Raw genomic sequence first — 72,089 nt, forward strand, 5'->3', positions numbered from 1 at the left:
TACAAATTATATTATTTAAAAATTTATAGTATAAAATAATTTTATATGAAATTATATGTGATGAATATGTAAAAAAAAATCACTACTAGAAATTCGGTAAAAACCGACCAAAATAATCGACCAACATTGGTCGGTAATGGCCAAAAACCGACCAAAACGCGACCATTTACGTGTGGACGGTATTTTTGTGGTCGGAAAGGCATACCGACCAAAGTTGGTTGGAAATTACCGACCAACTTTGGTCGGTCAATTAAATTCAAAAAATAATATTGCAAAAAAAACCGACCAAAGTTGGTCGGTATTTTAATTATGTAATAAAAAGATTCACCATCTGGGAATCAAATCGGGGTCTATACTGTGGCAAGATACTATTCTACCACTAGACTATTGGTATATTTTGTTTTAAGACTGTCTTTTATTTGATTTATACTCTTTAATTGTATTTTCGCACGAAAATAACCGACCAACTTTGGTCGGTTTTATTAAAAAGTAAAATTACCGACCAAAGTTGGTTGGTTTTTTTAAATGACCGGCCAAATTAACTGATCAATTTTGGTCGGTTTTTTAATATTAATTTTTATTTATTTTAATTGAAAAATCAACCAAAATTGGTCGGTTTCTTGAAAAATAAATTTCGCAGGTCTCAAAAATAGTTTCCCGCATTTTTGCGCCAAAGAAGACCGACCAAAGTTGGTCGGTTTCGTAAAAAAAAAAAAATAAATAAAATATTTTGAAAAACCGACCAACTTTGGTCGGTTTTTTGACCGACCAAAGTTGGTCGGTCGACCTTGGTCGGTTTTTGCCGAATTTCTAGTAGTGAATATAGAATTTCTTTAATAGAAATAAGAAAATAAAATTTAAATAAAAAATAATAATATAATATTGAAGAGAGAGAAGAATATAAAATGAAATATTCTTTTTGGAGTAAAAAATAGAGTAATGGTTGGAGTAACTTTACTCCATTTTAGAGGAGAAAATGGAGGCAAGGGTTATAGATAGCCTTAGTAACCCTGATATTAGTAATGTTGGGATTAGTTATGATGAGATTATTTCCTATCGATTGTTTCGTTTGGTACATTAAAGGTTTTGAATGGACAGTTTTATCTTTATACATGTATTAAAAATCATGATATTGTTAATGCCATAGTTTACTATGTACAAGAATAATATTGAATAAGGTGTATTAGTTATGCATACATTGAAAAACACTACCAAACAAGGAATTAATAATACTAAAGATAATACATATATTATTTTGTACGTCTAATACATTCTACCAAACGATCCCTAAATGATTAATGTCCTTTTTATTTTACTTTTACTTTTTTTGCTAAAGATTAATGTCCTTAACAACTACCAAACCTAGAAAAAGCGTAAAGAAAAGAAGTGGATGTGATGGGCCAAAAACAAGTTTTTAAATCCACTCCTTATCATTGTAAATGTCATGCCATCATATTAAAATTATTGTTTGTGGAGAGGTACCTCCCTTTTACATAGACTCAACCAGAAACAAAGAACGTGAGCTCATAATTGCATAGGTGGTCGGCTAATATGAAAAGCCTATATCTTTGTGTTATATAGTCTATACTCGACGGTCTCTGTCAAAGCATATCGTATAATATATTCTATATTTCTATTATAGAGAAAATTGTCAGTAAAGTCCTAAGTTTCAATTTCTTGGACCCTCCTTCCACGCATGTACTATGGCCTTAATTTCCTTCCTGCTTCCTGAATTTTGAATATCTGTTCCCAGGAATATTATCAATTTCTTTCCGTTTAAGTAAAAAATCCAATACATTCCAAGTTAATTCAATTTAAGTGAAAAAGTACTCTTTCTTCATCCTTATTTTATACATTGCCATAGAAGATGCAGATTTAGGAACTGGAATGGAACCAATCGCATTCGTAGCATTGAAAATTATTAGGTTAATCCGAGCCCCATCTTTTTCTTTTCCTACTAAAACTAGCAGAAGCACTTATAATTAAAAAGATGTCAAATAGGGCTACTTGAACTCTTGAAGCCATAATCTACAGAATCTATTGTCTATCTACCAAAAGGCTAGCATCTAGATGTTACGCAGGAATAGACAAAATGCTATGGACCAAAATTACGTAAATAGATAATGTACTTGGGGTCAGAGGCGTATATTATATTATATTACATACAAATACTCTCAAAGGACCAATACTCCACTCCCTAATCATTAGAAGCACATTTCAATTTGATCTGTAGTTATCTTTATTCTTTATACAGAAACCCATTTCCCAAAGAGGGATTCTATTAATTTTAATCAAAGAAATATCCCAGCACTGGGAATTCAAGCTAATTATGTTTTTTTTAGCAGTTTGCATTTTATAAAGTAACAATAAAATATGATTTTCCAAGAGATTGAGAATCTAATATTTTGGCAATTGAAGTTTTCATGACTTTATTAAAATAACTATAAGCTAAAGTTGCGATGGAATTAGATATGGCTAACCTTCATGATCATAAAGAATTGATCTTAATAATTGTATAGCAGTTTCCTTTTATTAGTAGTTATTTATAAAGCACGCATATAAAGTACATAGATTCATGTACCTCGAAAAAAAAAATCTAATGGAAAATGCTCATTTACGATCATGAGAGGACACCAGATTTCCACAATCAGAATGGATTCCCACCTCCTAGAAAAAGAAGAAGCCCTTAATCAGTACTTCATCATTGCGGCTCGTTATTTAATTTAAGCTCTTGACCAATAATTTAAGCCCTGCTTTCGGTTTTAATTTTGTACGGCCGACTTAGAAAGAGGAAAAATAAAAGAAGAACAACAATCAAAAAAGATAAGGAGATGTATTCTTGGGCTAGAATGCTTCCTCTGCGTCCAAAATGGTAAATCCGCAAGAGGATCTGATCGCCTAAAGCTACAATCAAAAGAAATTAATAGTATTAATTAGGGTATCCATTTTTGTAAAATGAAGTTATATTTTTGAACTAGACTTTAAAATCTTGAATCCGCCTCAATTAGTCACCGTTGTTATGTTTCAAAATGTGGATGCGCTACTCGATTTACCTTCTCTTGTTAATGACCATCAGGAGAAAATTTTGTATTACGTGTTCTTGTTAATGATCTTCTAGTGGTGCAGCTTCCCTAAGAAAAAGCTCATGCAATAGTAGTAGCTAATTATGGAGTATTATTAAGAAGAATTACTATCGTTTTGACAACAAAAGAAAAACATACAGACAACTTGAGAGCAGTGTTTTAAAATGTGAGGGTGTGAGGCGAGGTCTTTTACTTAATACGGGACGAGGCGAAAGTTTTGAGACATGGGACGTAAGCTCCACGAATCTTTAATTTTTTAAATTTATGAATTAATAATATAGCATTATAACACAAAAAATATAAAAGGTACATTAAAAGTTCGAGAAAACTAAAAAGAATTAAAGAAACTCATATAAAATAAAATATCTAGCATGTTTTATAAGTATAAATAATACAATACTATTAAAGTTACTATGAAATATAAATTAACTACAATGTCTAAACTTTCAAACAATTAAAAATCATAATTTCTTAAAAAAATTTATCAAATTATATATTTTACCTCCTTAAAAGTAAATGCTCATTAAATTTTATAAATACTGTAATTTAAAATATTACTCATTCATGAGTAAATATAAAATATTTTTAAATAGTAAAATAATAAATGTATGATACTTTTGAGAGACATAGAACTAAGACACGAAAATCTATCAAGTAAAGATATAAATTTTGGTTATCTATTTTTAGAAAAAATATTCAAATGATATTCACTATCACGATGTTCTCAATTAGGAAATATGCAATACTATGGTTCGTTATTGGAGTTATTCACAATTTTTATATTTCTACATATAAAAAGAACTTTAATAATTTATTTGTTAAAGAATTTTGAGAGTCAACAATGCAAATTAGTGAATTCAACACATGATTTGCATAGTGTTCATCCGAACTCCCTTCGCCGAAAAATTATACTATATATGTAACGCAAAATCTATTTTTTACCTCTATATATTATGTTTTGAATCTCATTGACACAGTCCAAAAGCATAACTTAGTGGTCAGGAGAGTTCAAAACCTTTGTAAGGCCATTGGTTTTATTCTCACTAGCTATAACCTTTTTAACTTTTTCCTTTTTTTTTGAACCCCTTGGCGGTAATCCTGTCTCCGTCACCTAGCGTAAGTCTCACCGATCTAACCCTCACACATAAGTTTCAAGAAGTTTTGATAGTGCTCTTAACTGTACAGCTGCATCTACGACGTTAATACAGAAATTCAAAATTTTCTGACAACCACTGATAACATGCAATTTGTCTATCATGTTGGGACAGACCAGGCAAGGAAAAGAAAAGGAAAAGAAAGGTAAAAGGAATAATGAAGTGAAAACTGAAAAGAACAGAAACTTGAACTATTCGTGCAATTTTATCTGTCATCTCAAGAAGATTTTCAATCAGTGTTGACATTATTGTTCACATGCACATAAAGATTTAGTCACTGTTTCTATGTAAGACTTCAATAATAGAGGCGATGAGTGTTTTTAGGTGAACTCAATAATAGAAGCTGGTGTTTTGATCAATTAAATTTGAGGAATATCCATGTATTTGGTAGTGGCCCGGGAGTTTTCTATATGAACCTTTTACAAGAATACTTTCTGTCCTCTTCTTTCTATTGATCCGTAGCAGCTTTTATATTTGGGTGATTCTTTCTGATTATTCTTTAATGGTAGAGTCTCCCTTTTATACTATTATATTGATATTAGAGGCGGAGTTAGAAGTCTCAAAAGTGTATTTGTATTAATAAATTTATTAAATATGTACAGATTTTAAATTATAAAATTCAGTTATTAGTACTTGAAATGGTCATTCTAAACTTCAAAAATAATAAAGTTAAAATCTTACCTCCACATGTGTTAATACTTTTTTTTTCTTTAAAAAAAACGTATATATACCTAGTACCCACTATCAATAAAGCGTCAATGCAACATCGAGCAGATATTAGAAAAATATTTCTTTTTATATGGAAAGACATGGAGAGTTTTCTTTATGAGTATTTTAGTCAGAGCTAAAATATGTCAATGACAAAATCATACATAGACTAATGCCAAATAGCATTAAAAGAGTTCTGTTTGAGTAAAATACAACATAGCAAAAGAGGTAATCATCAATCGGAGTTGCAAGAAGTCCAGTCATGGCCTTTGGCCTCTAATAAATTGTCGTGGGGTGAGAAATATGTTGATATGCATGATCTAGTGGAAAAAATTATCAGTAAAATTAACAGGAGACTATGAAAATAGTATGCGGGTACTTGTTATGTTCTCATAAGATATTAATATCCATAGAAATGAATGTTATGGTAACATCATTTTACACTATTTAATTTAATTAGCTATAAAAGATTATTACTCTAAATTCCACGTCACCGTATCAGATTTGCTATGAAAGGTTTTCTATTACTTATAGATCAATTTAATAACCCGATGATATGGTAAAAGGTGTAGCACTAATATGTATATGTATGTGTTTAATTATGAATACACAAACCCAAGCACCTATATTTGTCTTCACAGATTAAAATCTAAAGTCTAAACTGAAAGCAGAGCCTAGATACTAAACCAGGCCATTAATTGGAGTGAAAAATTGTTCCATCCATTCTTCTTTTGTTTTTCTTCTTTTTCTTAAGAAAGGGACAGTAATTTATTGAAGCACCAAAAGTATGGTATTGTTGCATTTATAACTCGTTTGGGAATGTAAAAATTGTCGGACAAATTAAAACCCTTGGCCTCAATCTCTTGGACATTAATCAAGTCGGCCGAGGCTTTACAGTTACCATTGTTTAAATTATTGCATCTCCTATTTATTATGGTTGGTCCTTTTCTGCTTTTTTGCTTTCCGTTCAATCTCCATTCACTTAATGCTTATTGCCTTGTCTTTGTTTCTCTCTCATCATCTCCCTCAGCTTTTTGTTCATAGTGTTTATTGCCTGCTAGGGTTTTCTTCCCTTTCAAAAACTTCTACAAAAATCCAATACCTTTTTATAATCCTTTCCTATATAGCTCTATAATGGTGCGATCTCCTTAATCTTAGGAGAAGAAAACGACAAAGCTTGAAATATTTGGCACTACCAAGAATAATAGGTATCACTATATAGCTTCTTCTTTTTTCCTTTCAATTCTAGATCTGAAATCACTCTAAGATGTAGATCTATATATAACCGTTAACAATTTCTTTAGACGTTTTCCAAAAGATGCGTATTGGCATCTTTAGAAAGACAATCAAATGAAACACTTGTCTGACTTTAGATTTTGTAGTTTGATCTTTAAAGTCTTGTTTTGCGGAACTTTGCAGGTGGAATGTCGGATAAAATCTAAAAGACTTAGAAGCCGTAGTAAGTTCACATGTCTCATTGTTTTTTTACTGATGACTTTGACAATTTCGGGTTCACTAAATTTTATATATTATGGCAATACACATATTATCCTTACCTTTGGCTTTGGAAGTAACTAAGCATGCTGCCAAATTAAATTTACCGAGTTTAGACATTTTTCTGTGAGCCTTTGAGCATGGTTTTAGTTTGATCCCATCTCCCTTTCGCTTATTAATATTTCCAAAAAAAGTTTTAATCCTATCCTAAAGGAACCTAATTTAATATAAAGTAGTAGATGCAACAATATGAAGAAGGCTGAATATGATTGAGAGTAGCAGAAGGAACTATAAATATGTTGTTGATTAAAATTTTGAGCTCCATATATGGAAACTTTAAATTTAGTCAAGGCCTGCAAGATGAAGAAATTAAATAAGAGAAGGATAACAATTTAGGTGTTTCTCATTACAGTTTCAAAAAGATTCCCTATAGAGGAAAATTGATGTTAAGTTTGATGTTAGAACCATTACAGAAATATTTTAGTTGTGTCATTTTTTCCACTGGCAAAGTAATAACGTTAATCCATTTTGTATGCTCGTGCCTTAAATCGACTTTGTAACACTGTTACTCTTGAGCCGAGGGTCTATCGGAAATAACCATTTTACCTTTTTAGGGTAGGGGTAAGATCTGCGTACATACTACCCTCCACAAATCAATTTGTGGAATTTCACTAGGTTTATTGTTGTTGTTGTTGTACCTATAATCATATACTATACATAGCCAAAGTCTGTGATCTTATAATTCTTAGATCATTGAATCTCATTTGCAATGACATGCTCATAAGAATTCTTTTTCTTTTTTTTTAAAGAGCTGGAAAATGTTAAGAATTCATTTGATCATGCGAATTGAGAATCATGGAGATTCTCTTAGACATTTAATCACATATTCAAGATTTAAACTAAAACTTGCCTATATGAGTATTTATTTGTCAATAATGTTAAGGTCTGAAATATCTCTTTTTGATATGTTTGGCAAAAAAAAGACCTTTTTCATTAGCTTTAATCTTTAATATGCTACCGCGCATATTTACCAATGAATTTGTGTTATGTTGATTTACGGTGTAAAAAGACCTTACACTTTTAGGTTAATAAGTTGACCTACTATTATTTCTGATATTGTGACCTGAAATATTAAATTCTTCGTCCTAATTTATGCGATGATATTTCATTTTATTTTTTTCTTAGAGAATGACTTCTTTTTATATTTGAATTTAACTTTAAATTTCTCATTTTACTTTTAATGAGATACTAGTTTATAGCCACATCTTGTATTCGACCGCAAATTTCAAAAATCTTTTTTTCCCTTAAATTTCATGCCGAGTTAAGCGCTATAACATAAATTGGAATGGAGGAAGTAACTTATAATTGGAATTTAAGTTTTGAGTATATATGTTTTAACAACATCATAGTAAACTGGCCTACAACAAAGGATAACTTTTCATATTTAGTGTGATATGGTAATGTAGGAAATAAAGTAGTGATGTTGTAACCGATTAAATTGATTTTACAATGTCAGTATGTATAACTTTAACCGACGTTGGTCACAAAATTTCATTGATAGAGTAAAGGTATTATACGTTGTCAATATATATAACTTGAACTTTGCATGAATTAGATAAGTGTTGTTTGTGAGCAAGATGTCTTCTTCAAGCAACTACTCCAATCCTCCATGCGCAGCCTGCAAATTCTTGAGAAGAAAATGTTTGCCAAGTTGCATTTTTGCTCCTTATTTCCCTCCGGAGGAGCCAATAAAGTTCACCACCGTACACAAAGTATTTGGTGCGAGCAACGTAAGTAAACTCCTGAATGAAATCCAACCACATCAGAGAGAAGATGCAGTGAATTCTCTGGCTTATGAAGCCGAAGCGCGCTTAAAAGATCCAGTCTATGGCTGTGTTGGAGCAATTTCAGTTCTCCAAAAGCAAGTTATTCGCCTTCAAAAAGAACTCGATGCCACAAATGCTGACTTAATGCGATACACCAATTATGAGTCAGGAGGAGGAACGGGTAGTGGAATGTTTAGTCCTAGTTATTCTTCTGCATGGAATAGTCGTATTTCAGGAGATCATAACAATGGATTTGACCATGATAGTGGCAGGTGATTGATCAGGATATTCTAGCTAGATATATATTGTTAGTATTTGTTAACTTTGTTTCCCGGAGGCGGAGGGGAAAGCAAACCTTAACGTATAAAACAATCCTATCAATTTGGTGGATTATTGAGTTTGTGTATATGTATATGTGGAGAAATATATGTTTCCAATATATATGTGAATTCTTATTTTGCACCATCTATATAGTCTTTTTTGGGACCACTCTCCTGTTAGTTCAGTGTGCTAAATTTCACTTTTAGTTGAATGTAGATTCTTCTTTTTAAAGATATATATATTTAGCCCACTAGCTATTGGGGACAGAAGTTAACTAGCAGCCGCAAAAAAGGTCTTTTGTACAAATGTCCCTTATTTAAGCTATATTAAGCTAAAAAAAAAGATGTTCATGATTGGTTCCTTAGTGTAATTAGCTCGAAACTTACGTTCTAATTTTCATCTCATTCCTAATTACGTTCTTAATCGACTGAAGACACATATGTCCACCACCCTCCGACCACCTCCCCAAAAGAACCATGCATATCAAAATAATATAGAGTAGTTTAACATAAAATTTCAACCATCTTTGTTCCCAAGTCAATAGCGTATAAAAAGAGAAAAAAAAACTGTTTGAAATATCTGACTTCTACATTGGACATTTTTTTAAACCTTACTAATGTGTTTATGCTCGCTTGTGAACATTTTGGCATCTTGAAATAACTGTATGCGGCGTCGTCTTTTTCTATAACGACAGTAGCCTGAATAGTTGCCTACTCTATTAGGATCCGGAAAGCAAAAGCTCTTCTTAAATAGTTGCCTACACGGAGTAGCTAGCATACACAGTAGAAACAATGATTAATGGAGGTGTCAAATAAAATAGCAAGTAGCCGTGAAGTGAGGTTAGCCCAACCCAGTCCGCTGTTTGGATAGGGTTGGATTAGAATTTTTTGAGCCCATTTAAAACTGAGGCTTATAAACGCAAGTCAGCCCGCTAGCCCCCGAGGCCGGCCAATCCTAGTCCATCAAATTTAAAAGCCCGCGATATTTGGACTGGGCTGGGCCAGACTAGCCCGTTTTGACATCTCTATATATAACTTTGGCCAGTCTCACATCTTCCCATTCTCTACTTAATTGTTTCATCAATTACATGATTCTGAAGAGAGAAAAATCAAGTAGAATAGAATCCATTGAAAAGATGAATTTATTACATAAATAAAGTAAAAGTCTCTCTGCTATATGATTGCTTTCCGAAATAAAAACAGTTAGAGTTTATATAATAACGGGTTAAACTTAGTTAAAAATAATATCTCTAGATGTGAATTTCGAAAATATGAGTAACATTAGACAGATCTGAAAATGTGTTGACTATAATATACATTAATTGTTCTAAAAAGGGTGTGCAATAATAGGGGGAGAACTAACAATAAATAACATTAAATGGTATTTAAGTAAATAGGAGAAGTTGTTCACCCAATAAAGGATGAACTAGATGATTGTCCCTCCTGACAATGATGAGTGACAGGTAAATCCTCGAATGTTCGAATTATTCTCGGATCTGATGGAAAAAGTATGGAATAATATGAACCAAAATCATGATAAAAAGGTAGTGCTTGTATCTTTATAAAAGAGAAAGAATATTTTCTCAAAAGTCTGATTTTATCAAATGAATGTCACATGCCCTACATCACTGTCTCTTTCTATATATATATATATATATATATATATATATATATATATATATATATATATATATATATGTGTGTGTGTGAGACATACCCCTAACTCACCCTAATAGTACAAGTGTAGAGAATATCCACTAAAATATTCTCATTAATATCCCATTTTGAAAACTAGCCGTTACAACTCTGCAAATGGTGTTCGATCTCGCCTGTTATTGACATCTCGACCACAAACCTCATTGCTTCATGATCGACCTCGACTGACCCAATCCTTAGTGCTATATTGCCCTAATTATTTTAGGGCTGATTTTGACCTATACAATTCTCTACTTAGTTGTTTCATCAATTAAATGATTCTGAAGAGAGAAAAAATCAAGTAGAATAGAATCCATTGAAAAAATGAATTTTATTACATAAATAAAGTAAAAGTCTCTCTGCTATGACTCCTTTCCGAAATAAAAAGTAAAGAGGGAAAAATATGACAAAAAGAATAGCATGAAATAAGTAAATTTATCAAATTGTTTATATTGATGTGAAAATATGCATCTGCCTTACTTTGTCGTGCAGAAGGGAAATTCAGACGCAGAGGCACGTAATGAAAATTGAAAAGTGAGCACCTCTCCTTCAGACAATATACAGCCAAAGGAAATGTAAGCAAACCAATTTTTTGAGTAAGACCCCGAAAGCACGTGCAAATAAGCTAGTACAATCATGAGATGTTATAACAATGGGTCTGATTAAGAAAGATATATGTAACTCTTAATTAAAAAAAAAGATTAAGTTAGAACGAACCAAGATCTAATAGGAAGCTATGAATCTATTAACAAAGTTCATATCACGATCTATTTGGAAGAATGTTTAATTGCTACATTCCTCTTGAGATTTCCATTTTTAAAAAATCAAATCAAATTCTCCAACTCATCCGTGAGAAAATCCTTTTAGATTTTTGGTTATATCCAGAAAATATTTTATTAGGAAAAATATGACTTCTCTCAGTTATGTGCAGAAGTCCTTTATAATTATTTTTAACTTTTAACTTTAATTTCTTGCTCAGATAATACGTAGATATTACTATTAATCTGTAATACTCAAAAATTCATCAAAACACTTTCGGTTGTTAATATCATTATAACGGTTAGGATCGGGAACCTGGGTAGTGCGAAATTTAGCCAAACGATGTTATAATGACAATAATAAAGACAATGTAAGTTGATAATAACAACAATTAAAGAAGATAAAGAAGTCACAAATTTAACGTGGTTCGGGCAAGGTGACCCAGACACAAGCGGAGAGGAGCAATTTCACTATACCAATAAGAGTACAAAAGAGAGTACAAAATTAGAGTATACTCTAATTAATCTCAAATACCCTAAAAGAATAATCTCACAAGATCACTCCAAAGAAAGGGTTCACACAAGTGACTCCTAACACTCAACTCTCATACAAAACACTCTAAATAAAGGAGGAAAGGAAGAAACAAGAAATGAAGAGCAAGTCTTGTTGGTGCGTTTAAAATGAACTAATGTCCTTTCGCAAAAAAGACTTGGGATCTTAGCTGTAAAAGAAAAGATACAACTTGTGCAAATGATATCCACCACACAATACAATATTTTTGGGTCCCAAAGAATATTATCAACAAAGTCTTCACTTTGCAAATGACTTTAACAAAGACTTATGTTGAGAAATTTGATCGAAGTGCAAACTTCGGAATGTGACAATTAAAGATGGAAGCTATCCTAATTCAAGAAGGCTTAGACTTGGCGTTGCAAGGAAAGGAGAAAAAGTCGGATAAAATGACGGACGAGGAGTTTGCCGTCATAGACAAAAGGGCAAAATCATGTATCTTCTTAAATCTCTCAAATGAGGTTTTACGTGAAGTTTCTGTAAAAACCACGGCCAAAGACATGTAGAAAAAATTGAAAACTTTATATATAAAGAGGACGGTGAAAAATAGACTTTACCTGAAGCAGAAGCTTTATACAATTTGTATGGGTGAAGGTACCTCTATTCTCTCTCATTTTGACACATTTGATTCCATTCTTATAGATTTAAGTAATATAGATGTTGAAATTAAAGATGAGGATCAAGTCATGTTAATGCTTTGTTCTCTACCCCCATCTTTTAAGTATATAAGAGATACTATGCTTTATGCGAAGGATAATATATCTTATAAGAATATTAAATCTATCTTAAAATCAAAAAAACAGATAGATAATGATATTACTGGGGAAGCTAGTGGAACTCAAGCGGAAGTTGGCTTGTTTGTTAGGGGCAATCACGACTCAAAATCCATATACAATAATTTAGAGTGTCGCTATTGTCATAAGAAATGTCACATTATCTCCGAATGCTATAAGCTAGAAAATAAAGAAAAGCATAAGGAAAAGAAATATAAGCAAAAAAATACTCACACTGCCGAAGCAAGTGTAGCTGCTAATGAGACTGAGGGAACTATTTTTTTAGCAACTAATAATAGTTTTAAATCTAACAATGAGTGGATTTTTGATTCGGGTTGTTCTTATCATATATGTCCTAATCGGGATTTATTTACCACATATGAATTTATTGGAGGTGGAGTTGTCTTGATGGGCAACAATGCTACCTGCAAAATATTTTTGGAAAAGGTACAGTCCGAATCAAAATGCACAATGGTGTGGTGAGAATTCTCACCGATATTAGACATGTTCCTGACTAAAAATCTCATCTCTTTGGGCACTGTAGAATCTCTTGGGTGCAAGTACGCAGGTGAAAGTGGAGTTCTGAAAGTTTCTCATGGTGCTCTTGTGATCACGAAGGCACACAGATCTGGTTCTCTGTATACTTTATTGGGATCTACTGTTATAGGCCCTACTACAGTTTCGGTATCAGATAACTTGTCTGATTTTGATGGCATTAAATTTTGACATATGCCCATTGGGGGCTTTTGCGGAGAGGGTGGAGTAAATTTACTATATCAGCCAAAATTAGGCCAATGTAGAGATTTGTAATATGGCCAATATTTTGGTTAATGGAGTTCATCTCACATAAGCATAAGCATATTTGCAAAGTAAAAACTTTGTTGGCAATATTCTTTTAGTGGTGAGTCAGGTAAATAATAGTACTTATTAGTCATAATTTTAAATTATATTTGTTTTCATTATGCTTATTAATAATATTTATTTTATGCGATTTTATTATTTTTATTGTTGACAAATTTTACGTTTTGTTCTATGAAGACTTTATGTGAAAAAAAATCAAAAAACCCAAGAAAACCGAGATTAAAAAAATCCGACTTTTATTGGTTTGATTTGATATTTAAATTTAATAACCCGATACAATTAGTTTGGTTTGATAATTAGAAAATCCGAACCAACCCAACTCATGTACACCCTACAAGCAAGTGACGATCAGTAGTCGAACAAATCATTTATTTTCCATTTGATCTTTATAAATAATAGTTAAAATTCATAAAAATTTTGTAAATCTAAATTCTCACTCACAATTTAAAATGTGTAACAAAAATACAAAGTACTTAGACCTACTTGATCTAAAATTCCAGATCCATCTTGCATCTAATGTCTCAATTCTGCACTTGTACTATTACAAAGGGGACTACATTATTCATCAGATAAATCTGACGTTCTTTCCTATTACAGCCTACAAAAATCATAAATTTCTACATTTGAAATACAGCCTACAAAAATCATAAAAAACAAGCCATTAGTTTGCAAAGCAAAAACTTGGACGCCAGAAGCAAGCGAGTATGGAAATAAAGTTGTTCCCAATCTATCTGAACTTGTTGTGTATGTATATACTGGAAATCTAATCGTCAAAATATAATGCTAATCTCATTGACTGTGCACAAAGTAATCTCTAATTGTCCTCTTCAAAGAGGATGGAGGATTCAGAACCGAAGAAGGGCTCCTGATTGCGGCTTCTGGAGTTCTCTCAAAGTTTTCTTCAACTTCAAAAATCTGAAAATGTTTCTTCTTCTGCGACTCTGGAGTGCTGATTTCAGGAGTCTTAGTTGAACTAGGCAAGTTTTCTGAATGACAGTCATTCTTGATGCTTTCTGGTTTTTCATCAGAGAACAGCTTGCGACGTTCTATGTTAGTAAGTCCCATTACTCTTCTTCGAATGGACGATGGAGATCTTGTGTTTGAGTAACAACTGCTTTGAATGTTCCAAAATCGCACCTGCCAAAGAGTTTGAAAATAGTGCATTGGAACCATCTTAATTGAGCAAGCAATCTCACAAACAAAAGATAAGCTAACGCAAACAACATCATATTCTTTTTTGTTTTAACATTATGGATTTGATCATGCTGATGTTCTGCTCATCTGTACAGCTTACCGTGAAATCATCTGATGCTGTAGCAACTTTTCCCGTCTCAGATGGGCACCTGTAGCAGTTGAATATTCAGATGATGGTTAGATTTGCTATAGGGACAAGTGTCAATAATACTGAACAAACTTACCAGTCTACTGCTGTAACTTCTCCGTCATGGTTTTTCAGTATAAGGGGATCTGCTAGAGGTTTGTTCACCTGAGTCATGAGTATGTTGGAGTTAGTACCACATAAATGGAATCCAGTCAACCTTTGTAGTTACCAAACTGACCTGCCATATATAGGCATTTCCATCACTGGAACCACTGAGTACATGAGCTGCATCAGGACTTATCGCTGACTGAAATTCTCAAAAACTTCTTTAGTTCCACAAAGTTTATATTCCAAGTTATGATCATGGAAATTGACAATGTCACTCACCTTAACAAAAAATGAATTAATTTGGCATCCTGTGAAAGTTTTCACTGGCCCTTTTTCTGGCTGCAGCACATTGTAGAGATAGATTCTGAAGAAAGATGCAGATCCACGGAAGAAGAAAATATCAGATGTTTAAGCTTAATAAGAGAGAATATTAGGTTCTCTTTTTGTGCATAATAGGTGTAGTCTTCATATTAGCTGGCGAAAATTGTGACTTCGTGTGATATTCATCAGAACGTTGGCATACCTGCTGTCCATGCATGAAGCAGCAATAAACACGCCATTTAAATCTTGAGATATACTAGATACTCCATGTAATCGCTTTCCCTGAACAAGATCAAAAGCTGTTATAAATCAATCAAGAATTGCTAAACTATGAACGAGTTGGATCATTTGCCAATTAAAACCAACCGAACAAACTTAACATCCCCAATCATAAAGGAGGGACCAGGTTAAATCATAGTTATTAATGAAACAAATTTAATGAAATGCTGCTCAATGTTGTGAAGGTCACAGAAAACATCGCTAGCCTATCATAACATGGCAATTTAACTTTATCATTACCTTATGGGATGACACATTAGGATGAGGGCATGCCTGGAGAATAGGACTCTTCAGGTTCCTGGTATCCCAAAACTTTATGACACTGAAATTTAAAAGTAAAAGCAGTGAATAATACAAATCACACGATAAACCCCACTTTGAAGTGCTTGCTCAATTATAGGAACATTGCAAGTTTTCTTAGACACCTGTCAACTGCTCCAGCAGTAGCAATGGAGATCTCATCTTTCAAGTAAAGGACTGAAGTAATGCTCATGGAAGTAGCCTGAAATAATTGCTGGAAGTAAGAAATAAATTGTGCATTCAAAAGTATAGAATAGGGTCATAAAGGAAATCTTCACGAGGACAAACCTTTCCACCTTTAACCCGCCTCTGACGAGGAGAAACGTGAGCCTTGTGGACTGCTGCAATTGACCTGAACAAAGAACACATTTGAGACTGGTTTAAACTTTAAAGCTGCTAACTCTACCTGTCTTTTTAAATTTGTAATCTAGTTGCTTTAATTTGACCTGAATCAGGTTGTTTAGTTGGGAAAGTAACTACAAAGTGTTGCCAATTTTGCTCATGCTAATGAAACTAGAAGCAAGACAGCAATTGATAATGCTCTTTAATCACCATTTGATCTTACGGTTATAATAAAGTACTTACGGTATGGAAAATATCTGACTGCTGCTGCACGAGCTCCTCAAGTCCCATAGGGAAAAGGACCCATCTCTTGAACCAGATACAATAATATCTATTTAAAAGTAAATCACATGTGGGGATCAGAACATGCCATATCTTTGAATAAAGAAAGCATGGAAGGGAAAAAGAGTGATTCGAGGAAGAGAAGTAGGAAAATCACAAACCTACCCTGATTCGTAGGATGAGAACAAATGGATTTCACACTCCCGGTGTGACCCATTAATGCTCTAACACATTGCTTTTCTTGTGCATCCCATACCTTTATCTGCTCACATACATCAAGATTACTTGTAATTAATGGATATTACCATACAAACTTTGTATAATGACCTTAGAGAATCATTAAGCTTCTACATAATTAAATATCACAGTCCAATTAGAAGGCTGAACCTTCACAAAAATTCTAATCAAATTCAATTGTATAAACACCACGATCGAGCAGTCAATATGCAAATGCTACTGTAACCAGATGCTTTGTCCTTAAAGTACATAGAACAGTTTAAATTGACAACCAAATATTAACTCAGTTTCTACTACATAAACAAATATCAGATATAGTCACTCACGCATTGATCGCCTGAAGCAGTTAATATATTTGTATCATCCTGCAAAGATCAAATGTATGTCGTGTTAACAAGATATAACTGAAAAATGATTGCAGGAAAACAAAAACACATGGAAATTATAGTAGTTTAGCAGATGCCTCTATTCATGTTTCAACATGTCTAAGCCAATATATCTGCCCGGCTTCATTTTAGGTTATCCTAGCAAAAACTAAAAAAGATAAATGAGGATTGAAGATTCAGGTATTCTTATTATTATTTAATTAACAAATTATGACAGATCTATCAAACTCAGACTCTAATACTAATATATTCTTTACAGAAATAAAAACATGGATGTCTGATTGGGCTGAAACTATCTTTTTTTTTTTTAATTTTTTATTTGATAACCGAGGTGTCTGGACCAGCTTGCGCGCACCTCGACTAATTCCACGGGGTACCTGCCACCTCCCACCAGCAACAGGTACCGGGTAAATCTATCCACCAATGCTTGGATAGATGGGAAGAAAATACCTAGTATTTGCCTCCGCTGGGATTTGAACCTGAGACCTCATAGTTCTCACCCACTTCATTGACCACTAGGCCACACCCTTGGGTGCTAGGCTGAAACTATCTTATTTTCTTCTCTTCGAGCATTCAATTCATTTCTTCCCCAATCTTTGCTTGGAACTCTAAACTCCTTAGTGTGGATCTCTTAGGATGCAATGCCCCAAACTTGCTTCTCTTTCCTGAACATTTTTTGACACTCCCATATATTGGTTCTATCAGTTGCTTTAGCTCATGTCTAATATTCAGTAATAGGAATAAGTGTTGTCAAAGGCTCATTTAAGGCGCTATTACGCCCTGACACTCCGAAAAGCCCTCACTTAAGTTGCATTTCAATGTAGGCAAGGCACTAAGGCATGTGAATCATTGCCCATGAATTTTATCTTGAATCGACCAGTACTAAACAATAAATATTATCGGCAAGAGACATATTTTTATCAAGGAAATCATTATGAATGAATTTGTTGCTTTTTTCTTGCATATATATATTGTTTTTTCTTCATTGCGCCTTTTCTAATAAAGCTTGCACTTTAACTGCACTTTGTGCATAAAGTGCCAATAGACCTACAGCTTTTTTAAAGCTTTTAGCCTTTGACAACATTGAGAAAATATCTTGGTTATCAAATTAACTTGGAAGCAGAGATGTACCTTGATCCAACATACATCAAATATAGCATTTTCATGAGCGACCCACTCTAACATCTTAGCTTTTTCTGTAAATTGCAAATTGATCAGGTAGAAGTCCAAGAAATATAACATCAAAGCAAAATTCAGAATTTAGAAAGAATTTTTTAGTTAATAATTTACCTGCATTTTGCTGGTGTGTTGATGGAGGAGGAAATTTCAACCTGGTATTATACAAGCTAACATAGCCACCCTCATCAGCAACAGCAAGTATATGTGAATTTTTACTTGTCTGCATAACAACAAAATATTAGTATATGACTTGCCAACGAGTCAAAATTAAAAAATATTTTACACTATTTGAATTGAGACTCGTTTGATTCATATATCTAACCTTGCAGAACGAGATGGCCATTGGAGGTGGCGTGTTGCCATTGTGCTCAACAGCCACGGCACCAATTTGGTCAACCTCAGACGATTCAATGCTGATATATGGTCTTTTTATAACTGGAGAAATACACAATAAAGTAAGAAGAATTTGTAATCAAATTGATGAACTCATGTTAGTGACAATAGGCAGATTCAGCATAAAAGCAGTGGGTACACTTCATTTATTTACTTGGACTCGTAGATTTTAAATTATAGATCCATCTCTAACTAGGTATTGATATTTATAACACAAAAAGATACAGAAGAGAAGAGATTTGAGGGAAACCTCGGAATCCGTGAAGCTCTCTTGATTTGATATCTTGAAAAAGAGATTGATGCTTATTAGATCCTTCCATTTCTAATTTTAACAATGGGGCTGAGTCGTTATCACTTGAAACTCTTCGCTGTCGGCTAGAGATACTTCGAACTTCGAAGCTGTAAAGGGATAGAGTAGAGAAGAAGAATGTGTGCGTGCCTAATTGTCTATGTTGCAAATGGTCGGATTTTGGCGCGAGGGTTGTAATCCGACAAGGCGGGAAATTTACTTGAAATTTTTTCCCTCTGGCGCCTTGTTGCCGCGCGTGGAATTATGCAGTTTCGCTGTATCAGAGTCCAAAAAATAAATCATGCTTCAATTATAATACGAGAATTATTAGTATACTCACAAATTTAATTTGGAAAATTTGTGCTTCTAGTACCTTAAATATAAAAAAACTAGTTAATTTACCCGCGCTTCGTGCAGTTTAATATAATTTTTTTCTAAATTTAATATAGAAGCAATAAAAAATAAAAAATAATGAAAGACATAAATATGAAAAATTTAAAAGTCAAATATATAAGATAGAAGGTACATATCAAGATAAAACATAAAACAGATCAATTAAAAAGTATCACGTGTATTTTTTTTAGATTTATCTTGACAAAACTCATACACAAATAAACATGTCTAATCAACCTTTTTTTTCCTTCATAGTAATAAAGTTCCACATTCTACAAATTATTTATCTTTCAGATACAATCATCCTCTTTTAGAGCATAGTTGATGGAATATTGGCTAACATAACTGTAACATAAAGTGTTGTAGTATTCAATCTAATGTTTAAATATTTCCTCTTATCACTATGAAGCTCTTGTGAGAAAGTTTTGTCACACACAGTATGTTGGATCAACAAAGAACATGTGTCCACTTGCAATCATCATCAGCAAATTTGAAGTAACCTCAGAGGAATCTGCTTATTCAAACTCCATTAGTCAAGTCTTTTCTTTATTATTGGAAAAGTCACATATATAGTCCGAGGGCTAGGACATGATCCCCATCTGCTGTCTTTTCTTTTTATACAAAGCTGCAAAAATATGGTTAGCGAAAAAAGACAAGTCTCATGTACAATTTTGCTACTATGATCAGTTAAGCTAGAAAAAAAGGAGTAAACGAACTATTATATATTTATACAAAGACAACAACATATGAAACTCCTTTTAACCTTCTAAACTTCTCTTGGATGCTTTTCAGAAGTATAATAGCAAGCCATGTGCTTCAACTTTAAGCTCCAATTAGCTTTGTAACCTGTAGGAGATTTGCTTCTCTAAAACAGTGGAATACAATAGCTCCCTCAAAATGTTGCAGCTTCCTCTTATTTCCTTTTACATGTGTGAATGTACGATTAAATTTCAAGGAGGACAAAACTCCAATACACAAGTCTCCTATTAGATTCCTTAAAACGTACTTGTTTGTCCTATTGTTCCAAGCCTCCAAAAAAAGAAAAGAAAAGCTCAATATTTTCCCCAACTTTACATATACTGCATAAAAACATATTAAAGATAATAAAGAACCATAAACATTCACACAATCTGTCACGACCCAAAATCCACTATAGGTCGAGATGGCGTCCAATCTCGCCGTTAGGCAAACCAAAGGTGAACTAACAACTTAATTATTTATTTTATTATTTTTTAAAATCATAAATCCTATTAGATAGGGAAATCAATGCATTAAAAATTGTAGATACGTACAATTTAAATGAAATATAAAGTAAAAGTGTGTCAATGGTTAAAAAAATCATAAACAAATTCTAGAACATCCCAAAATCCGGTGTCACAAGTGCATGAGCATCTACTAGGAAGTACAATAATAATACAACATCTGTCTGGAATACAAGATAGACAGGATAAAGTAAATAATTACGATGGAGACTCTGTGTGCTGCGAATCGTAGCATGTAATGCAACCTACCATAAAGTCCCCTCAGCAGCTGCGCCTACGCACCCAAATGAACATGCTAGATCATGCACATTTAGTGCAGAAGTGCAGCATGAGTACGTAAATCAACGCGTACTCAGGAAACTCATGAGTACGCGGATTCCTTATGATGTATTTCGCACGATTCTGTCGAGGCGAGCGGCCCGATTCCATAAGAGTATTTCATAGAACTGCCGAGGCGAACGGCCTGATCCCACAAGAGTGTGATACATAATCCTGCCGAGGCGAACGGCCCGATCCCATAAGAATATGATACATGATACTGCTGAGGTGAACAACCCGATCCCATAAGAATATGTTACTCTACCGAGGCGAACGGCCCAATCCCATAAGAGTGTGTTACATGATACAGCCGAGGCGAACAACCCGTTCCCATAAGAATATGTTACTCTGCCGAGGCGAACGACCCGCTCCCATAAGCGTGTTGTTGAGGCGACCAGCCACATCCCATTAGAATATGAAATTTTGACGGTTCACTGACCCCACTCACGAATATACTGTGAGTTATAAAGTTCAAGAAAACTATCGGAGGAATACGCGCAACGCAAAAGAAATCCGTAAAAGAAAGCACAATTACGGCTAATCAAGTAGCTCGTCAAGTATCTAAAATGGCAAGTCTGATACTCTACGCAAGTCTAGTCACGGGCTAAATGTAAATTAAAGCATTTAAACATGCAAGAATAACTCAAATAGTATAATTAAAGCATAGTGGGAGTGTAAGTCTACCCGAACATAATCAGGAATTCTAGCATACGCACGGACACTCGTCACCTCATGCGTGCATAGCTCCCACAACATATAGCACATAATAAATATAACACTTACGGGGTACGTTCCCCCTCACAAGGTTAGATAGGAGACTTAGCTCACTCCAAACTTTGATAACCGGCTTCAACGCCTCTCTAACTCCTCAAACCGATGCCAAAAGATCCGAAACTAATCAAATAACGTGCAAAACCAATCAAAATATACTCCAACACTCATAATTTAATAATTTATAATAATTCTCAACTCCGCTCGAAGAGTCAACATAGTCAACCCCCGAGCCCACGTGTCGGATTCCCAAAATTATTGAAAATAAATATTATCCATAACTCATATGGTATATATCCAGAAAATCATCCAATTCCGTCCATAGATCGACCCTCAAATCAAGGATTTACTATTTCTCAACTTTGGGGCTCAAAATCTCAATTTCTACAATCCAAACACGGATAAAAATAATAACCAACGGAAATAATCATGAAGAAACATCAAAATAAAGGTCAGATATTTACCCCATTATTGGGACGAGAACAAAGCTGCGAAATCACCTCAAACGGATCTCTAGAACTCAAGATATGCTCAAATACTAAAATGCTCGGTCTGTCCATTTAAAATACTATCCATGCGATTTTTGTTCTTCGTCTTTGCGGGACACCTTCGCGTTCGCAAAGAGCAATTTTTCGCGTTGACCGGTCAACCCAGAAATCCTTCTTCGCATTCGCGGAACCTCTCTCGCGTTCGCGAAAAACAAAGCTTCGCACCAGAATTCAGTAATTTTGTCCGACACGGAAATGTGCATAACTCTCTCATACGACATCGAAATTCGACGATTCTGGTTGCACTAGCTCCGTAATTATGATACGGATCTAATTGTTTAATCTAATCACAAATCATAGGTCGTTTGCTCAATATAGTGCCCTTTATGCCCAAAGAAATGACGCTGAAACATCAAATAAGAGCGCGACACAACCCAAACACATCCGAAACACACCTGAGGCCTCCGAGACCCCGTCCAATCACACAAACCAGTCCCAAAACATAACACGAACCTACTCGAGGCGTCAAATCACACCAAACAATATAAAAACCATGAATCGCACATCAATTCAAACCTAATGAACTAATGAACTTTTAAACTTCTAAAACTAATGCTGAACTATACCAAACCAACCCGGAATGACTTCAAATTTTGCATGCAAGTCTCAAATGACACAACAGACCTATACCAACTCCCGAAACCATAATCCGAATCCGATATCACTAAAGTCAACTCTCGGTCAAATCTATCAACCTTTTAAACCTTCAATCTTCCAACTTTTGCTAAAAGCATCAAATCAACCTACAGACTTTCAAATCCAAATTCGGACATACGCCTGAGTCCAAAATCATCATCCGGACCTAACAGAACCGTCAAAACTCCGATCCGAGGTCGTTTACTCAAAATTCGAACCTTGGTCAACTCTTCCAACTTAAAGCTTATGAATTGAGAATTATTCATCCAAACCAACTCTGATCTCCCCGAAAATCTAATACGACTACATGTGCAAGTCATAATACATGAAGTGAAGCTACTAAAGACCTCAAACCGCCGAACGTTGCGCTAGAACTCAAAACGATCGGTCGGGTCGTTACATAATCCGTTTAAATTTAACTTGAACTCTATAAAAACCAACCATCATATGAACTGCCTTTATGCTTTATTTAAATGTCAAACACCCAAAAAGGAAGAAAAAATGCATAATCCAGCAAACAAAAATTGCAACAGATAATAAGTCATCATGCGGTTATTTTTCTCCTAATTAAAATACAGAGATACACCATACACTCACCAAACATGAAAGAAAATGACAAAAATTTAAACTAAGAAAGAGGAAATTTACCCTCAGGGATTAGGAGAAAGAAGAGAAAGAGTTGGGATATTTCTCTATGGAAGTGCAAGGAAGAAAAAGAAGGAGATAGTAAGGGGCAGAAAACTATAATCAATATTTTACGACATTGTTGTCGAACTTTGTGCCCCAAAAGGCATTACAATTTTGCTGGAAAAAAAGAAGAAGCTTTCTCTTATCATTACAATGTTGTAGCTAAGTTAAATGCATATATCGTTGCAAGCATAACACAAATGAGCAAAGTGTAGAGAAGAAGTTGAACAACTATCCGATACCAATTTCCGAGGTTATGATGAAAATGTAAACAGTCTAAACTCTATATGAGAGACTTTTTGAGATTAAAATCTAAAACGTAAAAAAACAATTCTTTTAAGATAGGTGCAACGCCACCTTCTAACCCTTCATGTTTTTGACCCACTACTGAATTTATGCCCTTAGTATTTCATTAACTAACACAAAAAATTTATTAAATTTTCTAAATTATTTTATAAAAATGTCTTCTAATGTTGTTTCTATTCTCGGGTGATTTTCCTTATTTATTCAATTATTTGCACAACTCCTCAGTTAGAACAAAAACATCCCTACACTTGTTTCTTTAGCGGAAATTTATCGAATTCAAGCTTCTATTTCAGGCTGCACTAATGGCTATAGTTTTCCGAACACTCTAGTATACTTCTATGATGGCCTTACCACCAAATCTCAATCAGGACTATTAAAACATAAAGTAGTGATGTATAAATCTATAATGATTCAGATATAGAAGTTTTAAAAATAATTTAAATATATGCAATAATGGAGTAACAAAAAAATCCTCTTCTCCTATTCACACCAGACTCCATCATAAACACCTAACTTCTCTATCTATATAGTCATTAAAACTGGAAGAATACATAGTAAAAGGAGAAAGAAAGGTAGAAGGGTAATACGAGCAAAAACCCAAAATATAAAACTGAAATTGCTTATTTAAGGAGAAAAAAGGAAAAGTAAACTGCTATATTGCACTACACTGATGACACTTCTATTCGCAATACTCATATTATTCAAATTACTAACAAATGGCACGACCTAATAGATACCTAACTTCATTGCAATAGTTATCATGTAAATACAACAATATCAAAACAAAACGTCACAAGAAAAACGGAATAACCTGCATTTTTGAAATTCTCTGCAGGTGTCTAGAAGGAGTAGCCACTAATATAACATTAGGGAATTCTCTCATCAATTCAACACGATGATTACTTCTCTCGTTGATTCTACTAAGTTTTTGATTAGTTCTCCCTTTTCTTCTCGACTTGTGTTGTTTCAAGTTCAATTAACCTTAAAAGATAAGAAGATAAACAATGTAAGAAGAAGGAGCAATGATGCCAATGGCACGCACTGATCAACGGAAAATCAGTCTTAAAGGGTAAAAAAAAAAAAGGAAAATAGTTATCCTTATTACATACCAAAGGAAAATTAAGCACTGATATATACCCAAAATATTAGTGTTGTACAATCTTGTAAATAGGAAAAAAGAAAAAGATCACTAAATGATACATGATTGATAATAATAATAATCAAGGAAAAAACTCCATAGTACTATAATGTATAATAATAATCGTTCAAAAACATTAATGGTATTCACCAAGATATCAAATATCTTTTTTTTTTTTGATAATCTCGTAGACAAATATATATGATAGAATAAAAGAACCAAAAAAGAAAAAGTAAAAAGAGTGAAATCTAAGAAAGTACTTAAACTCTTCCTACGTTTTCTCGCTAATTTCACTCTCTGACGTTATCGACTTTAAAAAGAAAACCTTAGTCATACACTCATACTCATGTTCTTCTGGTTGGAGTGAAGCTGGCTTCGTGCGCAGACACCATAATCTTAATCAACTAAAATCAGATTATGAAATTACTTTTTCTGTGCTTCTATTCTCACACACAAGTGGGTTTAAACAGATATCCTTCAGCACAAAAACTATAAAGCTACAAAATTTACAAAAAGGAATGTCATACCAGATTACCAGTTCTTAGTTTTCATCTTATCATTTGCTTCAAATTTTAAATCCTCAGACTCTTGCTACCTTGAAAGGCCTACCAAACATGAGAGAGATAAGGAAATTATAATAACAGAGAGGGGAGATTTACATATGGCAAGTAGTAGGAAGGGTCGGAACAAAAAATGAAGGTATTAAGAAAAATTGAAGAAACAAAAGAAGAATTCTACCAGTGGCGAGGGGAGGAAGAAGAGGAAAAGAAGAATGTTTGCAAGGATAGGAGATTTGCAGGGAAGGAAAAGAGGAAGCGAAAGAGCCATACTTAAGATTGGAGAGAATTAAAAGAAATGGCGATTTTGTTTGTAAAGAAAAGTAGCGACTGTTGAATTGCTTTTTTTTTTTTCCTCTCATCATTTATTAAAGGAAAAAGGCAAAAATTTGACAATAGAGATAAATGCGAAAGATGGACGATGAGAGTGCCACCTCCCCTCCCCTTAGCCACTACTTTCTAGATATATATTACTACTATTATAGAAACGGCTAAGAGAGGAGCTTGGGGTAGTAAGGGTATTTCGGGAAATTTCAATTATTTTAGCTTTCTAGAGACACGTGTTATCTTTGATTTCCAGCTGCGACGTCTCAACTCAAACTGAAGGCCCATACTACTCTTTCTCCAGATTTTCATGACTTTCTCAACTCCTCTTCAATTTTTCTTTGTCTCTTCTGGTCTTTTCTTTTGCGGCTTCGAAATAGTAATCATGTCAGTTATGTTTTGCCTGGATTTTCGCTTCCTTCACCCCAACTTCTGTGTATTTCCTTGAGAATAAGGGCATTTGTTATATATGTGTTTGAAAAAAATTCTTCAATGAATCAGACTTTCTACTCGATTTCTATTATTGTCTTTGGATTTAATTTCTTGGTTCGGGGGTAAAGAATAATCTGATAATTTTGATTTTGGGTAATTTGATTTTAGGTAATTTTGATGGCATTCTATTTTCATCTCTCTGTAATTTGTTCTGCTTCTTCAACTTTGCTGTTGTATTGGTTTGGCTATTTGACTTAATAGGTTTCATCCTTTTTGGTTCTCCGATGTGTTTGATTTTATTATTAAGAATTGGTTTTTGTGATTTGCCGGTAAACTGTTTGGAGTGGATTTTATTATTAAGAATTGGTCAAAAAATAAATTTTCTTTGGTGTTTCGTGGGTTTAACGTTTGGAATAGAGAAATTAAGCCGAGGATTATAGAGAGGGTTTTTGTCTGGCACTGGAAATTTGGGATTTCAGCGCTATTTATTTCTGAAAGTAGCACGCCTGGAAACAATGATGCATGGTCTGGAAACCTCTATGTGCATTAGAATTAGGGGTTAGAGGAAGTTCTTTGAATTTCTTTGTTCTTTGTAGGAGTTTTAATGTTTTAGTAGATATGATTGCTGCTGCCATAGCCCATATTTAGTGGTGCACGTCTCCGGTGCGATTCTTTAGCTATTCAATTTTATCATGTTGAATAACATTTCTCTTTTTCTAGGTGACTATCTCCAAGGATGACATCGTTATTCTTGACTTTGCTGGTTGGAAGACATAGATGAAAGGTGCGAATAGCATGTTTAGCTCTTGCATATAAACTAATATCAACCTATTCGACATAATTACTATTCAAAATGTGTGGTTGAATATATGTTGGTCTTCTGCATATTGACATATAAAAAAAGATTTGGTCTTTCATTTTGCTCCTTTGTGGCAACCGTCAGAAATAGTGCTTGTATTTTAGGAAACGAGTACAGTACCTTTCATGTTTACATGAACTCTTAAAGAGAGGCTTTAGCCAAACCAGAGGTAAATTTGACTACTGTTATTATAGAAATACTTCATCTGATATTTTTCACCTTTTCACTCTTGGACTGCTATGAGATCTCAACATTTTTCAAACTATATCTGAGAAAAAATATCTTCCTCAATTTGACAACTAAGAGAGAAAATATTTTCCAGTTATTGCATTTCATTGTAGCTGAAAGTAAAAAACTTTACAAGCTCTTCACAATTTGAATTATGTATTAAGCTCACAAATACCTCTTAATAGATTTTAATATTGTCACATTTTGGTTAAGACTCCGCTGAAAGTGCAGAAAACAATATGTTTTCTTTGGCAAGAACACAGTAACAGAAATGTTAAATGTGGTTGCTGCTTCTGCTAATCAATTTGGTAATTTCAACGGAAATAAAAATGTCCATGGATCTGCTAACGTAGTATCACGACCCAAATTAACCCTCCGTAAGGTGTCGTGATGACATCTAGTCTTTACGACTAGGTAAGCCTAATATTGTGAAAAAATATAAAGAAAACACAACATTTTAAAGATAAACAACATATTATAAATAGCCAAGAGTAGTACCACTCGACATATACAAAATAATTTCCCAAGACCCGGAATATCACTAAGTCACAGGCTGCTATAATCTATGTAGCTCTATACAAAGGTCTGAAGATAATAAGGAAAGTCTCTAGACGAGAGAGTAGAAGGGGACTCTGAAGATCTGCGGACGCAAGCAGAATTACCTTGAAGTCTCCTAGAATCAGCAGCACGCACCAACTCCAAGGCTGATAGCTCGTACCTGGATCTGCACACGAAAACATGTGCATGAAGGGCATGAGTACACCACAATGGTACCCAGTAAGTGCCAAGTCTAACCTCGGTCGAGTAGTGACGAGGTCAGGTCAAGGCCCTACCGGAGTAAATATAATAAATTAAATAGTAAAAGATATAAGTGAAATTTACGGTAACATAGTTAAAGAAATTCTCGAAAATTAAACAGTTAAGGAAGCCCTCGGCTCCAAAATAAGGTAAACACAGTGGGAAATCTCCCGGGATACCGTCCCGTAGTTCCGAATGAATATGCAGTACAGGGGGATCTCCCAGAATACGTCCGTAGTCCCAAAGTAAATATGCAGTGCTGGGGGATCTCCCGGAATACGTCCGTAGTCCCAAAGTAAATATGCAGTGCTGGGGGATCTCCCGGAATACGTCCGCAGTCCCAAAGTAAATATGCAAGACAGGGGGAGAGGATCTCCCAGAGTACATTTGTAGTCCCAATTTAAATATGCAACGCAAGATGAAATGGCAGGTATGGCATCGAGTTATACATTTTATACTGAACACAGATAAGGGAATATGGATTTAACTAAGCATGGCACACAGAATGTCAAATAGGCAGTTAAAACACGTAAGCATGATCTTCTAGTCTAAACTAAACAATTAAGCATATTAGAGCAATTTAATAAGAGAAGCAATTTATGATTTAAAAAGGATAAACGGGATTTTTGCAATAACAACCCGTGTACGTACTCATCATCTCACGTACACGGTACCCACACACCAAATAATATCAAGACATTCTAAGGGAAAAGTCCCCAACACAAGGTTAGGCAAGCCACTTACCTCGAACCGCTCAAATCACCTCGATAACACGTTCTTGCCACGAGTATCCGACTCCAAATGGCCCGAATCTATTCAAATAAATTGCATAATGTAAATATAACTACGAGTAACTAATTTAGCTAATTAATTCGAAGCTAAAGCGTGAAATTAGGAAAAACGCCCAAAAAGTCACACCGGGCCCACGTATCAGAATCGGGTAAAAGTTACAAAATACGAACACCCATTCACTCACGAGTTTACTCGTACCAAAATTGCTCAAATCTGATACCAAAATCTCGATCAAAACCTCAAACTTTGCCCTAAGAATCTTTCTCAATTTTTCACCCGAAATCCGAAATTAAATGATGAAATCAACCATAGATTAGTGGAATATAACCATAAAGGAGTTAGGAATCATTACCCAAAAACTTCCTCCGAAAATCTCTCCAAATTTCGCCTTCTACCGAGCTCTCAGTCAAAGTTTTGTGTTATGAACTCAACCCTCGTTTTTGAACCTTAAATTCTGCCTAGGTGCGTTCTTCTTCGCGAACGCAATGAACAATCTTTCACTGGCCCAAAAGTCCTCCTTCGCGAATGCGTACCTTCCACTGACGAACCCTTCGTGAACGTGGGAATCTCTTCGAGAATGCGTAGGCTTAATGCCCGAAGCTTCCTCTGCTTCGTTCCTCTACGCGAACACGAGGACCATATCGCGAACGCGTAGGCTTAAGGTCCGACACCTTCGCGAACGCGGGAACAACATCGCGAACGCGAAGAACAACTTCTCTGCCTTTCCCAGGTGCTCTACGCGATCGCGAGGCACCTCTCGCGAACGTGATGAAGGATTTTTCTGCAATAAAACACCAGAAATCTGCCATTTTTCTAAGTCCAAAGATGACTCGTTGAGCATCAGAAACACACCCGAGGCCCCCGGGACCTCGACCAAACATACCAACCAATCCTAAAACACCATACGAACTTAGTCGAGCTCTCAAATCACATCAAACGACGCTAAAATCACGAATCACCCTCCAATTCAAACTTAAAGAACTTGAAACTTCAAAATTCTACAACCGATGCTGAAACCTATCAAATCACGTCCGATTGACCTCAAATTTTGCGCACAAGTCATAATCAACATTACGGACCTACTCCAACTTCCGAAATCAGAAAACGACCCAGATATCAAAAATTCCATTACCGATTCAAAACTCAAAAAAATTCGACTTTCGCCATTTCAAGCCTAAATGAGCTACGAACCTCCAAAATACAATCCGGACACGCTCCTAAACCCAAACTTACCTAACAGAGCTAATAGAACCGACGGAATTCCATTCTGGAATCGTCTTCACACAGTTCTGACTACAGTCCAAATTCTAAAGCTTAAGTTCTCATTTAGGGACTAAGTGTCCCAAACACTCCGAAACTCAAAACCAATCATCTCGGCAAGTCACAATAGCAGAAATAGATTTGGGGAAAGCAGTTAATAGGGGTTCGGGGCTCTAACTCTCAAAACGATCGGCCGGGTCGTTACATCCTCCCCCTCTTAAAACAATCGTTCGTCCTCGAACGAGTATAAAGACATACCTAAAACTGTTAAAAGATGAGGGTACTGGCTGCGCATATCCTGCTCGGTCTCCCAAGTCGCCTCCTCGACCGGCTGAACTCTCCACTGGACCTTTACTGAAGCAATATTTTTTGACCTGAGCTTTCTGACCTGCCTGTCCAAAATGGCTAATGGCTCCTCAACATAAGATAGATCTTTGTCCAACTGGACTGAGCTGAAATACAATACATGAGTCGGATCACCGTGATACTTCCGGAGCATAGACACGTGGAATACCGGGTGAACTCCTGCTAGGCTGGGAGGCAAGGCAAGCTCATAAGAAACCTCCCCAACTCGCCGCAATATCTCAAAAGGACCAATGAACCTCGGGCTCAGCTTGCTTTCTTCCCAAACCTCATGACACCGTTCATAGGCGATACCCGAAGCAAGACCCGCTCACCAACCATAAATGCCAAATCATGAACCTTACAGTCTGCATAACTCTTCTGCTTGGACTGGGCTGTGCGAAGTCTCACATGAATCACCTTCACCTTATCCAGGGCATCCTGGACCAAGTCCGTACCCAACAATCGGGCCTCGCCCGGCTCAAACCATCCCACAGGGGACCGGCACCGCCTACCATACAAAGCCTCATACGGTGCCATCTGAATGCTGGACTGGTAACTGTTGTTGTAGGCAAACTCTGCAAGTGGCAAGTATTGGTCCCATGACCCTCCGAACTCCATCACACAGGCACAGAGCATATCCTCAAGAATCTGAATCGTGCGCTTGGACTGCCCGTCTATCTGAGGGTGAAAGGTCGTGCTCAACTCCACCCTAGTACCTAACTCCTGCTGTACGGCTGTCCAAAACCGGGATGTGAAATGTGTACCTCTGTCTGAAATGATAGATACTGGAATACCATGAAGGCGGACAATCTCTATGATATAAATCTCAGCCAACCTCTCAGAAGAATAAGTGATCAACACTGGAATAAAATGAGCTGACTTGGTCAGCCGATTCACGATCACCCAAATAGCATCGAACCTTCTCAAAGTCCGTGGAAGTCCAACTACAAAGTCCATGGTGATCCGCTCCCACTTCCACTCTGGATCTCTAACCTCTGAAGTAATCCACCCGGCCTCTGGTGCTCATATTTGACCTGCTGACAGTTGAGACACTTGGCCACAAACCCAACTATATCCTTCTTCATCCTCCTCCACCAGTAGTGTTGCCTCAAGTCCTGGTACATCTTCACGGTACCCGGATGAATGTAGTACCGCGAGCTATGGGCCTCCTCAAGAATCAACTCCCGAAACCCATCTACATTGGGCACACATATCCGACCCTGTATCCTCATCACACCGTCATCACCAATGGTCACATCTCTAGCATCACCTCGCCGAACCCTGTCCCGAAGAACTAGAAGATGAGGATCATCATATTGGCGCTCCCTGATACGGTCATAAAGAGAAGACTGAGCAACCTCACAAGGCTAGGGGCCTCTCAGCAGCCGGAAGATATGCCAAACTCCCCAAACACTCTGCCCGGCGACTCAAGGCGTCGACCACTACATTGGCCTTCCCCGGGTGGTACAATATAGTGATATCATAGTCTTTAAGTAGCTCCAACTACCTCCGCTGACGCAAATTAAGGTCCTTCTTCCTGGACAAGTACTGCAAACTCCGATGGTCAGTGTAAATCTCACAGGGAACACCGTACAAATAATGATACCAGATCTTCAGGGCGTGAACAATAGCTGCTAACTCGAGATCATGAACCGGATAATTCTTCTTATGCACCTTCAATTGTCTAGACGCATAGGCAATCATCCTACTGTCCTGCATCAATACCGCTCCAAGGCCAATCATCGAGGCATCACAATAGACATTGTAGGACCCCGAACCTGTAGGCAATACTAATACTGGGCTATAGTCAAAGCTGTCTTGAGCTTCTGAAAGCTCTGCTCACACTCGTCGGTCCACCTGAACGGAGCACCCTTCTGGGTCAGCCTGGTCATAGGTGCTGCAATGGATGAAAATCCCTCCACAAAACGACGGTAATACCTCGCCAAACCAAGGAAACTGTGGATCTCCGTAGCTGATGACAGTCTAGGCCAACTCTGCACTGCCTCCACCTTCTTCGGATCTACCTTGATCCCATCACAAGACACTATGTGGCCCAAGAATGCCACTGAATCAAGCCAGAATTCACACTTAGAAAATTTTGCATACAACCTCTTCTCCCTCAAAGTCTGAAGCACGGTCCTCAGGTGCTGCTCATGATCTTCCCGAGACTGGGAATATACCAGGATGTCGTCAATAAACACAATGACGAAGGAATCAAGATAAGGCCAGAATACATTGTGCATCAAATGCATAAAGGCTGTTGGGGCATTGGTCAGCCCAAATGACATGACAAGAAACTCATAGTGACCATATCTGGTCCTGAAAGCAGTCTTCGGGATATCTGGCTCCCGAATCTTCAACTGATGATAGCCAGAACGCAAGTCAATCTTGAAAAACACCCTGGAACCCTACAACTGATCAAATAATTCATCAATGCGAGGCAAAGGATACATGTTCTTCACTGTAACCTTGTTCAGCTGCCGATAATCTATACACATACGCATAGAACCACCCTTCTTCTTCACAAATAAGACCGGAGCACCCCAAGGTGATACACTGGGCCTGATGAAACCCTTATCAAGCAACTCATGTAACTGCTCCTTCAACTCCTTCAGCTCAGGAGGAGCCATACGGTAAGGAGGAATAGATATGGGTTGAGTGCCCGGCAATAAATCAATGCCGAAATCAATATCTCTGTCGGGCGGCATGCCCGGAAGATCAGCTGGAAACACATCTGGAAAGTCCCTCACTACTGGAACTGACTCAACTTTAGGGATATCAATACTGACATCTCTCACATAGGCCAAATACGCGTCACACCCTTTCTCAACCATTCGCTGTGCCTTAAGAAATGAAATGACCCTGCGAGAAGTATACTCTAAGGTACCTCTCCACTCTAATCTCAACAAGCCTGGCATAGCCAGCGTCACGGTTTTAGCGTGACAATCAAGAATAGCATAATGAGGCGACAACCAGTTCATGCCCAAGATAACATCAAAATCTACCATACTGAGTAATAACAAATCGGCTCTGGTCTCAAAACCACTAAGAGCAATCAAACACGACCGATATAGGCGGTCCACAGCGAGAGAATCTCCCACAGGAGTAGATACATAAACAGGGGAACTCAAAGAATCCCGAGATATCCCCAAATGTGGAGAAAAATAAGAAAGACACATATGAATACGTAGAGCCTGGGTCAAATAATACTGATGCATCCCTATGACAAACAGGGACGATACCTGTGATGACTGAATCTGAAGCAACGGCCTCTGAACGGGCTGAAAGGGCATAGTTCCTGGCCTGGCCTCCCCTCTAGGGCGACCTCGACCTCCCCGACCTCCACCTCGAGCTGGCTGAGGAGGTGGGGTGGCAGCTGGTGCTGGAAGAATGGCCGGAGGACCCGGTGGAGCACGTGGAGGCTGATAAGTCTATGGAGGTACACCCCTCCTGGCTATGGGGCAATCTCTAACCAGGTGACGAGTATCACCACACTTAAAACAACCTCTCGGAGGACGCGGCGGCTGAGACTGACTCGGACCTGGCTTGCTGGACTGGCCGGTAATAGCACCTCGAGTAGGAGGCATACTGGATACTAGCGGTGCATAATAGGGCTCCTGAGGTCGAGGAGGGGCTGGAACACCGCTGGCTGCTGGAAGAGCTGAATGAACAGGGCGACTCACAAAACCCCTACCATAGCGTGCTGCTGGTGCACGAGCTCCTGAATAATGACCAGTCTCTCGAGACCTCTTGGCCTCTCTCTCCTCTCTGTTCCGGGCAAACATGCCCTCCACCCTTCTGGCAATGCTCACTGCCTGCTGATAAGTGATGTCCATCTCCAACTCCCCTGGCCATACTGGTCCGAATACTGGGGTGGAGTCCCTTAACGACGAACCCTCTCTATGACTGTAGCAACCAGAGCCGGCGCATGGCGAGCTAACTCACTGAAACAGACTGCATACTCCGATACAGTCATAGCACCCTGACGCAACTGCTCAAACTCTGCACGCCAAGCGTCCCTGAGGCTCAGAGGAACATACTCACGTAAGAACATCTCTGAAAATTGAGTCCAAGTGAGTGAGGCTGCCTCGTCCGGACTAGACTCATGCACACCACCACTAATATGCCGCTCCCTTAAGCTGGAAAGCGGTGAAAGAAACCCCACTCGTCTCCACAATGCCCATAGTGCGGAGATACGATGACACTTCTCAAGAAAACCCAGAGCATCATCTGAAGCTAGTCCGCTGAAAGTAGGAGGGTGGTACTTCTTGTACCTCTCAAATCTGAGCTGCTCTGCCTTAGAAGAAGCTACCCTGATCTCATGCTGAATCGGAGCCACTAGGGGCATAGGAATATACTCTGGGGCCTGATCAACGTAGACCCTCTGCTCAGGAGTGCGGGCTGTGGGAGTCCGTGCCCCTCCCCCGGCCTGAGATGTAGCGGGAGCTATCGGAAATAGTCTAGCCTGAGCCAGAGTGCTGAACATGCTCAAGAACTGAGCTAAAGTCTCCTGGCGGGCTGGAGTAGCAATAGGGATCTCTGGCGCTGGCCTTCCAGCTCGAGCTGCTGGGGGCTCCTCTGATGCAGCTCTCGCAGGTGCTCGGGCTGCACCACGTGGTCGTCCTCTACCCCGACCCCGACCTCTGGCGGCTCTGACAGGGGGCTCGGGTGCCTGATCGTCGGTCCTCCCGGTGCAGGTCCTCACCATCTATGAGAAAGAATAGAATAGAATCTTAGAATTTTTTGATGTCAATAACTCGCACGATAAGGAAATCAAAGAAATATGATTGTTCTTAACAGTTACATAGCCTCCCGAAGATAAGTACGGACGTCTCTGCATCGATCCGCGAGACTCTAATAAATCGGCCTGTGACTCGCGACACCTATTAACCTAGTGCTCTGATACCAACTTGTCACGACCCAAATTAACCCTCCGAAAGGTGTCGTGATGGCACCTAGTCTTTACGATTAAGTAAGCCTAATATTATAAATAGCCAAGAGTAGTACCACTCGGCATATACAAAATAATTTTTCAAGACCCGGAATATCACTAAGTCACAAGCTGCTATAATCTATGTATCTCTATACAAAGGTCTAAAGATAATAAGGAAAGTCTCTAAACGAGGGAGTAGAAGGGGACTCCGAAGATCTGCGGACGTAAGCAAAAGTACCTTGAAGTCTCCTAGAATTAGTAGCATGCACTAACCCCAAGGCTGATAGCTCTTATCTGGATCTGCACACGAAAACATGTGCACGAAGGGCATGAGTATACCACAATGGTACCCAGTAAGTGCCAAGCCTAACCTCGGTCGAGTAGTGACGAGGTCAGGTCAAGACCCTACCGGAGTAAATATAATAAATTAAACAGTAAAAGATATAAGTAAAATTTACGATAACATAGTTAAAGAAATTCTCAAAAATTTAATAGTTAAGGGAGCCCTCGACTCTAAAACAAGGTAAACAGAATGGGAAATCTCCCGGGATACCATCCCGTAGTTCCGAATGAATATGCAGTACATGGGGATCTCTCGGAATACGTCCGTAGTTCCAAAGTAAATATGCAGTGATGGGGATCTCCCGGAATACGTCCGTAGTCCCAAAGTAAATATGCAGTGCTGAGGGATCTCCCGGAAAACGTCCATAGTCCCAAAGTAAATATGCAGTGCTGGGGAATTTCCCGGAATACGTCCGTAGTCCCAAAGTAAATATGCAGTGCTGGGGATCTCTCGGAATACGTCCGTAGTCCTAAAGTAAATATGCAAGACAGGGGGAGGGGATCTCCCGGAATACGTCCGTAGTCCCAATTTAAATATGCAGCGCAAGATGAAATGGCAGGTATGGCATCGAGTTATATAGTTTATACTGAACACAGATAAGGGAATAGGGATTTAACTAAGCATGGCACACAGAATGTCAAATAGACAGTTAAAACACGTAAGCATGATCTTCTAGTCTAAACTAAACAATTAAGCATATTAGTGCAATTTAATAAGAGAAGCAATTTATGACCAAATAATATCAAGACATCCTAAGGGGAAAGTCCCCAACACAAGGTTAGGCAAGCCACTTACCTCGAACCGCTCAAATCACCTCGATAACACGTTCTTGCCACGAGTATCCGACTCCAAATGGCCCGAATCTATTCAAATAAATTGCATAATGTAAATATAACTACGAGTAACTAATTTAGCTAATTAATTCGAAGCTAAAGCGTGAAATTAGGAAAAACACCCCAAAAGTCACCCAGGGCCCACGTCTCGAAATCGGGTAAAAGTCGCAAAATATGAACACCCATTCACTCACGAGTTTACTCGTACCAAAATTGCTCAAATCCGATACCAAAATCTCGATCAAAACCCCAAAATTCGGCCTAAGAATCTTTCTCAATTTTTCACCCCAAATCCGAAATTAAATGATGAAATCAACAATAGATTAGTGGAATAAAACCATAAAGGAGTTAGGAATCATTACCCAAAAACTTCCTCCGAAAATCTCTCAAAATTTCGCCTTCTACCGAGCTCTCAGTCAATTTTTTGTGTTATGAACTCAACCTTCGTTTTTGAACCTTAAATTTTGCCCAGGTGCGTTCTTCTTCGCGAACGCGACATCATGATCGCGAACGCGATGAACAATCTTCCACTGGCCCAAAATTCCTCCTTCGGGAACGCGAGGGGACTCTCGCGAACGCGTACCTTCCACTGACGGACCCTTCGCGAACGCGGGAACCTCTTCGCGAATGCGTAGGCTTAATGCCTGAAGCTTCCTTTGCCCCGTTCCTCTACGCGAACGCGAGGACCATATCGCGAACGCGTAGGCTTAAGGTCCCACACATTCGCGAACGCGGGAACAACATCGCGAACGTGAAGAACAACTTCGCTGCCTTTCCCAGATGCTCTACGCGATCGCGAGGCACCTCTCGCGAACGCGATGAAAGATTTTTCTGCAATAAAACACCAGAAATCTACCACTTTTCTAAGTCCATAGATGACTCGTTGAGCATCCGAAACACACCCGAGGCCCCCGGGACCTCGACCAAACATACCAACCAATCCTAAAACACCATACGAACTTAGTCGAGCTCTCAAATCACATCAAACAACGCTAAAATCACGAATCACCCTCCAATTCAAACTTAAAGAACTTGAAACTTCAAAATTCTACAACCGATGCCGAAACCTATCAAATCATGTCTGATTGACCTCAAATTTTGCGCACAAGTCATAATCAACATTACGGACCTACTCCAACTTCCGGAATCAGAAAACGACCCCGATATCAAAAATTCCACTACCGGCCCAAAACTTAATAAAATTCGACTTTCACCATTTCAAGCCTAAATGAGATACGAACCTCCAAAACATAATCCGGACACGCTCCTAAATCCAAAATCACCTAACGGAGCTAAAGGAACCGACGAAATTCCATTCCGAAATCGTCTTCACACAGTTCCGACTACGGTCCAAATTCTAAGGCTTAAGCTCTCATTTAGGGGCTAAGTGTCCCAAAACACTTCGAAACTCAAAACCAATCATCCCAGCAAGTCACAATAGCAGAAATAGATTTGGGGAAAGTAGTTAATAGGGGTTCGGGGCTCTAACTCTCAAAACGACCGGCCGGGTTGTTACACGTAGTGTACGTTTATTAGTAAACTAAAGTGCACTCTAAGTGAAAGTATACTTTGGTGTAAAGCAAGTAACTTTTGACTATTAAAGGACTAAATATTAATTTTATCCCGCAATGAATGTGTAAACTTCTTTATAAGTATTCTTTAATTTTTTTCAGTTCCGGCTAAACAAATGACCTATAATATTATTCTTGAAAATCATGGATCATTTCAGGAAATTAATGTGATCTTAATTTTTGGTGAGTGCTCTATCTAATTAAGGTGCATATCTGTTTTAGTTTCTTCATCTCTGGTGTTCTTTTTTAGCTTGTAGGCTTTGGTCGTCTGTTATTATCTGCTTACTTTTCCTTGGTTGTAGTTTGATCCTATGTTGGGAATCATGAATGCTAATTAACACACTTTTTGTTAATGAGAACTTGAGACCTGAATGTGTCGATTCTTCCATATTATACATTAGATAGGACATAACGAATAGTTTTATTGCATTCCATTTGACAATTCATAGCTAACATGATTACATAACTAATTATTTTAATTTGTGGCGTTTGATTATTTCGAGTTCTACAGATGGTGCATTATTGGTTAAACCAGCTGAATAAATGGACTAACTCTTTGAATTTAACGGTACTTTTCGGAACTCCTACCAATCTGAATGTTTAGAAGAAAGCTTTAGTTCATTTTGTAATTTAAATCTAAACATTAACATGACTTAAAAACAGATGTCACTCCTTCCTTTTACTTTTCTTGCGCATATTTCTTTCTCAACTGGTTAATAGTAGAATCATTTGTACAATATCAGGTATCTATATCATTGATAGTAGAATTATTTCCTGTTGATGCCTTCTTGACAAACACACTGGGCGATACTGTACATGTCTATACCAACTGTGTTACCTTTTTGGCTGGTTCTAAATTATCAACATGACCCACAAATGCTTAGGCTAGAAACTGATCCGTAAAGATAAATCTCCTAATTATTTTACTGCTAAATTTTTTTCAGTGTTGGTAACGTTTATTTGACATAATAGTTTATCATCTTTGTTGATAATAATTCTAATTGCTGCCATCTTACACAGCTCCATTTCAACAGGTGCTACGGGAAAGCCATACTTTTTTTGGTAACATATGAATTAGAAATGAGTTACATTTTTGTAAGATGTGTAATATTCTAGACACAAGCTCATTCCTTGTTGAAACAGTATAGCTTTATTCCTTGTGAAATTGGCCTCAAAAAACGACTTCTATTCCCTGCTATTATTGCAGTCATAGTCTACCATATGGTAGTCGTGTATATAAATGAGGATGTGCGTTCAAAAGGGCATTAATATATAATTTCTGTGTTTCTAAGATAATCTTACGGATGAATACATCTCACAAGTTTATCCACAGCTCTCCAGTTAATAATTATTGCACGTAGTTTTTGTGGGTGTTGGATATCATTGAGTTTATTTGAGCAGATTATACTCTCTCATGTGAATCATTAACACGCTTAATTCATCTTCATAACAGAGTAGAAGACACTCAGCTGACAAACTGCTAGAGGCCACTTTAGTGCCTGCAACAGTACCAACATGCATGATGGTTGGTCCAACATAATGAAAAAGCTGGATGGATAGGTGAAGACAGTGGCCATGTTGCTAAATACTGTTAAAATCACATTTTGTATGTAGTATAGTTATGACTGTTAAATACAGTCTCCCTTTAGCCTGTTATACTTTGCTTTATAAAGCATCCTAACAAAACCTTTAAGTATACAAAAACATATTCCATAACATGTTTCTTTTCTATGCCCCACGATAGATTTAAGCTATATAGCTCGATTAACAAAAATACTAAATAGTAGTTGGGCCTGGGCATACCCTCACTAGTAAATATATAGATATATAGATTATGATTGTGGTCATTGTACTATTTGGTTAAATACGTTTAACTTTCAATTAATTGAAATATGCATTTTTAATCCCTTTGCATGTGAATGAATACAAATTAAATGAACTATTCCTATATATATATATATATACTGTAGATCCTCCTAATTTGGGAGGTAACACAGTTGGTATAGACATGTACAGTATCGCCCAGTGTGTTTGTCAAGAAGGCATCAACAGGAAATAATTCTACTATCAATGATATAGATACCTGATATTGTACAAATGATTCTACTATTAACCAGTTGAGAAAGAACCAGCCAAAAAGGTAACACAGTTGGTATAGACATGTACAGTATCGCCCAGTGTGTTTGTCAAGAAGGCATCAACAGGAAATAATTCTACTATCAATGATATAGATACCTGATATTGTACAAATGATTCTACTATTAACCAGTTGAGAAAGAAATATGCGCAAGAAAAGTAAAAGGAAGGAGTGACATCTGTTTTTAAGTCATGTTAATGTTTAGATTTAAATTACAAAATGAACTAAAGCTTTCTTCTAAACATTCAGATTGGTAGGAGTTCCGAAAAGTACCGTTAAATTCAAAGAGTTAGTCCATTTATTCAGCTGGTTTAACCAATAATGCACCATCTGTAGAACTCGAAATAATCAAACGCCACAAATTAAAATAATTAGTTATGTAATCATGTTAGCTATGAATTGTCAAATGGAATGCAATAAAACTATTCGTTATGTCCTATCTAATGTATAATATGGAAGAATCGACACATTCAGGTCTCAAGTTCTCATTAACAAAAAGTGTGTTAATTAGCATTCATGATTCCCAACATAGGATCAAACTACAACCAAGGAAAAGTAAGCAGATAATAACAGACGACCAAAGCCTACAAGCTAAAAAAGAACACCAGAGATGAAGAAACTAAAACAGATATGCACCTTAATTAGATAGAGCACTCACCAAAAATTAAGATCACATTAATTTCCTGAAATGATCCATGATTTTCAAGAATAATATTATAGGTCATTTGTTTAGCCGGAACTGAAAAAAATTAAAGAATACTTATAAAGAAGTTTACACATTCATTGCGGGATAAAATTAAAATTTAGTCCTTTAATAGTCAAAAGTTACTTGCTTTACACCAAAGTATACTTTCACTTAGAGTGCACTTTAGTTTACTAATAAACGTACACTACGTGTAACAACCCGGCCGGTCGTTTTGAGAGTTAGAGCCCCGAACCCCTATTAACTACTTTCCCCAAATCTATTTCTGCTATTGTGACTTGCTGGGATGATTGGTTTTGAGTTTCGAAGTGTTTTGGGACACTTAGCCCCTAAATGAGAGCTTAAGCCTTAGAATTTGGACCGTAGTCGGAACTGTGTGAAGACGATTTCGGAATGGAATTCCGTCGGTTCCTTTAGCTCCGTTAGGTGATTTTGGATTTAGGAGCGTGTCCGGATTATGTTTTGGAGGTTCGTATCTCATTTAGGCTTGAAATGGTGAAAGTCGAATTTTATTAAGTTTTGGGCCGGTAGTGGAATTTTTGATATCGGGGTCGTTTTCTGATTCCGGAAGTTGGAGTAGGTCCGTAATGTTGATTATGACTTGTGCGCAAAATTTGAGGTCAATCAGACGTGATTTGATAGGTTTCGGCATCGGTTGTAGAATTTTGAAGTTTCAAGTTCTTTAAGTTTGAATTGGAGGGTGATTCGTGATTTTAGCGTTGTTTGATGTGATTTGAGAGCTCGACTAAGTTCGTATGGTGTTTTAGGATTGGTTGGTATGTTTGGTCGAGGTCCCGGGGGCCTCGGGTGTGTTTCGGATGCTCAACGAGTCATCTATGGACTTAGAAAAGTGGTAGATTTCTGGTGTTTTATTGCAGAAAAATCTTTCATCGCGTTCGCGAGAGGTGCCTCGCGATCGCGTAGAGCATCTGGGAAAGGCAGCGAAGTTGTTCTTCACGTTCGCGATGTTGTTCCCGCGTTCGCGAATGTGTGGGACCTTAAGCCTACGCGTTCGCGATATGGTCCTCGCGTTCGCGTAGAGGAACGGGGCAAAGGAAGCTTCAGGCATTAAGCCTACGCATTCGCGAAGAGGTTCCCGCGTTCGCGAAGGGTCCGTCAGTGGAAGGTACGCGTTCGCGAGAGTCCCCTCGCGTTCCCGAAGGAGGAATTTTGGGCCAGTGGAAGATTGTTCATCGCGTTCGCGATCATGATGTCGCGTTCGCGAAGAAGAACGCACCTGGGCAAAATTTAAGGTTCAAAAACGAAGGTTGAGTTCATAACACAAAAAATTGACTGAGAGCTCGGTAGAAGGCGAAATTTTGAGAGATTTTCGGAGGAAGTTTTTGGGTAATGATTCCTAACTCCTTTATGGTTTTATTCCACTAATCTATTGTTGATTTCATCATTTAATTTCGGATTTGGGGTGAAAAATTGAGAAAGATTCTTAGGCCGAATTTTGGGGTTTTGATCGAGATTTTGGTATCGGATTTGAGCAATTTTGGTACGAGTAAACTCGTGAGTGAATGGGTGTTCATATTTTGCGACTTTTACCCGATTTCGAGACGTGGGCCCTGGGTGACTTTTGGGGTGTTTTTCCTAATTTCACGCTTTAGCTTCGAATTAATTAGCTAAATTAGTTACTCGTAGTTATATTTACATTATGCAATTTATTTGAATAGATTCGGGCCATTTGGAGTCGGATACTCGTGGCAAGAACGTGTTATCGAGGTGATTTGAGCGGTTCGAGGTAAGTGGCTTGCCTAACCTTGTGTTGGGGACTTTCCCCTTAGGATGTCTTGATATTATTTGGTCATAAATTGCTTCTCTTATTAAATTGCACTAATATGCTTAATTGTTTAGTTTAGACTAGAAGATCATGCTTACGTGTTTTAACTGTCTATTTGACATTCTGTGTGCCATGCTTAGTTAAATCCCTATTCCCTTATCTGTGTTCAGTATAAACTATATAACTCGATGCCATACCTGCCATTTCATCTTGCGCTGCATATTTAAATTGGGACTACGGACGTATTCCGGGAGATCCCCTCCCCCTGTCTTGCATATTTACTTTAGGACTACGGACGTATTCCGAGAGATCCCCAGCACTGCATATTTACTTTGGGACTACGGACGTATTCCGGGAAATTCCCCAGCACTGCATATTTACTTTGGGACTATGGACGTTTTCCGGGAGATCCCTCAGCACTGCATATTTACTTTGGGACTACGGACGTATTCCGGGAGATCCCCATCACTGCATATTTACTTTGGAACTACGGACGTATTCCGAGAGATCCCCATGTACTGCATATTCATTCGGAACTACGGGATGGTATCCCGGGAGATTTCCCATTCTGTTTACCTTGTTTTAGAGTCGAGGGCTCCCTTAACTATTAAATTTTTGAGAATTTCTTTAACTATGTTATCGTAAATTTTACTTATATCTTTTACTGTTTAATTTATTATATTTACTCCGGTAGGGTCTTGACCTGACCTCGTCACTACTCGACCGAGGTTAGGCTTGGCACTTACTGGGTACCATTGTGGTATACTCATGCCCTTCGTGCACATGTTTTCGTGTGCAGATCCAGATAAGAGCTATCAGCCTTGGGGTTAGTGCATGCTACTAATTCTAGGAGACTTCAAGGTACTTTTGCTTACGTCCGCAGATCTTCGGAGTCCCCTTCTACTCCCTCGTTTAGAGACTTTCCTTATTATCTTTAGACCTTTGTATAGAGATACATAGATTATAGCAGCTTGTGACTTAGTGATATTCCGGGTCTTGAAAAATTATTTTGTATATGCCGAGTGGTACTACTCTTGGCTATTTATAATATTAGGCTTACTTAATCGTAAAGACTAGGTGCCATCACGACACCTTTCGGAGGGTTAATTTGGGTCGTGACAAGTTGGTATCAGAGCACTAGGTTAATAGGTGTCGCGAGTCACAGGCCGATTTATTAGAGTCTCGCGGATCGATGCAGAGACGTCCGTACTTATCTTCGGGAGGCTATGTAACTGTTAAGAACAATCATATTTCTTTGATTTCCTTATCGTGCGAGTTATTGACATCAAAAAATTCTAAGATTCTATTCTATTCTTTCTCATAGATGGTGAGGACCTGCACCGGGAGGACCGACGATCAGGCACCCGAGCCCCCTGTCAGAGCCGCCAGAGGTCGGGGTCGGGGTAGAGGACGACCACGTGGTGCAGCCCGAGCACCTGCGAGAGCTGCATCAGAGGAGCCCCCAGCAGCTCGAGCTGGAAGGCCAGCGCCAGAGATCCCTATTGCTACTCCAGCCCGCCAGGAGACTTTAGCTCAGTTCTTGAGCATGTTCAGCACTCTGGCTCAGGCTAGACTATTTCCGATAGCTCCCGCTACATCTCAGGCCGGGGGAGGGGCACGGACTCCCACAGCCCGCACTCCTGAGCAGAGGGTCTACGTTGATCAGGCCCCAGAGTATATTCCTATGCCCCTAGTGGCTCCGATTCAGCATGAGATCAGGGTAGCTTCTTCTAAGGCAGAGCAGCTCAGATTTGAGAGGTACAAGAAGTACCACCCTCCTACTTTCAGCGGACTAGCTTCAGATGATGCTCTGGGTTTTCTTGAGAAGTGTCATCGTATCTCCGCACTATGGGCATTGTGGAGACGAGTGGGGTTTCTTTCACCGCTTTCCAGCTTAAGGGAGCGGCATATTAGTGGTGGTGTGCATGAGTCTAGTCCGGACGAGGCAGCCTCACTCACTTGGACTCAATTTTCAGAGATGTTCTTACGTGAGTATGTTCCTCTGAGCCTCAGGGACGCTTGGCGTGCAGAGTTTGAGCAGTTGCGTCAGGGTGCTATGACTGTATCGGAGTATGCAGTCTGTTTCAGTGAGTTAGCTCGCCATGCGCCGGCTCTGGTTGCTACAGTCATAGAGAGGGTTCGTCGTTAAGGGACTCCACCCCAGTATTCGGACCAGTATGGCCAGGGGAGTTGGAGATGGACATCACTTATCAGCAGGCAGTGAGCATTGCCAGAAGGGTGGAGGGCATGTTTGCCCGGAACAGAGAGGAGAGAGAGGCCAAGAGGTCTCGAGAGACTGGTCATTATTCAGGAGCTCGTGCACCAGCAGCACGCTATGGTAGGGGTTTTGTGAGTCGCCCTGTTCATTCAGCTCTTCCAGCAGCCAGCGGTGTTCCAGCCCCTCCTCGACCTCAGGAGCCCTATTATGCACCGCTAGTATCCAGTATGCCTCCTACTCGAGGTGCTATTACCGGCCAGTCCAGCAAGCCAGGTCCGAGTCAGTCTCAGCCGCCGCGTCCTCCGAGAGGTTGTTTTAAGTGTGGTGATACTCGTCACCTGGTTAGAGATTGCCCCATAGCCAGGAGGGGTGTACCTCCATAGACTTATCAGCCTCCACGTGCTCCACCGGGTCCTCCGGCCATTCTTCCAGCACCAGCTGCCACCCCACCTCCTCAGCCAGCTCGAGGTGGAGGTCGGGGAGGTCGAGGTCGCCCTAGAGGGGAGGCCAGGCCAGGAACTATGCCCTTTCAGCCCGTTCAGAGGCCGTTGCTTCAGATTCAGTCATCACAGGTATCGTCCCTGTTTGTCATAGGGATGCATCAGTATTATTTGACCCAGGCTCTACGTATTCATATGTGTCTTTCTTATTTTTCTCCACATTTGGGGATATCTCGGGATTCTTTGAGTTCCCCTGTTTATGTATCTACTCCTGTGGGAGATTCTCTCGCTGTGGACCGCCTATATCGGTCGTGTTTGATTGCTCTTAGTGGTTTTGAGACCAGAGCCGATTTGTTATTACTCAGTATGGTAGATTTTGATGTTATCTTGGGCATGAACTGGTTGTCGCCTCATTATGCTATTCTTGATTGTCACGCTAAAACCGTGACGCTGGCTATGCCAGGCTTGTTGAGATTAGAGTGGAGAGGTACCTTAGAGTATACTTCTCGCAGGGTCATTTCATTTCTTAAGGCACAGCGAATGGTTGAGAAAGGGTGTGACGCGTATTTGGCCTATGTGAGAGATGTCAGTATTGATATCCCTAAAGTTGAGTCAGTTCCAGTAGTGAGGGACTTTCCAGATGTGTTTCCAGCTGATCTTCCGGGCATGCCGCCCGACAGAGATATTGATTTCGGCATTGATTTATTGCCGGGCACTCAACCCATATCTATTCCTCCTTACCGTATGGCTCCTCCTGAGCTGAAGGAGTTGAAGGAGCAGTTACATGAGTTGCTTGATAAGGGTTTCATCAGGCCCAGTGTATCACCTTGGGGTGCTCCGGTCTTATTTGTGAAGAAGAAGGGTGGTTCTATGCGTATGTGTATAGATTATCGGCAGCTGAACAAGGTTACAGTGAAGAACAGGTATCCTTTGCCTCGCATTGATGAATTATTTGATCAGTTGTAGGGTTCCAGGGTGTTTTTCAAGATTGACTTGCGTTCTGGCTATCATCAGTTGAAGATTCGGGAGCCAGATATCCCGAAGACTGCTTTCAGGACCAGATATGGTCACTATGAGTTTCTTGTCATGTCATTTGGGCTGACCAATGCCCCAACAGCCTTTATGCATTTGATGCACAATGTATTCTGGCCTTATCTTGATTCCTTCGTCATTGTGTTTATTGACGACATCCTGGTATATTCCCAGTCTCGGGAAGATCATGAGCAGCACCTGAGGACCGTGCTTCAGACTTTGAGGGAGAAGAGGTTGTATGCAAAATTTTCTAAGTGTGAATTCTGGCTTGATTCAGTGGCATTCTTGGGCCACATAGTGTCTTGTGATGGGATCAAGGTAGATCCGAAGAAGGTGGAGGCAGTGCAGAGTTGGCCTAGACTGTCATCAGCTACGGAGATCCACAGTTTCCTTGGTTTGGCGAGGTATTACCGTCGTTTTGTGGAGGGATTTTCATCCATTGCAGCACCTATGACCAGGCTGACCCAGAAGGGTGCTCCGTTCAGGTGGACCGACGAGTGTGAGCAGAGCTTTCAGAAGCTCAAGACAGCTTTGACTATAGCCCAGTATTAGTATTGCCTACAGGTTCGGGGTCCTACAATGTCTATTGTGATGCCTCGATGATTGGCCTTGGAGCGGTATTGATGCAGGACAGTAGGATGATTGCCTATGCGTCTAGACAATTGAAGGTGCATAAGAAGAATTATCCGGTTCATGATCTCGAGTTAGCAGCTATTGTTCACGCCCTGAAGATCTGGTATCATTATTTGTACGGTGTTCCCTGTGAGATTTACACTGACCATCGGAGTTTGCAGTACTTGTCCAGGAAGAAGGACCTTAATTTGCGTCAGCGGAGGTAGTTGGAGCTACTTAAAGACTATGATATCACTATATTGTACCACCCGGGGAAGGCCAATGTAGTGGTCGATGCCTTGAGTCGCCGGGCAGAGTGTTTGGGGAGTTTGGCATATCTTCCGGCTGCTGAGAGGCCCCTAGCCTTGTGAGGTTGCTCAGTCTTCTCTTTATGACCGTATCAGGGAGCGCCAATATGATGATCCTCATCTTCTAGTTCTTCGGGACAGGGTTCGGCGAGGTGATGCTAGAGATGTGACCATTGGTGATGACGGTGTGATGAGGATACAGGGTCGGATATGTGTGCCCAATGTAGATGGGTTTCGGGAGTTGATTCTTGAGGAGGCCCATAGCTCGCGGTACTACATTCATCCGGGTACCGTGAAGATGTACCAGGACTTGAGGCAACACTACTGGTGGAGGAGGATGAAGAAGGATATAGTTGGGTTTGTGGCCAAGTGTCTCAACTGTCAGCAGGTCAAATATGAGCACCAGAGGCCGGGTGGATTACTTCAGAGGTTAGAGATCCAGAGTGGAAGTGGGAGCGGATCACCATGGACTTTGTAGTTGGACTTCCACGGACTTTGAGAAGGTTCGATGCTAACTCACTGAAACAGACTGCATACTCCGATACAGTCATAGCACCCTGACGCAACAGGGCGACTCACAAAACCCCTACCATAGCGTGCTGCTGGTGCACGAGCTCCTGAATAATGACCAGTCTCTCGAGACCTCTTGGCCTCTCTCTCCTCTCTGTTCCGGGCAAACATGCCCTCCACCCTTCTGGCAATGCTCACTGCCTGCTGATAAGTGATGTCCATCTCCAACTCCCCTGGCCATACTGGTCCGAATACTGGGGTGGAGTCCCTTAACGACGAACCCTCTCTATGACTGTAGCAACCAGAGCCGGCGCATGGCGAGCTAACTCACTGAAACAGACTGCATACTCCGATACAGTCATAGCACCCTGACGCAACTGCTCAAACTCTGCACGCCAAGCGTCCCTGAGGCTCAGAGGAACATACTCACGTAAGAACATCTCTGAAAATTGAGTCCAAGTGAGTGAGGCTGCCTCGTCCGGACTAGACTCATGCACACCACCACTAATATGCCGCTCCCTTAAGCTGGAAAGCGGTGAAAGAAACCCCACTCGTCTCCACAATGCCCATAGTGCGGAGATACGATGACACTTCTCAAGAAAACCCAGAGCATCATCTGAAGCTAGTCCGCTGAAAGTAGGAGGGTGGTACTTCTTGTACCTCTCAAATCTGAGCTGCTCTGCCTTAGAAGAAGCTACCCTGATCTCATGCTGAATCGGAGCCACTAGGGGCATAGGAATATACTCTGGGGCCTGATCAACCTAGACCCTCTGCTCAGGAGTGCGGGCTGTGGGAGTCCGTGCCCCTCCCCCGGCCTGAGATGTAGCGGGAGCTATCGGAAATAGTCTAGCCTGAGCCAGAGTGCTGAACATGCTCAAGAACTGAGCTAAAGTCTCCTGGCGGGCTGGAGTAGCAATAGGGATCTCTGGCGCTGGCCTTCCAGCTCGAGCTGCTGGGGGCTCCTCTGATGCAGCTCTCGCAGGTGCTCGGGCTGCACCACGTGGTCGTCCTCTACCCCGACCCCGACCTCTGGCGGCTCTGACAGGGGGCTCGGGTGCCTGATCGTCGGTCCTCCCGGTGCAGGTCCTCACCATCTATGAGAAAGAATAGAATAGAATCTTAGAATTTTTTGATGTCAATAACTCGCACGATAAGGAAATCAAAGAAATATGATTGTTCTTAACAGTTACATAGCCTCCCGAAGATAAGTACGGACGTCTCTGCATCGATCCGCGAGACTCTAATAAATCGGCCTGTGACTCGCGACACCTATTAACCTAGTGCTCTGATACCAACTTGTCACGACCCAAATTAACCCTCCGAAAGGTGTCGTGATGGCACCTAGTCTTTACGATTAAGTAAGCCTAATATTATAAATAGCCAAGAGTAGTACCACTCGGCATATACAAAATAATTTTTCAAGACCCGGAATATCACTAAGTCACAAGCTGCTATAATCTATGTATCTCTATACAAAGGTCTAAAGATAATAAGGAAAGTCTCTAAACGAGGGAGTAGAAGGGGACTCCGAAGATCTGCGGACGTAAGCAAAAGTACCTTGAAGTCTCCTAGAATTAGTAGCATGCACTAACCCCAAGGCTGATAGCTCTTATCTGGATCTGCACACGAAAACATGTGCACGAAGGGCATGAGTATACCACAATGGTACCCAGTAAGTGCCAAGCCTAACCTCGGTCGAGTAGTGACGAGGTCAGGTCAAGACCCTACCGGAGTAAATATAATAAATTAAACAGTAAAAGATATAAGTAAAATTTACGATAACATAGTTAAAGAAATTCTCAAAAATTTAATAGTTAAGGGAGCCCTCGACTCTAAAACAAGGTAAACAGAATGGGAAATCTCCCGGGATACCATCCCGTAGTTCCGAATGAATATGCAGTACATGGGGATCTCTCGGAATACGTCCGTAGTTCCAAAGTAAATATGCAGTGATGGGGATCTCCCGGAATACGTCCGTAGTCCCAAAGTAAATATGCAGTGCTGAGGGATCTCCCGGAAAACGTCCATAGTCCCAAAGTAAATATGCAGTGCTGGGGAATTTCCCGGAATACGTCCGTAGTCCCAAAGTAAATATGCAGTGCTGGGGATCTCTCGGAATACGTCCGTAGTCCTAAAGTAAATATGCAAGACAGGGGGAGGGGATCTCCCGGAATACGTCCGTAGTCCCAATTTAAATATGCAGCGCAAGATGAAATGGCAGGTATGGCATCGAGTTATATAGTTTATACTGAACACAGATAAGGGAATAGGGATTTAACTAAGCATGGCACACAGAATGTCAAATAGACAGTTAAAACACGTAAGCATGATCTTCTAGTCTAAACTAAACAATTAAGCATATTAGTGCAATTTAATAAGAGAAGCAATTTATGACCAAATAATATCAAGACATCCTAAGGGGAAAGTCCCCAACACAAGGTTAGGCAAGCCACTTACCTCGAACCGCTCAAATCACCTCGATAACACGTTCTTGCCACGAGTATCCGACTCCAAATGGCCCGAATCTATTCAAATAAATTGCATAATGTAAATATAACTACGAGTAACTAATTTAGCTAATTAATTCGAAGCTAAAGCGTGAAATTAGGAAAAACACCCCAAAAGTCACCCAGGGCCCACGTCTCGAAATCGGGTAAAAGTCGCAAAATATGAACACCCATTCACTCACGAGTTTACTCGTACCAAAATTGCTCAAATCCGATACCAAAATCTCGATCAAAACCCCAAAATTCGGCCTAAGAATCTTTCTCAATTTTTCACCCCAAATCCGAAATTAAATGATGAAATCAACAATAGATTAGTGGAATAAAACCATAAAGGAGTTAGGAATCATTACCCAAAAACTTCCTCCGAAAATCTCTCAAAATTTCGCCTTCTACCGAGCTCTCAGTCAATTTTTTGTGTTATGAACTCAACCTTCGTTTTTGAACCTTAAATTTTGCCCAGGTGCGTTCTTCTTCGCGAACGCGACATCATGATCGCGAACGCGATGAACAATCTTCCACTGGCCCAAAATTCCTCCTTCGGGAACGCGAGGGGACTCTCGCGAACGCGTACCTTCCACTGACGGACCCTTCGCGAACGCGGGAACCTCTTCGCGAATGCGTAGGCTTAATGCCTGAAGCTTCCTTTGCCCCGTTCCTCTACGCGAACGCGAGGACCATATCGCGAACGCGTAGGCTTAAGGTCCCACACATTCGCGAACGCGGGAACAACATCGCGAACGTGAAGAACAACTTCGCTGCCTTTCCCAGATGCTCTACGCGATCGCGAGGCACCTCTCGCGAACGCGATGAAAGATTTTTCTGCAATAAAACACCAGAAATCTACCACTTTTCTAAGTCCATAGATGACTCGTTGAGCATCCGAAACACACCCGAGGCCCCCGGGACCTCGACCAAACATACCAACCAATCCTAAAACACCATACGAACTTAGTCGAGCTCTCAAATCACATCAAACAACGCTAAAATCACGAATCACCCTCCAATTCAAACTTAAAGAACTTGAAACTTCAAAATTCTACAACCGATGCCGAAACCTATCAAATCACGTCTGATTGACCTCAAATTTTGCGCACAAGTCATAATCAACATTACGGACCTACTCCAACTTCCGGAATCAGAAAACGACCCCGATATCAAAAATTCCACTACCGGCCCAAAACTTAATAAAATTCGACTTTCACCATTTCAAGCCTAAATGAGATACGAACCTCCAAAACATAATCCGGACACGCTCCTAAATCCAAAATCACCTAACGGAGCTAAAGGAACCGACGGAATTCCATTCCGAAATCGTCTTCACACAGTTCCGACTACGGTCCAAATTCTAAGGCTTAAGCTCTCATTTAGGGGCTAAGTGTCCCAAAACACTTCGAAACTCAAAACCAATCATCCCAGCAAGTCACAATAGCAGAAATAGATTTGGGGAAAGTAGTTAATAGGGGTTCGGGGCTCTAACTCTCAAAACGACCGGCCGGGTTGTTACACGTAGTGTACGTTTATTAGTAAACTAAAGTGCACTCTAAGTGAAAGTATACTTTGGTGTAAAGCAAGTAACTTTTGACTATTAAAGGACTAAATTTTAATTTTATCCCGCAATGAATGTGTAAACTTCTTTATAAGTATTCTTTAATTTTTTTCAGTTCCGGCTAAACAAATGACCTATAATATTATTCTTGAAAATCATGGATCATTTCAGGAAATTAATGTGATCTTAATTTTTGGTGAGTGCTCTATCTAATTAAGGTGCATATCTGTTTTAGTTTCTTCATCTCTGGTGTTCTTTTTTAGCTTGTAGGCTTTGGTCGTCTGTTATTATCTGCTTACTTTTCCTTGGTTGTAGTTTGATCCTATGTTGGGAATCATGAATGCTAATTAACACACTTTTTGTTAATGAGAACTTGAGACCTGAATGTGTCGATTCTTCCATATTATACATTAGATAGGACATAACGAATAGTTTTATTGCATTCCATTTGACAATTCATAGCTAACATGATTACATAACTAATTATTTTAATTTGTGGCGTTTGATTATTTCGAGTTCTACAGATGGTGCATTATTGGTTAAACCAGCTGAATAAATGGACTAACTCTTTGAATTTAACGGTACTTTTCGGAACTCCTACCAATCTGAATGTTTAGAAGAAAGCTTTAGTTCATTTTGTAATTTAAATCTAAACATTAACATGACTTAAAAACAGATGTCACTCCTTCCTTTTACTTTTCTTGCGCATATTTCTTTCTCAACTGGTTAATAGTAGAATCATTTGTACAATATCAGGTATCTATATCATTGATAGTAGAATTATTTCCTGTTGATGCCTTCTTGACAAACACACTGGGCGATACTGTACATGTCTATACCAACTGTGTTACCTTTTTGGCTGGTTCTAAATTATCAACATGACCCACAAATGCTTAGGCTAGAAACTGATCCGTAAAGATAAATCTCCTAATTATTTTACTGCTAAATTTTTTTCAGTGTTGGTAACGTTTATTTGACATAATAGTTTATCATCTTTGTTGATAATAATTCTAATTGCTGCCATCTTACACAGCTCCATTTCAACAGGTGCTACGGGAAAGCCATACTTTTTTTGGTAACATATGAATTAGAAATGAGTTACATTTTTGTAAGATGTGTAATATTCTAGACACAAGCTCATTCCTTGTTGAAACAGTATAGCTTTATTCCTTGTGAAATTGGCCTCAAAAAACGACTTCTATTCCCTGCTATTATTGCAGTCATAGTCTACCATATGGTAGTCGTGTATATAAATGAGGATGTGCGTTCAAAAGGGCATTAATATATAATTTCTGTGTTTCTAAGATAATCTTACGGATGAATACATCTCACAAGTTTATCCACAGCTCTCCAGTTAATAATTATTGCACGTAGTTTTTGTGGGTGTTGGATATCATTGAGTTTATTTGAGCAGATTATACTCTCTCATGTGAATCATTAACACGCTTAATTCATCTTCATAACAGAGTAGAAGACACTCAGCTGACAAACTGCTAGAGGCCACTTTAGTGCCTGCAACAGTACCAACATGCCTGATGGTTGGTCCAACATAATGAAAAAGCTGGATGGATAGGTGAAGACAGTGGCCATGTTGCTAAATACTGTTAAAATCACATTTTGTATGTAGTATAGTTATGACTGTTAAATACAGTCTCCCTTTAGCCTGTTATACTTTGCTTTATAAAGCATCCTAACAAAACCTTTAAGTATACAAAAACATATTCCATAACATGTTTCTTTTCTATGCCCCACGATAGATTTAAGCTATATAGCTCGATTAACAAAAATACTAAATAGTAGTTGGGCCTGGGCATACCCTCACTAGTAAATATATAGATATATAGATTATGATTGTGGTCATTGTACTATTTGGTTAAATACGTTTAACTTTCAATTAATTGAAATATGCATTTTTAATCCCTTTGCATGTGAATGAATACAAATTAAATGAACTATTCCTATATATATATATATATACTGTAGATCCTCCTAATTTGGGAGGTAACACAGTATATATATATATCTTTTTTTATTAAACTCCTCCCAAATTAGGAGGATCTACAGTGTTTTCACACTTTCCCTCCAACGTGACTCGAACCCAGGACCTCACGGTCGTAGGTGAAACTGTTTTTACCAACTGAGTAAGCCTCACTTGTCCTATTAACCATTATATATATATATATATATATATATATATATATATATATCTTTTTTTTATTAAACTCCTCCCAAATTAGGAGGATCTACAGTGTTTTCACACTTTCCCTCCAACGTGACTCGAACCCAGGACCTCACGGTCGTAGGTGAAACTGTTTTTACCAACTGAGTAAGCCTCACTTGTCCTATTAACCATTATATGATTTAATTATCCATGTATAATATTTAGTTTGTATTATTACTCCATATATGAGAGTAGGGGTATCAAATGGACGAGTTTGGCTGATTTTGGGCGGGTCGAAATAAGCTGAGCCAATAAATGAGGGGGTCAATGACCCGCCCAAAAGTTCCTTGGGTTGAAATGGACTAGGTTTTGATAAACTAAAATTTCCGTCATAGCCCAATCCCGCCAACTCTTATCAAGATTTAATTAATGTGTGTTGTTTTCTTTGAATTGTTTAATTATCAAATAAGACTTTTTTCTTTATTATGGTCATGTATAACATATAAAAAGATATTTTAAAGATATTTTAGCAAAGTTACTCATGGATTAATTTGGACTAAAAATTAGTCAAACTTTAGATGAGCTGAGTTCAACAAATGGACGAGTTCAATGACCGCCCAACCTTAAACGGGTTAAATGGGTTTGGGCTTAAATTGCCACCCCTAATAGTTTGTACAAATAATCTAAATGTCATAATAACACATATATTACTCAACTGAAGGTTAAATATGCGTATCATTTATCACATGGACCAGAGGACCAGAATAAGAATTTATAAATAACTAAGGTACCAGATGCAAAACATTTTCCACTTTACGCAGTTTGCTGCAAGAATGTTCCTTTGCCAAAGAATTTATAATTCTACCTAGCTAGTAGCTACTTGTTTCCTTGCAATACACATCTAGATACTTTTATTAATTGTGTCAAAGATGTCCAGTTGATTTGAAATTTTGTCTTCGATACTGTATGGAGTAAAAGTGGTTGATAACATATAGGGGCGGAGGGAAAGCATTAATTATGGGTTCGACGAACCTAGTAACTTTTGCTTAAACTCAATATTTGTGTTAAAAATTTTATAAAATATGTATAAATATTTAATTACGAAACCAGTAGCTAAGACGAGTTATGGGTTCAGTGACGGATTCAGAACCCATAAACTTCAAATTCTAGCTCTGCCTCTAATAACAGATAGTCGAATGGTAATATGACACATGCAACCAAAGATAGGCAAAAGACAAGTCGGGAAATAACTAACAGATAGTCAAATTCATTCTGTACGAAAAGTTATACTTTACTATTTTTGTTCTCGCACTTTACAATTTAGCTCTCAATTTAATAGCTTTATCATTGCTTTATCATTATTTTCGTCTCTGCTCTCGGAAAGGCTGAGTTCAAAATCAGGTTTGTTATTTTCTTTAATTTCAGTCGTTGAATCTTAATTTTAATCTTATTTCTTTATCACTTTTTGAATCAAAATGATTCACTTGTCTATAAACCACGTTATAAATTTAACTGTACCGTTTTACGGGTAAACAATCTGACGCCCACCGTGGGCATAGACAGCTGCGCAATCACTTTGATTCATTCATTTATTACTAACAAGTTCTGGTTCTTTCCTTAATAAAAATCAGATCTTGCAACTAATGATGTCTAAACACACACAACGTTGAGGTACCCGAAGAACGGTCCCAACGTGATGACTCAATCAGTGAGACTCACAATGAAGAGGACGATACGACCCCAGTTCGAGAAGGTCAGTATCCTCGGCATGTGCGGGAACCAACTCCTGATGATGCGGATGAGGGACATATCGTGGAAATGGTCAGACTCCTGAGGGTACAACACAAAGCAATCATGGATCACCTTTCAAGGCAAGATTAGGTGATGACGGAGTTAAAGCAAGCATTGGCAGGTGCCTCCAATAACACGAACGGAAGGGACCGATCCCCATCCACCCAGTGTTCCTACGAATCAAACGGCTCAGATAATCGATAACAACACCCCAAGGGGTGAAGTTGGTTTCGACGAAGCTGGAGGGACCGGAAGCGGATCTGGGAATAACAATGAGAGTGATCCTTTCAAGACCGAGCTTATGAGGTTCATGAGAGAAATGAACGAATGGATGGATCAAAATGCGAAGGAGTTTCACGCTCGGATGGATCGAATTCCAGGAGCGCCACCGGTGCTAAAAGGTCCAGATTCGAAAAAATACACACAGTTGTTGTTTAAGCCAAGTGCAACACCAGAACTAATTCCTAAGAGATTCAAGATGCCGGACATACCGAAATACTCGTTCATTAAGGCCCATGCCGGAGCAAGAAAGGTTCAGGCCACAAAGGCAGACATATTCAGGATTACGCAGGGCGAATCCGAGCTGCTGTGAGAATTTGTGATCTGATTCCAAAAACAAAGGATGTTGCTACCGGCAGTTCCAGATGATTGGGCAGCAGAGGCATTCACAAAGGGGCTAAATCCACTGAGTTCCGATGCCTCCCGAAAACTGAAGGAGGGCCTGCTCGAGTTTCAGGCAACCACATGGGTAGATATCCATAACCGTTATGAGTCAAAGATAAGGATAGAAGACAATCAGCTTGGGTCTTCAGTGTCAACCAAGGGAAGAGGTCGATACAAAAATCAGGACAAGTTTAAGAGTGACTTTGATGTAGATCGACGGTCCTCTAGAGGTTGTTTTTTAAGTATGAAAGGACCGATGAGCGTAGCAGCAAAGGGTTTCAGTCATCGGATATGTTTGCTTCCGACAGAAGAGCCGATCGTGGCCAGAACAGCAGGTCATGATATGAGAAGGAGGTGTATGGGCCCGAGCCGCATATAACAGACTATTATATTATAACTTTAACATCAGCTTGGTAGAGTTGGTATCGGCAATGAGAAATATCAAAGAAGCATAATTCCCGAAGCCAATCCGATCAGACCCTAGCTAGAGGGATCCCAGTTTATGGTGTGAATACCATGGAACTCACGGCGATAGAACTGGGGACTGCCGACATCTTCGTGAAGAGGTGGCGACATTGTCGAAGAATGGCCATCATAGGGAGTTCTTAAGTGACCGAGCCAAGAATAACTATGGCAGAAGCCGGAGGAAACGAATTCAATGGTGTTACCCTTTCAGCAGCAAAGAAAACAAAAATATCGGTGACTCACAACAAGAGACTCCGGGAAGTCACGGAAGATGATATCACCTGCACATAGGAGGATGTTGACAGAATTCTTCTGCTACATAATGATGCTTTAGTAATCTCTCTCAATGTTTTAGATTTCAAAATTAAGCATGTTCTGGCTGATCCAGGAAGTTCAGCAACCATTATCCAATGGAGAGTTCTAGAACAAGCGAAGTTAACCGGCAATATTGTTCCAACGATAAAACTCTTAGCTAGCTTCAACTTGACAAGCGTGATAACCCAGGGAGAGATTTTTCTGCCCACACACGACGAAGGGGTAACAAAGAGCACTCTATTCGAAGTGTTAGATGAAGATATGGGTTACAATGTAATCCTTGAAAGGCCGTGAATATACGAGATGAAGGCCGTACCCTCAACATATCACCAGTTATTGAAATTTCCAATGCCAGAGGGAATCAAGCAAATAAGAAGAGACCATACGGTGGCGAAGGAGATGAAAGTGGTGACTGTTTCTGGCAGAAAGGGGAAGGAGTCCAACAAATAGCAATTACAGGGACCAATGCCTTCTCCCTTTCTGAATGAAGATGATAACAACAAAGAGTCATCGAAATTCCATCAGGTTCTAAGATATTTTCAGGTACTAGAGGAGACGGATGCGACTAAGTCGACCGCGAAATAACTCGAGCAAGTGTCCTTATTTGAAGTATTTTTGGAAAGGAAGTTTCATCTAGGAACAAGGTTAAATCCCGAGCTCATGTTGGGATTTATAAATTTTCTTAAAGCTAACATTGAATGCTTTGCGTGGTCGCACTCGAATATGACAGGTATACCATTGGAGGTAGCAGTACACAATCTAAGTCTGGATCCAAACTTTCCACCAGTAAGGCAAAGGAAACGCCCGATAGCAGAAGTCGGGAATAGGTTTGTTAACGAAGAGGTAACCCGATTGCTCAATATTGGTTCGATTTGGGAGGTAAAGTATACAAAATGGTTAGCTAACGTAGTTGTAATACCCAAAAAGAACAACAAGTTTAGGATGTGTGTAGACTATAAGGATTTAAATAATACATGCCTTAAAAACTCATTCCCGTTGCCGAATATTGATCAAATGATTGATGCTACGGCCGGACACGAGCTAATGAGTTTTCTCGATGCTTATTCCGGGTACAATCAGATCAACTTGGAAAATGGAAAGATTTGTACAAGTTATATGTTTCGTCACCACTTTGTGGAAAATTGTTAGGTATGAATATGTTTGATACCTGTGACTCAGCAGCAAGGGGAAGGAGTCCAACAAATAGCAATTACAGGGACCGATGCCTTCTCCCTTTCTGAATGAAGACGATAAAGGCAAGGAGTCATCATAATCCCATCAGGTTCCAAGATATTTTCAGGTACCAGAGGAGATAGATACGACCAAGTAGACTGCGGAAGAACTCAAGCAAGTGGTCTTGCTCGAAGAGTTTTTGGAAAGCAAGTTTCATCTGGGAACAAGGTTAAATCCCGAGCTCAGGTTAGGATTTATAAATTTTCTTAAAGCTGACGTTGACTTCTTTGCATGGTCGTACACGGATATGACAGGTATCCATTGGAGGTAGGGATCCACAAGCTAAGTCTGGATCTAAACTTTATACCGGTAAGGCAAAAAAAATACCCGATAACAGAAGTCAAGAACAAGTTTCTTAAAGAAGAGGTAACCAATTGCTTAATATTGGTTCGATCCGGGAGGTAAAGTATCCAGAATGGTTAGCTAACGTAGTTGTAGTACCCAAAAGAATAACAAGTTTAGGATGTGCGTAGACTATAAGGATTTAAGTAAGGCATGCCCTAAAGACTCATTCCCGTTGCCGAACATTAATCAAATCATTGATTCTACTACCGGACACAAGCTAATGACTTTCCTTGATGCTTATTCCGGGTACAATCAGATCAAGATGAACCTGTAGGATCAGGAAAAACCTCTTTCATAACAAACTTTGGCACATATTGCTATAATGTGATGCCTTTTGGACTTAAGAATGCCAGATCCACTTAACAGAGGCTCATTAATAAAATGTTTGAGAATCAGATAGGCAGAACAATGGAAGTATACATTGATGACATGTTAGTCAAGTCTTTGAATGTAGGGGATCATTTGAAACATCTTCAAGAAAATTTTGACATTCTAAGGAAGCATAACATGAAACTCAACCTGGAGAAATGCGCGTTCGGGGTTGGCTCTGGTAAGTTCTTGGGGTTCCTGGTCTCGTAAAGAGGGATCGAGATAAATTCCAATAAAATCAAAGCTATCAAGGATATTTCGAACTAATTAACAAACATGAAGGAAGTAGAGAGGCTGACCGGAAGGTTGGCGACTCTCAGCAGGTTCATCTCAAGATCCTCAGAAAAATGTCATCACTTCTTTTGACTTATGAAAAAGAAGAACGATTTCGAATGGACTCTGAAATATCTACAGGCATTGAAAGACCTAAAATGGTACATTTCCAGCCCTCAATTACTGTCAAAACCGGGGGAAGGCAAGCAGTTGTTGATATATCTAGTGGTCTCAGAAGTAGCGGTAAGTGCCGTTTTGGTCCGAGAAGAGGAAGGTACTAATGACGTCCACAACACACCTATATAGGAGATACAATACGGTCGTATGCAATAATAATTACCTAATTATAAGTCGGGGTCGAATCCACTGGGAGTTATGATGGGTGTTAGGAGTATATTTTTGAAGCAAGCAAATGGGTTATCGAAGATTGCACTTCCACAACAAGGTTTTGTTTTCTATTTCTATGGTTACTCTAATGAATGCAAGTTAAATAAAATAGATTATAGATAAATATTTTTGAGGTTTTTACAATTGTATTAAAGGCTTAGGGTTGTGACCATAACCTAGGTATTTGCCTAATAGAATAAAGATGTTTATACTTATTTTGTTGATTGGGGTATATTATAGCTCTCAACTCCACGTTACACACTCAATATCTCTCAGTCAGAGAGTGATTTTTCCCAATTTGGCTTTCTCAAGTCCAAGTGGGTGTCAACCAAAATAGTTGATAAGAGTTCAGGTCGGGTTCTTACTTTCTCTAGTTTGAACCCTTTAATTAAGTTAATCAATCTCTCAATTAACCCAATTCCTTGTTAGCTAAGTTTTTCTAGACTAGGTCCCTCTTTCTTATGTAGAGACTAAGTCAAATAGGCATGAATAAATATTTGCAACCATTAATTCTAAAATTGAAGCATGAACTAAGCTAAATAATCAACACACAATCATAAACAAACATAAAATCAATCACTCATAAGGTTTACACACTAGGATTGGGTCATAACTCTAATAAAAATCTAGCTACTCATAATGGGATTTGAAGAAAATAAAGATGAAAAGCTAATTAAACTCATAATAAAAGATTAAAATGATTAAATCTAATGTTAAAATACTCAAATAAGCTAAAACTTCCTAAAATAGCAAAGAGAAACGGCTATAACAACTTTGTATGTTTAAACTTGACCTAATTTTGTGAAACTTGTCTATTTATAGAGGGCCAAAAATCGCGGACAAAAATGCCCCTCGGGAGGTTCTGCGGCCGCACAATTCAATGTGCGGTCCGCAGAATTCTTCAGTTGGCAGGCAGGTGAGTTCTGCGGCCGCACATTTCTGGACTGCGGCCGCACAATTCTTCTGCGGCCCGCACTTCACAAAGGCTATTGGACTTGGTCTTTTTGCATACTCTTTGATCTTTGACTCTTAAGCCCAATTCTGTGGCCGCACAATTCTTGTGTGGTCTGCACTTCACAAAGTCTCCTGGACTTGGTCTTTTTGCATGCTCTCTGATCTTTGACTCTTAAGCCCAGTTCTGTAGCCGCACAATTCATGTGCGGTCTGCACATTGCTGAAAGTCCTGTTGGGTATTTCTTCTTGTTTTGAGGCTGCAGATGGAATTCTGTTGTCTGCAATTTCTTCTGCGGCCGCAAAATTCCTTCTGCAGACCGCACATTTGTGCTTCTGCACCCTTTATTGTCTTGTGCTTCGGAACACTCTTTTTGAGTCGGATTTCATCTCGGGAGACCAAACTTCTAGTATTCCTGCAATTTGCACAATTTCATTAGTTTCGGGAATACAATTCAATACTTTCGGACTAAAACAAAAGTTAAAAGGTGCTAATAAGTAGTCAAAATCCCCACTTATCAACTCTCCCAAACTTAAGTCTTTACTTGTCCTCAAGAAAATAAATTAGTTCCCATCTCCAAAAGTTAAGGGTCATTTCAGCGAGTCAAAGGTGAGCCATCCACACATCAGTTGGGACCAATAATTACCCACACTACTTATGTATTATCAACAAGGCGACAAGTTAAACATTCATGCACATATAGTTCTAATGTGACATTTGAGCTTCAAGCATTGACTTTAATCATCAAGGACTCTTGCTCTATCATGTAGGTCATGGTGAACTCCAAACTCTTCCTCCTCTACTTTTCCATTTGCCTATCTCACTTAAGAAATTTAGAACTCAATCCAAATATTTATGAAAGGTTCACTCATCTCTCTCAAGAGAATGTCACAAGTACGACATCAAGTATTATAGGCTTGCCTCTCATGTAGATCGCCACTAATGTAAGCTCACTCGGTTTGAAATCAAGTAGGACTTCTTTCGAGATGTAATGAAGGCTTTTGGGTTAGGGTAGGACACTGTATGGGTAAGTGGTTACACCTTTCCTTAAGCACTTCATCTTCCATTCCTCGGCTCACACTTCGCCAATTCTTAGAGGCACTTTCTTTTTATTGGGGACTAGAGAGACTTAGCATCACTCTTTATTGATCATTTCATTCTTTTTCCCCCTTTTTGATTTTTCCATGTTTGGGATCATTACCTCTTTTTGAATCTCTTCAACCCTTCTACTTATTCACTTTTTGCATCTTTCTTTTTGTTCTTTTCTTTTCTTGCCTTTTCTTCTCATAAGATCATTTCTTTTCTCTTTTTATGCCTTGATACCTTTTTCAAGTTCCTCATCTCCCCCCAAACTTACGTTTTAAGCCATTTGTTTCACAAGAGTGTTAAGGAAAGCTCGGGTGCTAAGAGAAGGTCACGACCAAACGGGTAAAGGCTTGTAACATGATTATCAAATGAGAAAGGCTATAGGCTCAAAGGGATTGACTAGGGATAATGACATTGGTTGGCAATAGAAAACTCAAAAGGGCCAAGGAGAGCCTACAATCACTTCTAAAACCAAGCAAAACTTAGGATTTCACCTTGAAACACATTCGGGGCAAGTTCTAGACCCCTCGCACGGATACTTGGACTAGCAACAATTCATCTCATCCCTCACGCAACTGGATTGTAAAAGAGGACAGAGTCGAGGTCCCACAACGATCACATTTAAGTTTAACGATCACTATGGTCCAATTAAACCACTCGATGATTTCCAAAGTCAACACAAGAGTCACAAAGTCACTAACTAGAGCTATTTATTTCAGAAACCTTGTTTCTAACCATAAACACGTAATTAAGTGTATTGGTGCCAATTGAAGCATGGTTAACTCTTCGGGCATGACTTAATTAGGTCTTTTTATTCATTACTACTACTATTATTAACTAAACACAAAAACAAACTCATTCCCTTAAGAAGGCTGTTACGAAATCTATCGTTGGGACGAGTCACCCGGTTCACACAACAACTACCTTCGGAAAGAACCATGGAATTAAGAAAAACAAAGGCTTATTATCTACTAAAATGTAAAAAAAAAGCTACTAAATCAAACAAAGAAGCTACTAAATCAAATAAAGAACTAATAAAGAAACAAAAATAAAGAAGCTAATAAGCAAAAACTACTGAAGATAGAATGAATATACATAATGAGAGAAAGAGAGAGAATATATATACATAAAAAGAAAAGAGAGAATAATATCAAGTTATTACAGGCCAAATGTCTCAGAATGTATCAAATATAATAAATAAACTCCACCCTTGAATAAAGATAAGCATTGTCCCCAATGCTTAACAAAATTAGAGTAAAAGAGGGAAAAGAGTGAAGAAAACTCCCTATGGCTCCTTGGACATCACTGTATCCCCAACACTTTCATCGCTATCAGGCTCAACCAACTGAATCTCATCATCCTCAACTCTGGGTATGGCTGGGTTGGCAAACATCTGATGCACTGGCTCAGCAGCGTCAGCAACAAGGTCTGACTCTTCAGACTGGCCAGGTAGCGCCACCGGTGCAGATGGTGCTGTAGGATCTGGGAAAAATGATTTGGGTCAAGCAACATGTCAAGGGGAGATCTCCAGTTGTAGCAATCCTGGTCACCTGTCTCCGGAGCTTGTCCACTGACTTCTTGCTGGCATCTTCTTTACTTCTTTTCCCAGCTCTTCGATCACTGACCCGTGTTGTACCAAGGTAGCCATAATAATGTTCTGGTTCTCTAGGAGCTTTTTCAATGTCTCTTCAACTGTCAGGGGAAGCTGAGGTGCTGAACAGAAGACTGCGCTGCAAAAATGCTGGATAAGTCAGAAAACTTTGCAGTGGCTGTCTGCATCCAGTTGTTGAGGCTCGCCAATGTCTGGGAGACTCGTAGCGCAGAAAGTGGGATAGTAGGCATAAGCACTAGCTTCAAAGCCGAGGTGGGAGCTGTGGCAGGAACTGCCGTAGGGGTATGGAGGATGGCGGAGGCATTGATGCGGCACTAGAGTAAGGCTCGACTGAAGTGGACAGAACATCAACTACCTTAGCAGCTACCATAGCTGGCTCATCAGACTGGCTCGCGGTGCTAGGAGGTCAAACTTTCTTCTTCGGATTGTTTGCATCCATCAGTGAATACTAAGTAAAAGGCTAATTCGGCTTCACCTTTGTGTCCTAATCCCTCGGCTCTACCCTTGCATCCGTGAGATGTTCTGTAATAGTGTTGGGATACGAGTAGGATGAATCATCTTGCCGAGAAATCACTGAGATGTTGGCCGACATCACGACACCCACATTGATAGGGTACCACCATAATAGAAGCAACCAGAACTACCCAAGGAATTAGAAGGTAAGTCTCATGATGGCTCGGGTCTAGTCTGCTACAGATAAAGGTTTGCCACCCCTTCGCCTCGAAACTCAGAGTGCTCCGGTGGATGGGAACCCCAGCGGCAATCCATGGTGGTGGTGGCCCTGGTGCTGCTAGAATCTCTACTAACCAAGGTCGTGCTGTGTCTCCCAATGCATACTTCTCCAAATATTCCTTTGGCTCAACATCTTTGAAGCCCAAGTACGTGTTGAGTGTATGCTGATCAAATCTCATATTTAGGTTACATACTTTGGTCACTTTTGTCCCCTTTTTGATGTAAGCCATATTTGCATAGAATTCACGGACCAGGTACTCTTTGGCGTCCACTACACTTTGAGTGAACCACATCCACCCCTTGCGCTCCCTGAACTTTCTCAACACTGCTGGGTTATACCTCTCCAAATATTTCAATAGAAACTACCGCTCAAGGGTTAGCGACCTCACTGGCCACCATGTACGAAAGCTGGTGAAGGCAGACAAGCTAACAAATTGGTCCTCCCAAACCTCTTTCTTCTTCGACCTTTCAAAGTTGACAACTATAGCATCTCCCCCTCTGCCATCATCGAGGATATCCTGAACTGGTGTATCTTGTGCCTCAGGGACAAGTGAAGTCGAAGGCTCAGAAGCTTGACTAGCACTCTCTGATTCCTCAGAAGTGCTTTGAGATGAGGACGGTTCGTCCCTGAGTTGGTATCTCCCTGGCGTCATTGACTGTACCACCAACTGCTCCTGAACAGAGTCTGAGTTGCCCTCTGATGCTTCCCTAGATGGGACATATGAGCTTGTGTCGGAGAGATCTACACCTCTCCCCCTGCCGATTGTAGATTTCTTTGTACTTATCTTTTGTTGGCCAAGGGGCAAGACACTCTTGCCTCGACCCCGAGAAGGTTCACCTCTCCCTTTAGATGTGTCATCGCGTCCTCTAGATCAAACCATTGTCTCTATCAAGAAAAAATGATTATTAGTTGCAATTCAATGTTCAGACATACACAAGAGATATGCAAGTAAGCTATAAACCAGAAGACATAGTGAGGGTACACAGTCAAAGCATGCATGCAGGAAACCAGATCTGCGGTCCGCATAATTTGCTTGTGGTCGCAGATGATGACTTGCGAACTGCACAATTTTGTTTTGCGGCCGCAAAAGTCGAGTGCGGTCCGCACAATTCCAATTGCGGCCGCACATTTGAGACCCAACAAATGCCAGCTCTCTGATGACTGAGAATTGGCTGATGTGCAGCCACAACACGTTTTCTGCGGTCCGCACAATTAAATTTGCGGCCGCATATTGGAGTCTCAAAATAGGGACTCTCTAATGACAGTAAAAGTGCATTTCTGCGGCCGCAATGGAAATTCTGCGATCCGCACATTTTACCTTGTGGTCGCAGATCCCTTCTTCACTATTGCTGCCCTAAAATCTATTTCTACGGACCGCACAAATTTAGGTGCGGCCGCAGAATTCAAAAATTACGAACATTTCAGTTGTTTCACTCTAGGTTTTTCAATTTCGTGCACAGTTTGACATGACAACATCATAGATGCATGAAAATATGTTGACCCAGTCCCTATAGAGAATGCATTATTTAACCCATTATAGATTTACCCCCATATAGATACACAATTGAATTCTAATGGCAAATAGCCTAAAAATAACTAAAAATCTATAAATTAAAAGAAAACGATTAACTAGAATTTGAAGCATACCAGATGAATGAGTGTAATGAGTGACTGATGAAGGATGTTGTGTGTGTGTACAGATAAAATCACCAAGAAATTTCAAGAGGGCAATATTTCTATGCTTAAAGAGTAAAAAAAATGTAACAAATGCCCATGTTCCTCTATTTATACGAGTTGGTCGGCTAAGGGAAAGAGGAGCGAGTGCGGCCGCACAATTTCATGTACGGTTCGCACTCTATTACCTGGTGACCTTAACTCAGCACCTCATATGCGGTCTGCAGAATTTTGTGTGCAGCCGCAGATTTCATGTTGCGTCCGCAAATTTCCTTTTGCGGTCGCATATCGACCTTTTCTCTGACATACTAAACTTCAGAGAGTTGACATTTTCAACCTTTCATTTGTGCAGTTCACAAGATAATTGTGCGTTCGCAATGCACTTTTCCTGCAGCAACCATAAATGTGCGGTCTGCACAAATCAACCGCGGTCCTCAATTCTTGCAACACTTAGCCAGATTTTTGTCCGCAATTCCTGTAAGTTGCACTCAGCCCTGTAGCACACTTCAAATCAAATTAGCAAAAATATAACACCTAACTACAAAAGAAAAAAAGGAAAAGAAACATGGGTTGCCTCCCAAGAAGCGCCCGATTTAACGTCGCGGCATGACGCAAAATACCATCAATTGAAATGAATGACCGCCACGATGTGGCTATCTCCAACCTTTCCCAAATAGTGTTTCACCCGGTGACCATTGACTCAGAATACTTAATTATTTTTGTTCTTCAAGTCTAATGCACCAAAAGGTGTCACACCCGCAATTTCAAAAGGATCACTCCATTTAGACTTTAGCTTCCCGGGAAACATCCTCAACCTTGAGTTAAACAACAATACAAGATCTCCCACCTTGAACTCTTTGTTCCAAATGTATTTTTCATGAATATATTTCATCTTTTATTTATACAAGGACGAACTTGCATAAGCATGGTACTAGAACTCATCCAATTCATTCAAATGTGCAACCCTCAAGTTAAGGGATACATCCCAATCAAGGTTCAACTTTATTAAAGTCTACGTGGCCTTGTGCTCTAGTTCCACCGGAAGCTGACAAGCTTTTCTGAACACCAATTGGTATGGCGACATTCCGATAGGTGTTTTGTAAGCCGTCCAATAAGCCCATAATGCATCATTAAGCTTCTTGGACCAATCCGTCTGATTAGCATTCACCATTTTGGACAAAATACTCTTTATCTCCCGGTTGGAAACTTTCACTTGCCCACTATCTTGTGGGTGATAAGGACTCGTGACTTTGTTAGTAACACCATACTTGCTAGGCAAGGTGTCGAAAGCCTTGTTGCAAAAATGTGACCCCCATCGCTTATAATAGCCTTGGAGTACCAAACCGTGTGAAAATATTCTTCTTCAAGAAAGCTACCACACTTCTCGCCTAATTGTTGGGTAAAGCAACGGCCTCAATCCATTTGGACACATAATCAACCGTGACCAAGATGTAGGTGTTTTCACAAGAACTCACAAAATAACCCATGAAGTCAATACCCCATACATCAAAAATATCAATCTCCAAGATGGTTGCGAGAGGCATTTCATTCTTCTTTGAGATTCCACCGTCCCGTTGACATTCATCACATCTCTTCACTAGCTCACTTGCATCCTTGTAAAGAGTGGGCCAATAAAAGATGCAACTAAGCACTTTGGCCGCCGTTCTTGCGCCACCATGATGACCACCATATGGAGAAGAATGACAAGCCCCAAGAATTTCACCTTGCTCTTATTCCGGTACACATCTTCTAATCACCCCATCCGTACAAATCCAAAAGTTATGGTTCATCCTAATAATAATCTTGACAATCCCATTTGAGCTTCTTCCTTTGGTTTGACGAGAACTCATCCGGAATGATTCCACACAGAAGAAAATTTGCTAGATTTGTGAACCATGGCACCACTTTCATTGAAATAGGCAAGAGTTGCTCATCGGGGAAGGAGTCATTGATTTCAAGGCCATCAAACGGCCTCCCCTCCTCCTCTAAACAAGACAAGTGGTCCGCCACTTGGTTTTCACTCCCTTTTCTATATTGGATGTCAATATCAAATTCTTGCAACAAAAGCACCCTCGATCTAATCAATCGAGCTTTAGAGTCCTTCTTTCTCATAAGATACCGAAGTGCCACATGATCCGTGTGGACAATGACTTTTTCACCCACCAAGTAAGGTCGAAACTTCTCAATTGCAAACACAATGGCATGGAGCTCTTTCTCCGTAACGGTATAGTTGACTTAGGCACTATTCATGGTCTTAATAGCATAGTAGACCGGATGAAAATTTTTGTTTATGTGATTCCCCAAAATAGCCCCAACCGCTACGTCACTTGCATTACACATGAGTTCAAAAGGGACACTCTAATTTGGAGCGGTGATGATGGGAGTAGTTGTTAACTTGAACTTCAACAATTCAAAAGTTCTCATGCAATCATCATTGAATTTGAACTTAGCATACTTCTCAAGAAGCTTGCACAACGGGTTCACCACCTTTGAGAAATCTTTGATGAAATACCGGTAAAACCCCACGCGGCCTAAGAAACTTTGCACACTCTTCACCGAAGTTAGAGGTGGAAGTTTAGAAATCACCTTAATCTTTGCCTTGTCAACTTCAATTCCATTCTTTGAGATTTTGTGGCCAAGTACAATGCCTTCCTCGACCATGAAACGACATTTCTCCCAATTAAGCACTAAATTTGTTTCTTCACATCTAGCCAACACTTTATCCAAATTTGCAAGACAGTCATCAAAAGAATATCCAACCACAGAGAAGTCATCCATGAAAACTTCAAGGTAGTACTCTACCATGTCCGTGAAGATAGCCATCATACACCTTTGAAAAGTCGCCGGTGCATTGCACAAACCGAATGACATCCGCTTGAAGGTGAAAGTACCATAGGGGCATGTAAAGGTTGTTTTCTCTTGATCTTCCGGAGCAATAAGATTATGGTTGTAGCCCGAATACCCATCAAGAAAGCAATAGAAAGCACGACCGGCCAATCTATCAAGCATTGGTTCTAAGAAAGGAAGTGGAAAGTGATCTTTCCTTGTGACTTTGTTGAGCTTGTGATAGTTCAGACACACCCTTCATCCGGTCACCGTTCTTGTAGGAATCAACTCATTCTTGTCATTGGTGACCACCGTCATGCCCCCTTCTTTGGGACACATTGAACCGGAGAAGTCCACGAACTATCGGAGATGGGTAGACAACCTCGGCATCTAACCACTTGATAATATCCTTCTTGACAACTTCTTGCATAGCCTCATTGAGTCTCCTTTGGTGTTCAATAGATGGTTTGGAGCCATCCTCAAACTTGATATTATGCATGCAAAAGACGGGGCTTATCCCCCGAATATCCGCCAATGTCCACCCAATAGCCTTCTTCCTCTTTTGTAGCACCGCCAATGTGGAATCTACCTGTACGTTAGCTAAACAAGAGGAAAGAATAACCGGTAAAGTAGAACAAGGACCAAGAAATTCATTCCGAAGATGTGAAGGCAATGGCTTCAACTCCAAGGTAAGAGGCTCTTTAATAGAAGGCTTTGTTGGAGGAGTTGTCCTATTTTCAAGATCCAAGGACAATTTCTGGGGTGCATAGTTGTACGACCCCATTCCTTGCAAAGAGTTCACACATTCCATGAATCCATCCATCTTGTCATCATCAAACTTGAGCAAAACGGCCTCCAACATATCACTAACATTGATTGTAGCACTTGTGTCATCAACAATAACATCGGTCACAAAGTCCACAAAACATCACACCTCATTGATATTTGGTGTCCGCATGGACTTACACACATAGAAAACCACTTTTTCATCACCAACTCGGAATGTAAGTTCTCCGACTTCAACATCACAAAGAGCCTTTTTCATCTACAATGACAAAATGCACTGGAAGAATGAATTTATCAACATGAACCAAGACATCTTCAATCACTCCCAAGGGTCTCTTCATAGTACGATTGACCATTTGCAATCTCATAGAGGTGGGTCTTGGTTTCCCAATCCCCACAATCTTGAAAATCGAATATGGCATCAATTTGATACTTGCCCCAAGATCACAAATAACTTTAGCAAACTTGGCACTTCCAATTGTACAAGGAATCGTGAAAGCACCGGGATCCTCCAACTTAGGATCCATTGAATGCACAATTGCACTCACTTGATGAGTGACTTTGATTGTTTTAAAATTTATTGACCGCTTCTTTGTCACGAGATCCTTCATAAACTTTGCATAACCAGGCATTTGATCCAAAGCTTCAACTAATGGCACATTGATTGAGAGACTCTTCATAATTTGAATAAACTTCTTGAATTAGTTTTCACCAGTTTGCTTGGCAAGTCTTTAAGGGTATGGAGGTAGAGGCTTAGTCAAAGGTGCCTTAGCCTTTTGCACTACGACTCTGGTATGTCAATAATATGATCCCTAGACGGGTTTACCTCCTCTCGAGTCTCTTCCACACTATCATCAATACCAATCTGGACTTATCATTAAGTTGCACCTCATTACTCGGGATCTCTTCTTCTTGTACCACTTGCTCATCATCCACAAGTTGCCTTTGACTTGAGGTGGGTGCATTCCCACCTCTTCCACTTCTTGTAGTAACGGTCATGGAATTCCCCATGTTGTTTCCACCCTTTAGGTTTACTACCATGTCACTTGGTAGTGCCCCCTTAGGACGAGAATTTAGAGCTTGAGAGATTTTCCCTATTTGAACTTCTAAGTTGCGGATTGATGTGGTGTGTGAGGCAAGTTGGGCATCAGAATTGGCATTCTTTTCCATCATTTGCTTGAACATGTTTCAATACTCCCCATCTTGTTGTTTGAAGAACTTGAACCATAGGAAGGATAAGGAGGCGGGTTATTCGGTTGTTGATACATTGGGGGCCTTTGAAAGCTCAACCCCCGGTTGCCTTGATTGTTGTTCCATCCTCCTTGATTGTTACCCTCCCCCCCCCCCCAATTTTCTTGATTATTTCCACTCCAATTTCCTTGATTGTTGTTGTTATGCCAATTCCCTTGATTGTTACGACCACTCCAATTTCCTTAGTTATTAAAATTCCACTTGCCTTGATTGTTTTGAGGTTGCCATTGTTGTTGGTTTGGGCCTTGGAAGTTGTTTCTTTGCCCTTGAAAGTTGTTCACATATTGCACCTCCTCTTCTTGTTCATTATAAGAATCATCTTGATCAAAACCACTATCTTCTTGCACATAATTCTCCACTCGATTTTACACTTGTAGACCTTTAGTCCCCCTCTTATTCACCTTCATGTTCACTCCCTCCATGGCATTGACTTGCTTGGGATTTTGCACTTGATTTAGTTGGGCCTTTGCTAGTTTCGTCATGGTGGTTGTTAACTAGGCAATGGCTTGCCCATGGTCTTGCAATTCTTTGTGAAGGTGAATCATGTTTGGGTAACCTTGTGGAACATTGACCCGGGATTGCCAAGCGAATGACATTTCTGCCATCTCATCCATAATCTCACACGCCTCTGCATAAGGCATAGTCATGAAATTCCCACCGGCAAGTTGATTCAATACACAGTGGTTGGTTATGTTAATCCCACGATAGAAAGTTTATTGAATCAGATTCTCCGTCATGTCGTTGTTGGGACATTCCTTAACCATTGTTCTATAGTGTTCCCATATCTCGTGTAGTGGTTTATTTGGCTCTTGCTTAAATGTCAAAATCTTATCTCGAAGTGTATCCATGTGCCCCAAAGAGAAGAACTTAGAAATAAACTTTTCTGCCAACTCATCCCAAGAGTGAATGAAATGGTTCGGCAATCGTTCCAACCAATCTAAAGCTTTTCCCCGTAGAAAGAAGGGAAAAAGCCTTAGCCTCAATGCATCCTCGGAGACATTTATTTGTTTGATCCCCAAACAAGTGTCCACAAACCCCTTCAAATGTTTGTACGCTTTTTGAGTTGGAGCACAGGTGAAGAAACCCCATTTTTCAAGCAAAGTGAGCATCACCTTGGTGATTTGAAAGTTGCCTGCCCTAATACGGGGAGAGACTATTGCACTTGCATATCCTTCATTGGGTAATATTCGTTATGGAGCCGCTCCTGGTAGAGGTGGGGGTGGAGCGGGGACATTGTCATGAGGCACTCGGCCTCTTCTATTGGCTTGAGGTTCAAGAGGAACCTCATAAACTAGATCATCCTCGACGTCCACATCCCCCAAAGGTAAGTTTTTGAGTTCATTGTTCGCCATGG

General features: G+C 39.3%; 1 protein-coding gene and 3 long non-coding RNA genes across 14 annotated transcripts; 3 read left to right on the forward strand and 1 right to left on the reverse strand.

Moving 5' to 3' along the window:
- Positions 1–5,760: 5,760 nt before the first annotated feature.
- Positions 5,761–8,754, forward strand: LOC104103918 (uncharacterized). The gene is made up of 3 exons (XR_688014.4): positions 5,761–6,153; positions 6,365–6,404; positions 8,055–8,754. It is a non-coding gene; the product is annotated as an uncharacterized lncRNA (long non-coding RNA).
- Positions 8,755–13,658: 4,904 nt separating this feature from the next.
- LOC104103920 (uncharacterized) lies at positions 13,659–25,706 on the reverse strand. Of its 8 annotated transcripts, none has more exons than XM_070196055.1 (18): positions 25,478–25,706; positions 25,275–25,344; positions 18,642–19,698; positions 18,321–18,433; positions 18,110–18,218; positions 17,951–18,015; positions 16,760–16,798; positions 16,362–16,458; positions 16,158–16,245; positions 15,861–15,924; positions 15,698–15,774; positions 15,513–15,594; positions 15,196–15,275; positions 14,952–15,036; positions 14,803–14,871; positions 14,662–14,729; positions 14,538–14,586; positions 13,659–14,380 (listed from the first exon to the last, which is right to left on the reverse strand). In XM_070196055.1, exons 3-18 carry the CDS (start codon positions 18,709–18,711, stop codon positions 14,033–14,035), a joined length of 1,503 nt encoding a protein of 500 aa, XP_070052156.1. In that variant the 5' UTR covers positions 18,712–19,698; positions 25,275–25,344; positions 25,478–25,706; the 3' UTR covers positions 13,659–14,032. The 8 variants fall into 8 exon arrangements, with proteins under 8 accessions (XP_070052156.1, XP_070052154.1, XP_070052151.1 ...); XM_070196053.1 differs by having other exon boundaries at positions 18,642–20,102; XM_070196050.1 differs by having other exon boundaries at positions 18,642–24,582.
- Positions 25,707–25,854: 148 nt separating this feature from the next.
- LOC104103919 (uncharacterized) lies at positions 25,855–39,730 on the forward strand. 4 transcript variants are annotated; one of them, XR_011414191.1, is made up of 3 exons: positions 25,855–26,220; positions 26,773–26,836; positions 39,468–39,730. It is a non-coding gene; the product is annotated as an uncharacterized lncRNA (long non-coding RNA). The 4 variants fall into 4 exon arrangements; XR_011414192.1 differs by having other exon boundaries at positions 25,864–26,007; XR_011414190.1 differs by adding an exon at positions 38,526–38,582 and having other exon boundaries at positions 25,869–26,836.
- An 8,094-nt stretch (positions 39,731–47,824) lies between these two features.
- LOC138906669 (uncharacterized) lies at positions 47,825–53,542 on the forward strand. The gene is made up of 2 exons (XR_011414193.1): positions 47,825–52,394; positions 52,861–53,542. It is a non-coding gene; the product is annotated as an uncharacterized lncRNA (long non-coding RNA).
- Positions 53,543–72,089: the final 18,547 nt, after the last annotated feature.

The sequence above is a fragment of the Nicotiana tomentosiformis genome, chromosome 2 (genome assembly GCF_000390325.3).
Source record: "Nicotiana tomentosiformis chromosome 2, ASM39032v3, whole genome shotgun sequence".
In the NCBI taxonomy this organism is placed as follows: Eukaryota; Viridiplantae; Streptophyta; class Magnoliopsida; order Solanales; family Solanaceae; genus Nicotiana; species Nicotiana tomentosiformis.

Excerpts from the sequence above, each read along its gene's own strand:
- LOC104103920 (XM_070196055.1), bottom strand. The coding sequence starts at position 18,711 with ATGGAAGGATCTAATAAGCATCAATCTCTTTTTCAAGATATCAAATCA. Across the intron at positions 18,219-18,320 it reads TGGCCATCTCGTTCTGCAAG|ACAAGTAAAAATTCACATAT; the intron begins GTTAGATATATG and ends GTTGTTATGCAG. Across the intron at positions 16,459-16,759 it reads CTGCTTCAGGCGATCAATGC|ATAAAGGTATGGGATGCACA; the intron begins GTGAGTGACTAT and ends GTATGTGAGCAG.